Source organism: Labrus mixtus, chromosome 10, assembly GCF_963584025.1.
Source record: "Labrus mixtus chromosome 10, fLabMix1.1, whole genome shotgun sequence".
Classification (NCBI taxonomy): domain Eukaryota; kingdom Metazoa; phylum Chordata; class Actinopteri; order Labriformes; family Labridae; genus Labrus; species Labrus mixtus.
This window is the reverse complement of record NC_083621.1, coordinates 8,976,404-9,048,492: the sequence shown is the minus strand read 5'-3', so window position 1 is coordinate 9,048,492 and position 72,089 is coordinate 8,976,404. Positions and strand designations below refer to the sequence as shown.

General features: G+C 40.1%; 1 protein-coding gene and 2 long non-coding RNA genes across 4 annotated transcripts; all 3 read right to left on the bottom strand.

The window, feature by feature from the left end:
- Positions 1–1,159: 1,159 nt before the first annotated feature.
- On the bottom strand, positions 1,160–6,884 carry LOC132981516 (uncharacterized). Its single transcript, XR_009674583.1, has 3 exons — positions 6,351–6,884; positions 5,385–5,515; positions 1,160–1,635 (listed from the first exon to the last, which is right to left on the bottom strand). It is a non-coding gene; the product is annotated as an uncharacterized LOC132981516 (long non-coding RNA).
- An 11,022-nt stretch (positions 6,885–17,906) lies between these two features.
- LOC132981871 (uncharacterized) lies at positions 17,907–22,684 on the bottom strand. The gene is made up of 2 exons (XR_009674657.1): positions 22,045–22,684; positions 17,907–18,342 (listed from the first exon to the last, which is right to left on the bottom strand). It is a non-coding gene; the product is annotated as an uncharacterized LOC132981871 (long non-coding RNA).
- A 14,020-nt stretch (positions 22,685–36,704) lies between these two features.
- On the bottom strand, positions 36,705–71,752 carry tsc22d3 (TSC22 domain family, member 3). Of its 2 annotated transcripts, none has more exons than XM_061047977.1 (3): positions 71,033–71,752; positions 39,067–39,118; positions 36,705–38,360 (listed from the first exon to the last, which is right to left on the bottom strand). In XM_061047977.1, the coding sequence occupies exons 1-3, from the start codon at positions 71,353–71,355 to the stop codon at positions 38,106–38,108; spliced, it is 630 nt and encodes a 209-aa protein (XP_060903960.1). In that variant the 5' UTR covers positions 71,356–71,752; the 3' UTR covers positions 36,705–38,105. The 2 variants fall into 2 exon arrangements, with proteins under 2 accessions (XP_060903960.1, XP_060903961.1); XM_061047978.1 differs by lacking the exon at positions 71,033–71,752 and adding an exon at positions 39,628–39,944.
- Between the last annotated feature and the right edge of the window lie 337 nt (positions 71,753–72,089).

The following is a 72,089-nucleotide window of genomic DNA, read 5'->3' as shown; positions in this document are numbered from 1 at the left end:
GTTTGGGTGTGTGTGTGTGTGTGTGCGTGTGTGTGTGTGCGTGTGTGTGTGTGTGTGTGTGTGTGTGTGTGTGTGTGTGTGTGTGTGTGTTTGTGTGCATGTGTGTGTGTGTGAGTCTTTGCTTGTGTTTATATTACTGACCCCGATGTCTGACCCGGGCCGCCAGGATCAAGTTCTGGATGGTTGCTGAACATGACTTTCTGCTCACCTGCAGTGTCAGTGTTCAGGGACACGTGTCTGGAAGAACACACACACACACACACACACACACACACACACACACACACACACACACACTGCAAAGCCCAAGGACATTGGCACTAACGCCGTATGAACGTGCAACAACAAGAATACAATATCCACTGTGTTCCTGTGTTCTTCAGCAAAACAAACTCTCACCTACATACACCTTCAACCTTCAGCTTCAACCTCTACTTAACACTGACACCCAGACCTTGGCCCAGATATCGTTTGGCACAGGACCAAAGGTGCAGGAGAGGATCCAGCAGACAAGTTAAAGTCCCTCTACTCAGCCGTGGGTAATATGGATTCAAAGTTTCAGCACCCTAAAGTTGAAGTCAGGTCAAACTATTTTTAAAAGTATTGTGATGGAGGTTTTCTCCTTTCTATTACGTGCAATAGTTTATTTTGCACTGGGGAGGTAAATAACGTCAACCATGCCAAACGGCTAACAAGCTGCAGCCCCCCCCCCCCCCCCCCCCATCAACTAATTGATTTTTACAAAAGTCCATCTACTTAAGCATGACCTCTGAAGACTGCATAACTCAAAGCTTCCCACTCTGAATAACCTCACTTGGGGTGAATGGAACCAAAACCAAAAAAGTATTTTCTCCAAAAAGTCTTCTCACACCTCTTTAGTACAAGTTGGACCTTTTTTTGGTGCTTCTGCTGCAAAAGCGGCATGACACTGGGCTCGACACTGTGATTTTGCTTTGTTCCAAAGACATTCTGTTTCTCTTGACTAACCTCTGTATGTGAAGTGGCTGTGTGGGTGTTTTTCTCAGCCTTGTGCCTGGTTCTCTGCCAGTGACCGTACTTTGAACCAGCAGCAGCTGGGGCGTGAGCACAGCCAAAGATAGATGGCTAGCCGGAGCAGAGAGGCAAAGACAAGCCTCTCTCTCTCTTTCTCTCTCTCTCTCTCTCTCTTTGTTTGTTTCTGTCTCTCACCCCCCTCCCCCCGCCTTCCTCTTTCCCACTTCCCATGTCACTGATGGCCTATATCAACAACAAAAAAGGCAACTCCCTCTTTCAGACATGTGATTCCATCCTGCCAAACACATTTTCTGCTGACCTAATTTCTTCGTTATAAACCGCTTTCCATCCCAGACACTAATAAGCCACCTGTTAAAACTCGTCGTTTCAACGCTCCCTTTGAACTCCCCTATAAAACAACTGTGTTGTGTTTTTACTCTGCAGGGCTAACTCACACTGCACACACTCCTATATTTCCAAAGAGATTTTCCTCTCTGTCAACAGGGTGGCCTTTACAAAGCTGAAGTTGACATATTCAGATTTCCTTTCTCTCGTCTTTTTTCTTCTTCTTCTTCTTCTTCTTCTTCTTCTTCTTCTTCTTCTTCTTCTTCTGTTTCTTGTTGCTTTTGAGAACTCGTGTGCCTAGAGAACACACAGGAACAAAATGAAGCAGAAAAAATGACTGCAAACAATAGAGCCAAAGCATTCAAGCTATAAATATAGAAAGCCTTACGTCATGTGTATGCCTGTTTTTGTTTTGTGTTGTTCTCCTCTGGTCTTGTTCTAATAATAACTTTTCCTTCTACATAAAATGGTCACTAATAGAAAACAGATTTTCTCTTTTGCCGCTTGCTCACTTCTCACTCACTGCCTGTTTAAATCTTGTTGTGTGCCGCTGCTATATATATATATATATATATATATATATATATATATATATATATATATATATATGCTATACACAGCTGCTTGCACTTTGTTTTTTTTACCACTGATATTCAGTAGGATATTATAGTCCGTCTGTTGCACACACTTAAGACAGGCTGAATGAATAGAGGGCCTTCAGATCAAAGCTCTTTTCATCCCAGTGATCAAGGATGAAAGTTATGAATCGCTTTGATTTTCAGCTTTTTCCTCTTTCCTTTGTTATGAATCAAAAAGGATCTCCTTACATTGTTAATGTCGCTCTTTAAACTCGGACTGACAGAAACCAACAAAAACCAAAGATAACCACTATTTCAGTATTTCAATTGTGTATCTGGGGACCCAGTTTATAACTCTTTAAGACCATTTTTACAAAGACTAAAAAAACCTGATAACTATTGAACCACTGATATTACTTAACCATACTTTTCTCAAACTGAATTCAGACATTTTAGTTTTTTTTTTCAGTATTTTGACACTGCCAGGTCTATGAGAATCACAAGTGTCAGTTAAAACAGTAGTGAGTTGTTTAGCAATGACCCCCCAGTAAAAGAATTTAGATAAAAGACAGTTTAGAGATATGCCTATAGTTTTTAGGGAGTTATAGGTCCAGGATAGACTTTTAAAGAAGAGGCTGCAAAACTCTAGATTTAAAGGATGGAGCACATTACATGAGGTATTTATTATTGCAACTAGGCAAGGACCAATAGCTTGAAGCACCTTCTTGAGTAGAGAAGTTAGTAAGATGTCCGCAGGGCGAGAGGAAGGTTTCATACTGACCACCAGGTCAGTTAGATAGGGAGAAGATAAAGTTAAAGAGGGGGCTAAAAGAGGGGGCTATGCTGGCTTTGACATCTCTAATCTTATCCACAAAGAAAGACAAAAGATCACTGCAGTCCTTATTGGAGAGGGCAGGCACATCAGTGGGACCAGGAGTGACTATATTGTGACTATGTAGTGTCAAATAGGACCCTTGGACTTGTTATCTTTTATAGTTTTGTAAATGTATTTAGAAGTATTTAATGCTAGAGAAACATCTGCCATTCAGCTTTATCTTCCCCAACTGTCTTTCCAGGTGCTTTATGTGCTTGAAAAAAAAACACAAAAAAACAGTTGGACAATGCCTGTGTTTCTGAATTGTAATCCCTTTTCCCGACTACGCACTTTGTCTGCAAACCAAAAACAAAAACAAATCTCTTGACTTATTGTTTGTAAACTGTTTCTTTATCATGTCATGTTTACTATGACATGTGTTGCTGCCCTATTGGCCAGGTCACCCTGCTGAATGGGTTAATTACCTTGTTAAATAATGGTTAAAAAAAAAAAAAAAAAAAAAAAAAGTGCTTGTATGTTGAGTTGCATAAGCCAATGTTGGCACACACAGTATGTAGGTTATTAGATTAGTATGTTACATGCTGTACTTTTAACTGATAGAGCAAAGTACTTGGAGGGCTCATAGCTATTTCAAAGCTCAGAGTACTGACAGTGTGCCTGCTTCTTTATGTTTATGAGTAAGACTTCAATTAATAGCTTGTTTCATTTACTACTCGGTCAGCTGACTGACTGCCCACATTAGTGAACAATAAGATCATTCACTTCAGTCCTGGGTGACATTTACCTTGAATGAGTTCAGCTCAGCCTGAAAAAAAGAGAATGCTTTGAAGTAAAATGTGAACGAATTAAAACAACACGGGTTTATAAGGCCAACTTGAACACACAAACAGTTGGAGGGAATTTAAACCACATGGCTTCCAACCTGTAGTGTTATTTCCACGTGAGCTAATTGTAACACTCCGCGATCTGTTTTTCTGATCCGTTTTCTAGGCCAGAAAAAGACCTGACGCTTTCGGCGTTTGTGGGTGGGTCCCCTTCTCCCCCTCCTCTAAAATAAGGTGGTCAGCCCTGTCCAAGGATGTGAGTTAATGTCTTTGTTTACTATTAAAAACTCACAGTCTCCACCTGTGCTGGGCGGGGAAAAAAATCAGCGCTATTTACACAGTGAGGCATCCATTCATGACTTTGTTAATGGGATTGGGATGGGTCCAGCTCTTGTTCAGGCTGCTAGCACCCATGTGTCAGGGGGCCAGACGTGTCACCTGCCAGGTTGTCATGTCAAGCTGGAACCTTGGACTGTTTTAGCCGAAGTCAAAAGGAAGACAGACAGGAGAATTTGCAAAAATAAAGGACTGGGTTTTGTTCTGCTGAGTTACTGGGCAGGAACCAATAAGTTGACCAGCCACAAGTGGAGAGCAAATTGCCCTTTCCTTTGTGCATCTGTGTCATCAAAGTGCTAATTTGCTGACTGGAATTTGTGCGCCGCGTTTATAATAAACCTTGTCCTCTGATTTTTTTTTTTAAATTAGCTGGACACTTGTCGTATGTGTGTCAATTCTTCGAGGTGGCTTTAATAAATCCTTTCATTCCATTTCCAGACACGTGGATTTACTTGGTGTTGGGTTTGACCCATATATTCAGCAATGGCCCGTCTCTTTAACACCCTGGCAGCCACAGTCAGTGTCTCTGGCCGTGGCTGCTGACCTGTTGTCACTTCTTACACTTAATCCTCAGTGTCCCAGTATCAGACCTATGCTGTTGTCCAACTAGAGCACCAAAATAAAATAAAAACATTGTGTAAAGCCTTCAGTTTTTTTTCTCTTTTCCATATTAAATAAAGGTGCAATTATATATGTTTGCCTACCGGTGGTATGATGGAAATTATAAGCCTGAAATAGAAGAGCATAAGTCTGGGAACTGGCTGACTCAGTTAGTGGGGAAAAGTTGAGTTTGAGGCCAGGAAAAGGCCATATTGCAGAAGTGAGGTCATCAGTGGAAAAGAAATTATGAGGGCCCCCTACTCTCTTGGTGCGCTAATAATGGGTGCCTCTTCCCCTGCCTGAAGGAAAACAAGTATTAATGGGGCTGTAGATGAGAATCAGTATAATGAGGAGGAGAAAAACAACTATTGGGCTTGGAATCTTGCATCAATGTTCTACTTTTACAGAGTTTTTAATATGCTTAACAGTGTTTGAGAGAAAAAAAAAACTTGAAACAATACACATTTCTGTTGTTTTCTTGCTATGAACTTACCAGAGTCTAAAACCAAACAGATTGAACTTCCAGTCTGGGGCAGATCAGTAAAGTTTAAACAAACACTTTTTCAGTTAATATCCACTTAGTGACAGCTGACTTACTCTCCTTAAACCCCCCTTGTGACGCTGAAAAGGTTTTCTGCTTGTGAGGGGTGGGGTAGGGTGAGGAGCTGAATGAAGCTCTTGTACCACCACCTCTGTATCAAAAGCATCATTGACAACCAGCAGTGCTGATGTTGACACCAAATATAGAAGCGGCATACACGACGTAATGTGCCCACTTTAGAAACTGATGTGTGGGCTTAACCGCTGTGACGGCAGGGTGGTATGACATTTTCAACAGCCAATCATGTTGTACGAATTTTTTGTTTTTTTTACCCAATATGGTGAAGGGACGGGCCTGAAAACGATGACATAACTGCGCTACTGTGCACCGCCTCAGCAGATTTCAGCAACACAGTCATTGAGTGAAGGAGGAACTTTGTCGCCTTGGTAGCCTGCCACATTTCCTGTAAATAAACCAAAAAAAAAACCCGTTGATGGTGATATCACTGAGACAGATTACATAAGAGATGTTTGTTTTCTCAAAATGAAACAGCACGACAGAAAAACATGAAGTAAAGCTACTTCTCTATTTTACAATAAGTTTGCCCACTCACAAAGTACTCTTTCAATTACCTTCCTGTTTGCATATCTTTCTTTACAACAATTAACCATCACCATAGCAACCTTGTGCATAGCTACGAGGACGACAAGTTATTAAGAAAAATAAAATAAAATAAACCACATTACAGTTCAATTTGGGATTTTTTTTTCTCATTAAGTCGAGTTTTCACAAATACAGAAAAATTGCTTTTTCAATACCTTTTTTTCAAAATTGTGTTTATGCCATGTCATTGTATTTATTCTGTTTGAGCATATCTATTCTGATTCTTTGTTCTCTCGACTTTATTTTAAACGAGGGCAGGCCATCAATGATTTCTTGAGATTTAAGTAAAGGCTGAATGACTGAAAATAGAGCAAATTCATTTAAATATATTATTAAATATTCGTCTTACTCAGCTTTTTGTTTCCCTTTTTTACAGGCTAGACAGCACTTACAATTTTAAGAGAAAAAGTGGGGGTGGGGGTGGGGGTGGGGGGGGGGGGGGGGGGGGGGGGTTAAGGAAAAGGCTGTCTGGGTCTGGCCCCCTTCCTGACACTGTGACAGTGACTCAGACAGGGGGGTGGGGATTCCCCAGAGTCAGCCATCTATGTTGTTGTTTTTCCCTCCTCATTTATGTGAATGTGACTTTTCCACAGACATTCTTTAACCATTTCTGTTTCTATTTTTACCCCTCCCACCTGCAGGGTCTGTCCTGTCTGCTTTCTCTCAGGGGCGGGTCTGTCCATATAAGGCCTGCTAAGGGGCTCTGGTGACAATAGACCTGCTGCTGACTTCTCCCCTACTCCCTGCCTCTCCCAGGGATCCAAGTGGTAGGTGTTTCCCAATGCTTGTGCTGGCTAACAGAGGAGAGTAAACAGGAAGCAGATTAAAAAAAAACAAAAAAAACCAGCACATCTCCCAGAGTTGACATCATCTGTTGTTGTCCAACTCGTTTCTAAGAGTTTGGTGATGTAAAATTCGAGTAATCTTGGTAATCTACGAACAAAGTGATCTTATCCTTTTCCCCTTTCTGTTAATACATAAAACTACCGAATAAAAATACATGATTAAACTGAATAGAACTGAATTGAATTGCTGTCCATACGTATTAAAAGACTGGATGAATGATCCAAATACATGGCACTAAGTGTCATTCAGATATCATTTGCTAACTGGTTGAATCACCATGTATGATATGGTCCCATTTGCTATAGATCTAAAGAATTACTCTTATATTATATATATATATATATATATATAATATATATTACTCTTAATAATACCAGTACCAGACAATCATTAACAGTAAATACAATAGCATGTTTTAGTGAATCCCGGAAACTACTTATATGATTGAGTTGTATACATTAATACCTACTTTCCTGGGAGCTCTTGAGCTCTCCTAGGCTCCTCAAGATCGTCGGTTGACGGCTTGCCAGAACAACCCCCACCCCACCACTACCCCCTCCCCACCGGATCGTGGGTTGGCGGCCTGCCAGAACAACCCCCCCACACCCCCTCCCCTCCCCACCGGATTGCTGATGGACGGTCTACCTCCCCCCACCCCCTTGCTCTCTATCCCTCTTCCTGCATCTTATCCCATCTCTCCCCCTATCCCTTTCCAAGCCCGGCGCAGTCTAGGCCTGTGAAGACTGTTTCGTCATGAGCCGGGGATCCGGCCGAAGATTTCTGCCTTTTAATAAGGCAGTTTTTTCTTACCACTGTAACTTTTGCTGCTTTGCTAAAGTGCTCATGATGGATAGGCCGGATCTTTGTAACATAGCAATAAGTAAGGTCTTTTACCTGCTTTTTGTAACATAACAATAAGTAAGGTCTTTTACCTGCTTCTTGTAAAGTGTCTCGAGATAACACTTGTTATGAGTTGACGCTATACAAATAAAAGTTGATTGAGTTGATTGATTAACTGTTGTAAAATGTGTTGCGAGGAACGCTATTCAGTTTATCAAACGTGGTATGTAGTTCACTTGCCTTTTAATTATTAATCCAATATTCATAGTATCCCTGAAACAGTCTCACACTGTTTGGATAAGGTTAACATAATGTTTAAGTTAACTGTGCTGAAGTGCTGACTACACACAAACACATGTTTGGATTTTGAATCCCACAGGCGACTTAGCTCGTCCTCCCGCAGGGTGGCTTGCAGCCACATTGTTCTCCTTCTTGGCTCTGTGCTTCAGCTGGGTAAAATATAAAGCTTTAGATTTGGATTTTTCAGTTTATTTGTAGTGCAGAAAGGCACACAGCAGCTCTTGGGCGTTGAGGTTTGTTTTCCCACTTGGTGTGAAACGGATGTGACGTTTTCTGGGCGTTCCCTTTGATGCCGACTGTATCTTAAGTGTTTTTCTTTGTGGGCCGTAAAATTGGCATCAAAGCTTTCTGGCAGTGTTATTGGTTCACATTGGCTTAATGTGTTCATACATGTATAAGGCAGCTCAGTCAAGGAAGAAGGCTTTGTTCAAGTTACCCAATGGTATTTTAAACAGGATTGGATGTACATCTTTTTCCATCCTGGCTTTGCAAATATACTTTTATGGGACTTCTGTAAGCTGTTAAGGGGGGGGGGGGGGGTAGCTGCTTCTGGAACATTAACTCTAGGTCTTGAAGCTACGTTATTAAATTTAATCGGTTCATATTGAAAGAGACACTGAGGATTCTAAATGTTTATCACAGAATCTCTGGAAGAACAAAAGCACGCTGTCAAACATTTTTAATGCAGATTGTTTAAACGCCTGTGGTTTGATTCAATCCAATATTGGCTTAAAACACAATAATGTACCTTTGATTCTTTAAGTCTAACTTTGGCCAGGATAAATGTTTCACCACAAAATCAGGCAGAGAGATAAACAGAAAACTAAAAAGGAACAAAACTGAGCAATCACTAAATAAGAAGATACATTCAGTCAGCAGTGCATGCCATTAGTCTTTAACATTCTGCTTGAAAGATTTGACAAGATCCAAAAAAAACATACTAATCTGAAAAAAAGCAAGGCATTTTAACCTCCATGGGGACCTTTGCCTAAGTCCTCCAATCAAACATGTCTCTGTTGATCCACGCACACGTGCCTTTGTAATGAATATCGCCAGGCATCCCAGACATCTAAGTGAACAAGAGCTCCTGGGAAATCCCTTCACTCCCTTCAATTATCTTTCATCTGTTCCCTAAAGGTAGTGTGAAGTGCTAAGTGAGGAGGATGAAAGGAGGTCTTAATCTATTGTAATAAATAGAAAAGCCACACAGGGGATTTGACCTTCTCACATGGAATACCTAGTTACCAACATCAGAGACAGCTGATGAATGTCACTTTTGTTTTTAGGCCTCCTATAATAGGATGCCCCATGTTCTGTTGGTGTACTTAAAAAAAAAAAAAAGTTTCCACTGCCATAATCCCAATAATATACAATTAATGTTTGCTACTGGGATACCTCTCTATACTGTAGCAGTTAAAGCCTTTTTTGTTGTAACCCTCTTTTCAGCTTTCATTATCTATTAAGCTTTCATACTCATGGATCTATATTTTATTTTAAAGGGATCTACATTTTTAAAAAGTGATACTCTTTCCTTTGATATACAGTATATTAGTCTTTTCAAGTGTCAGTATACAAAGGTGTTGTTGTTCTTTTTTTTTTTTTTTTACAACTTTGTCTCTGGTTTTGGTGCTCTTTAGGTGTAAAGGAGTCTGGACTCACTGTAGGGATAATAAATCGGAAAATGTTAGTAAGACACATTTATAAAGATGCTTTATGGAGCATTTGAAGGGTCCAAGAAATTTGTAGAAAATCCTAAGCGCAATGAAGAGGTGGGACACAAGGAGGAAAAGAGGAGAGGGCGGCTTGTTGAGCTGAAGAGGGGTGGGGTTGTGGGAATAAGATAAGAGTGAGAATTAGAGCCCTGAGTGTGGACTCTCAGGATGCAGAGCAGATATGATGCTGCAGTAGCCTTTCACACAGTATAACACAGCTGATTTCTCTCTGTGTCTCTCACAGACTCTCATAGACAAGGCTCACTTCTCACATTTGCATTGTAAACTCACACACCAATGACCACACACAGTTGCCATGGCACAGCGGTGGTGGTGGTGATGTTGTTGGTAACCAAGCAGGGAGGGGGAGTACAACACACGCTCGGTGAGTCACACTGAGAGTGACTCGCCTATCCTTCCCTTCACAGTAGACAGAGGAGATGATGAAAGACGCAGGAGTGTTTGTATTAGTGTTCACATCATAATATCTACTGTAACGTGTAGCTAAGGCTGCAGCTTGTGGTTGTGTGGAGTCTAGGGGGAGTTTCTTTGAAGAATGACGCCTTACTTACAGTACAAATTTGTTATGCAATGAATAATCTGTCTTCAACACTCATGACTTACAAGTGACCAAGTTACTGACAAAATAATCCAAATGAGTTGAACAATAGACTACGTGTGTGTTGTAACAATTCAAAGTTGTTAAAAAAAAAAAAATTAAGTTTAAAAATTACACAAGAAGTTTATGAAAAAACCACTAACATAACACACTTGTTGCTGTCTGCTACCAATGCTGAACAGAGTAAACAGTGCCAGATGGTACTGACAACCCCAACCCCCTCACCCCCCCCCCCCCCCCCCCCCGACCCCACCTGCTTGTGGGCAGCGAGCGGCACAGAGAACACTTAAAACAACATGAGACAGTCCCAGGAAACACACTCTTAAACACACAGGTCAACTTGTCAAACTGTGTTACTGGTGCATCCAGCAGACCTAAACAAACGCTGCTTAGCCGTGCCAGGATGTGTCTATGTTTCCTCCAGGAGTCTGTCACAGGAATATTTAGAGTGCCATTATGCATCATGTAGAGGTGAAGGCCATATGGTGCACAGTCACAGCCGTGACACAGCCCCATGCATGCTACAGTTAGTCCACATTATCTGTTGCGCTTTAAGGAAGCTGGATGGAGTGTTTGCAGGCTGCGGTCTGCTCAGGGCAGCCACTATGTAGGGCAACCTGCAAGGCTTACATAAGCCGCGATGTGGAAGAAAAACAAAATGTGAGCTCAAGTTATTTAGAATACCAAAACTGGGGGAATAAATGTTGTATTTAGCTCTGCATACCTCGGAAGAAAACAATTTCCTTGATTTTCCCTTAATTTTACTTGCCAGGGCAGTTATACAACAGGGTATCTAGTGCTGTTTGCATTTGTATGCCCTGTTCAACTTAAATCCAGGAAATGAAGTTCTAGCAAAACTTCAATGAGGAGGACTGTGTTTCGCATGCCACTAGGTCTGTTTTTTATTTCCCATATCATTCAGCATTCCCTTCTCTCTGGCATGCTCACTCAAAATATCCTGCTGTCATTGTGAAGGGCTATCAATTGAAATAACTGCTGCCCTTATCAGCTGATCACATCTGTCCAATAGAATTCTGAGACACCCTAAATTTGACTTTTTCTCTGCAATCTCTTGCTTTTGTGTGTCCCTCCACCTTTGTATCACTTTCATTTATTCATGAAAGATAAACAAAAAAAAAATGGAAGAGCACATTTCTCCATGCTGCTCATACACATGTATATGATCCACCCTGGTGAATTTATGCAGTAAGGCTGTATCTGTTCCCCTGCTTGTGTGGCTGTCATTACCTAATTACTCATCCATTCCTTTCGAAACTAAAGACTGAAGAGACTGAAACTGCAGCCCTCTTTAACAAACCCTGTATTTTTCTCCAGCCAGCCACAGTGTTCCTGTTGTGTGTGTTTAGTACCAGACATTACTCCTGTGTGTTTACATTCCCATCTGCTTGCAGTCAGACACGCCACACAGCAGCAAAAAAGATCTGCTGAAGGCCGCTCACTTTGACAACTGTGTGCGTTGCATAACTAATGGAACGCCAAGCAGCAGTCACACATATTCATGCTCATCCGACTGGAGCAGGTGTATTTTGTTAGTTTGGAAATTTACTTTCTGGGTCATTTAAGACCTAAACGGAGCAACTGTTTAGTTACTGATAAAGTGACATGTTATGTAAGGTGGTACATTAGTGAAGAAACAGTGCACAGTTGGGTAATTGATAACTAATTCTTATCAGGAGCAAACGTACACTGGTACCTGGCAGAAAGAAGGTAAACTGATAAAACAGAGATAAATCCTTAATTATTCCTATCTGATTAACCTCTGGTCTAGGTATTCATCGTTATATAAAGTATTTTTCAGTTTGACACTCAAAGCCATCCTAGAGTTCGAAAGCCTCATGTTACAAACAGCTTGTGGGTCAATCCCAAGCATTGTTATCGCTGCTGCTGTGAAACAACATCCAGCGGACTCAAGTGTAGCTGCCGATATAAAACTGAAATTGAATTATGATAAATGAATCATTGACTTTATCAAAGCCCTACTTTTGTATCTGATAAACACAATTAACACGTCTTATGTCACTTAAGCTCGTATACATGAGTGACCTGATGCGAGCTAATCATGTGCTGGTTTTGCTAGCTGCAAGGCAGTCTGCTACTGTGTGTTTATGCGTCAGTTTGTGAAAACAAATACACATTATTCATTCAGTGTCCTAGCATTTGCATGAATATGTCAGTGTTTGAGCATTAAATAACATACATTTAAAAAACAAACAAACAAAAAAAAACGTTTGACCCATGTGGTTGTTGTCATGTAACCCTTCATTGCATGTTTCTGTGTTACATCAGGCCCAACATGTGCTCCATTAAACTGTGACTTGGGGCAAAAGCATGACTCTTTATCTTGACTTGTAGATCTGAAAAGTACTCTGTGAGTCAGACTCCCTTGGAAAGGAACATTGAGTATAACTGCATTTGAATTCATGTACGTATGTGCAGGGATAATATTTGAAAGCGGAAAATCTTCTAATTGATTCAATATCAAGCTTAAAGTGATTAAAAAAGGGGCCGTGTTTCACCACTTACCGTCAAACAACTTAGGCAACAGAATGCATGTCTACAGAGTTTTGATAACTTATCAGGGGCTGCACCAAACAAATTTAGAGATGAGCTCATTGCTCTTCCTGTTTGCAAAGAGGCAGCCAGCATCCTATCTGTGGAGCAGATCATCCCAGGGGAACACTTGAAGTGAGTCTGTGGTTTACTCCGCTCTGATCGTCTGTCTGCACTTACGAGGACAGGAGGAGGAGCGAAAAAAAAAAAAAAAAAAAAAGGACCCTGTCCCTGTTGGAGAAACACACCAGAGGAAAGAAATTACTCATCCTTGGATGATTACACGCAGTAGTGTTTGAGTTGCTTCTCCTTCACCCACGCCTAGTTTCTGTGTGTGACGTGAAGCTATTTTAAGATTAATATCGGAAAGAGGGATGAGTTCTCAGTTCTTTTCATTTCGCACATCTCCCTGTCCCCAACCGTGTTTGTGTGTCTCAGCTTGCTTTTATCCCCATGGCAACAGTGGGAGAAGGAAACCCATAATCAGCAGACAAAATATGACTAAGAAATCCCTCCACTGCTAACCACAGAAAAGCTGCATGTCCCAGAATAGAAGTTATTGCGCCCTAAGGCTGGGTCTGTTCTCTTTGGTAAACTGAAGCAGAGAGTGGGAAAGGAGCAAGTGGAGGTGATGAGCAGCTGAAAATGTAACAGTTGAACATGATTCGATCACACTTCTTTTCCCATGGCCAGAGGAAATTAAAAAAAAAAGAGAGGGAAATGGATCACACCCTGGTCAGATGTTGAAATTCAACACAGCACAGATGTGTGTCAGCAGGAGTCCTGGCACGGCTTCTTTCAACAGAAAAGCTGCACAAAGTTGAAACAAACTCGGTGCCTGGTGGCCATTGTCCAAAGTGTGTCGGTGAGGCCTGTGCTGGTGCCCAGAAAACAGTCTAATTCCACTTAGGCTCATTGAAACAAGCACATGGATTATCTCCATTACTGCAATGGACCTATGATAACTAGAAGCTGGCTCACACCATGCCCATGATCAGGCGTGTGTTATGCAATGACCTATGCAAATGCAGTGGATTTATTTAATCTGTTATAACCCTGGAGTCTTGTTAAGATCAGGCTGATGTGTGCAGCTGTCTAAATAGCCGCTGAGGCCTTGAAGCAGTCAGGGAGGCCGATTTCCCTGCGTGTGCCACTCCAGGGGGATTTACAAAGCTGCAGGCCCCATGGGAAAAAAGAGATGTTACAGTACTCAAGAGTATATATTTAGAACTGTTTTTGCTTTTTGAAGCTTACTGTGCAGCCCTAGTAAAAACCACAAAACAATAATTTCCAGACAATGTGACCTCCTATGTTCCAATACAGGCTGTTTCTTTTCATTACGTGCTTACAGGTTCCAAATCTAGAGCAAAGCATGATAAGGGTGTATTACTGAGCTTAACTTTTGTTTTACATAAACTTTTCTTCTGAGGACTTCTTACTGTAAACTGCTGCACAAAACAATCATTATCATTTTTTTGTATAAACAGAGCTGTTTTATCAGAAATAGACGCTTCACTCCCTACAAAAAGGAAAGACATTGAAACCAGAGAAATACACAAAAGGTCATGCAATTTGACCTATGTTGAGAGGAAGCTGGTTGGGTAGTGTTACATTGACATGCTGTTCTGTATAAAACGATGTATTTGTTTGTCTGCACAGTATGTCATTTACCCCTATGGTGTGTTTTGGGGAATAAAGGTCTTACATTTCAAACAATTAACCTGTCACTTTTGTTTTGGGCCACCAACATGCAAACACCAGTTAGGTTAAAATGAACCTACAGGATTTTTTCTAAATTACAGATTTATTCCTGCTCAACAGACCACAGCCCTGGAGGAAGCATCGTGTGCCCTCCTCTGCAGAGAATTATGGGATTTCCCTCAGTGCCTGGCCACGAGATGATACATCAGAATGGTAGACATGTGTTAAATGAACTCCTTGTGGCGAGGACCAGTGGCACATAGGGAGCACATAGTGTTTTAAAAAGACTTTGGTTTTGAATAATATGATACAAAAACATCATGCTGCCCTGCTGTTGCTGCTGCTGCTCTGTATGAATGAACGAAAAAGTCAGCAGATATGAAGACAAAGTTTCTTCTTTGTTTTACCACATAAACTCCTCTAACCCCCCAAAGGGAAAAGAAAGGGAGCACAGCAAGACTTTCTGAATATTATATACTGTGTTTATTTGGGTTCAGCACTATTAGTTTAAGAGTATCTCTTCAGTTTGAAACCGTATACACAAAGTTACCTAAGGTAATAACATCCACATGTCATGTCTATGCTTAGAAAGAACCATTCTTACAGTTAACTCCAACTACTTTGCCTATTTGTGGTTCAGTATTTTGAAACAAATAAGGTAAAATCACATAAACGGCTGATTACAAGCAATGTAATCTTCTCGCTTATCCAAATTTGTCAGACATCCGTGTGCCAGGCAGGTTATATTTATCATCAGCTGGTTGTGAAGCAAGTTGTTCCCTCAGCGGCTGCAGACCAAAGGGTGAACACTAAAACCCCAACACCACCAGCCTGTGACAGGCACCCCACTAGCATGGAAAACAATCCAAAAGACTTTCAATGTACTAATCCTCACAGCTTCAGAGGCATTAATAGTAGGCCTTATATAACCAAATAAGGCTATACACTACAATGAGCTACATTTTGATTTACATTTTACTCTCTATTTATTTCTTTTCTCACATCAGTGGGAAACTTGAAAATTCAACTTAACAAATCATTTCTCAGTTGTGTATTGGAGTACTACTGACTTCAGTTTTTTTACATGCAGTCAAATTCACTTGTTTTGAATGTTTTATGCAAAGGACATATGATGATAATAAAATGAGCACTGAATTGGGAACAACTTGTACAGAAGAATAAAGGAGCAATATGTAAAATATCATAATAATAAAAATAATTAAATGACCAACACTATGTTGAAGTGCTAGCTTCTTTGGCAGCAATGCAGCAGTCGGTATGTCCTCCTTCTACGTTTTGATTCTGTTACAGGCAGCTTTAAGTTACTCCAACACGGCCGTTTTGGGAGCCAATCAGAGACCAGTTATCACTGCAAACCAACAGGTGTTGTAGCGATGAAAGCGAGCAAGGGAACTATTCACACAACGATTGGAAGCTACAATGCTGTTGTACTGTTAGTAGTGCTGTGTTCCAGGTTTTTGTTGTTTTAGTGTCTGACAAACTGGATAGTAAAAATCCAGAGGGAGATCTGGTAATATATTTCATGGTTATATTAGTTGATTTGATAACCCATACTGTCGAAAAACAGCTAATGTTAGCATTCTTCCACATACTAGCTACTTCCGCAACATTAGCTAGGAAGCTGAACGGTAAAATTGACAAATTAAGAGTTACTTAACAGAGTAGGTGTAGATTCTTAGCTAACATGAAGTAAGCGACAGGACTTTATTTTCTAGCTAACGTATTGTTAGCTAGGAATTGGCTTAATCATTACCTTTAGTGTTAAACTGTAACAAATGTTGTTTTCCTGTGACATTCAGACAAGCGCCCTCCAGAATTTAACTTTTAAACTCATTTTCAGTTACTCATCAATCGAGAAACAGTGAAATGATAATGACTGTCACAGAACACACAAAATATGACAAATGACCTTGAAGACACTGGTAAAACATTACGGCAGTATTTGGTTCTCATTCTGAGCATAATGTAAACTAATGTGAAATTAACAATCAACATTTATGTGACAAAGTTAGTGTGGCACAACAATGACTCAATCTAGCACCAGCAGTTAAAGTAACATGCCATGCAGACAGCTGAATCTGGTTTGTTTTTCACTCACTTTCTCTGACCTATTGACATACCCACAGCATTCCCGCAACAAAATCCTATTTGTTGATATTGTGACCAAAGCAAATGCTCAACTTGTTCAATTCTTTTGTGTTTTGTTTGTTTGTCAAGACAAAGCTACATTCATGCGGAGTCAGCCAATGACTCATCCTGGCACATGCAATGGGACTCTTTGGCTGGCATTGACATAAATTTTTCAGACAACTATCGGTGCCTCCCGATGATGATGCAGTCAGAGCTAGTACAGACAAGAGCCTCCACTGTTGTGATGTGAGGTCACTCCTGCATGTGCAACGCTCAGGAACGTGCAACGTCATTTTCAACAAGGATGACATTCTGTGTCAATGAAAACATTTTGTTTATAGTGTTACTGCTTTGGTGTAGGTCCCAACACATAGTTTTCATGAGTATTGTTCAACCACAGCTCTGTGAGTGTGTTGGATTGTGCATCCCAATTTAGATTTGGCAATTATTTATACGGTTGGATTGCAAAAGAGCAGTTAAATGGATGAGAAATTATACATTCACTACCCAGACTTTATTGGGCATGTGTTATACTGAAGACCCATTAAAAACACTTTCTGCCAATTCAGCAGATATTTTCATTGACTAGCTTTATAGGTGTATAAATGAGATGCCTGTCAGTGTTGTTGGGACTTGAAAGCTTGAGGTTGTTGTTTGAGTTAAATCCAAAAAGCATGGCGTCATCTCTCAACATCTGTTGTGTTACTCTCAACAAACAGTGAGATCATTCAAATGTATACGCGTAAAACTCACCACGCATTCTATCTATATTTCAGTGTGGCACTCTTTAAACACAGTCAGTTAACTTCAGCATCTTCAGGACATGCTCTTACATGCAAAAGATGTACACAGGGTGCGTCTTCCAGTGAAAACAAACTGAATCCAGATCAATTAAAAAACAACAACTAATAAGCATGTAGCCGTGGAAACATTGATGTAACCTTACTTTATGTGTTTGTGTGTATACATGCATGTTAAGGTTTGTGTTTGGTTTGTTTAAAGAATGAAAGCGCTGCACAGGACCGGCTCCTAATCACCATGGGAAAGTGTCACAGTTCTTTACAAATGAACTTATTTGTGGTGATAAGCACATTTGAGCTCATTACACAGTAAACTTTTCTTTTATCCGCTTTCAAGTTTGGGATTACAAACACAGAATATTGAGAACGGGCTCTAATGTACGGGCATGCAATTGCAGGTCTCCTGCTGCAGTGAAATCAAAATCCAAATCAGCTGCCCATCATTATAAAAGGATCTTTGTAACCAAAAGTTTGCTTTTGTTATTAACAGCAATGATTAGATTTACAGAGTTATCCTAGTTTAAAGCCTGATTTGTACCTACACTGTTATTACTGTTAACTTTACACTGTTTTACACTGTAATTTAAATATAATTTGTTGTAGAAATAAATGATCACAATCTGTATCTATGTATTGGTGGCTTGAGGAAGAGTGGATATAAAATGGAACGATTTATTGAATATTAAGTACGTTTGATGAAACAAAGCCATTCTCAAGCTTCATGTCATCAGTGTATTCCTGTGCAGACGTGCTTCTGCGCCATACCAAGTATGTTCAAACATCAGATCACCTGACCTCTGCTCTGGCAAATGGATTATAATAGTCTGGGGGGCCAATAAAGGGCAGGAAGCAGTTCAACCGAACCAAACTATTTGCAAAGTCTGACCAGAGCAGTGGCCTGAAGAACTTTTGCAGGGACATCGGACGAAGACAAAAAACAACGAGTTATGAAACCATGACCTTAATCTGTCCTTTGTATTTGTGCTCAACAGAAGAAATACACTCATCCTGCATTGGCGCCCTTCAAACACGTTTAACCATGCGTTGGTCAGCAGGAATGTTCTCCATGTGATCCACAGTATTTGACCTAAAAACAAAACCAAGTGAGCCAGAGATTAGAGTGAGGCCAACATGCAAGATGTGAATGAATATAGGTCAGGTGATTCAAATGTCACATGCCATAACTTGAAGTGGAAGGTCAGAAGTTTTTGCTTGGGCTCCTGCTTGGATTCATGGTTGAGACATGATGGGATTTCTATAAGGTTTGTAGGTGGCATATTTCAAATTCCTTTTTTGTATTAGTGAAAAAGCCTCCAATGTTAAATTATGAAGCACTGAGATATCAGATAAATGCATTGTAGTCATTACTCATAAGCATATAACTTTCTATTTATGTTACTTAAATGCTAATAATATACAAACACGACACATACTTTATGTACCTTAAGGAAATTTTGAAGTCTTGTCATCATCATGTGAAAACCAGCAGAAATTCCTTAATTGCTTTTAGCCAAGAAATAGTCCAGCACATGACAACCCCCAAAAATAAGGAACGTATTTTTGTATTATTAGTATGTGATTGTGGAGATTTTAAAAATGATGCCTGTAAGAGCCTAAATGGTCTTCATGATAAATATGTGGTCAGCATGCAATAATTTCAGTTCATATGTAAACTATTTTTATGGTTAATTGATTCAAAAATATGTGGAAGGATTATTTACATTATCTACACTATTAACAGACGAACACAGTAACGGTTCATATTTACAGTTATATAATAAGTTAAGTGTTTAAATACTTACAATTTACATGGATCAATTAAATGCATAAAATATCACTATTTTCAAATGTGTGGAAAATGGTATCTTTGCAACCAGTAATTGAAACCACTTTAAGTTGCTTTGATCCTGGGAGGGGAGGAGTTTGGAGTTAAGGGCCTGTGTCCTCAGACAGAACTTTTTGTGCTGGATTCGCTCACGACCTCCATTTCAGATTCTAATAGTTGCTAGGTTACAAATTTAACTCCTGCTTCCCTTGGTAATGTCCATTAGGTGTGTTTTGAATAGCTCTGTGTGCTTAATATTTGCTTTAATTCAAGGAAATATCACCAAGAAAACATGAAAACAACGTAAAGGAGTTGTGTCCTGGCATCAGCAGCTGAGAGAGAGATCTACACCTAGAAATTGTACCATCACAAAAAAAGAATTGGTATAGCGTCTCCTCTGCCATTGTTGTCCAGTCCTGTCTTGATTCTGATTGGTCAGTGTGGAAGAAGTGACATTGAAATTGGTGCTGTTACTTGAACTGTTTTCAACGAAGAGCACTGTGAGCGCAGGAACAAAAACCAATTGACGCCAAGGGCATTTTTACGCTCAGGGCGCAGAGCACTGAAATTGTGAACTACATTGGATTTGTATTGAAAACGAGCGCAAAAAAGCACTGTCTGTGTTTTAGTCTTCAGACATGGGAGTGTGTTGATCATCTCTTAAAATTGTAAAATAAGTTTTTAATGTGTTATGAAACAAACAAAAAAGAAAACTGATGCGTCTTTATTAAACATTACTGCTGTGCAGGTGTCAGACAAGGTGATTTATAGCATGCTGCAGAAACAGTCTTTGTTTACATTTTCCATGGGAAAGATTCACAGTGAGGGATCTGTTTGAAAAAAAAACTGCAGGATGAGATCTTTGGAAAACACTGCTCATGCAGGTAGGGGACAAAATCAGCAAAGAGATAAGATGTTTGTCTCTGTCCACTGGGGTTGCAAAAATCAACATAAAATAAAAGTTCTTCACAGGACCTTTAATTCGATAACACACTTTTGGAAAATGTTGTATTGGTGCTGATGGATTTTACTAAATCAGAAAAACATACGGCACAATACAACACAAGCCTGAATTTGCTATTTCACTTTGTTATTTTGCATTTTACTTGGTGTTTGTTTAAAAATTTGCACTTTGTCTTCCAATATGCCACTATCTTCGGAGTAGATGATGGCTTCTTGTACAGAGTCAGAGGATCCTTCTTCAGAAGACACAGGAAACAGCTGGGCCCTAAGCCAGCGCAGCACTACCTCCACACTATGAGGGAGTTAACTCGCTCTGCAGTGGCTGACTGGTGCTTTGACAGCTGAGAGGAAATCTCTCTGAAGTAGGCTGATGATCCTTCCTGTCCAACTGGCCCACAAGTCCCTGTGGCCGCAGAAGAGCGAGTGTGTTTGAGTTGTCAGGGAGCCAGAATAGCTTTCTCGCAGGAAACTCCTTGAAAAACGCACAGTCAGACCTGAATAGTGCTTTGTGAGTCTGACACTGCAGCTGAAGCAGCACCAGGAAGAGCCAGCAGGATTTCTAACATCATTCCTCGATTTAATTTTATCTCAGTGACATAACAAAGGAAATATCGTGTACTGTAGGTGAAATGTAATAATCTGAGATCGCAGTCACGGGCTTGATTTTCTTCATAGAGCCCTTTATCAAATTTTCTGAATACAAAATCTTCCCTCATTTTAGCTATTTAGAGTACCTGTTTCATAATTTGATTTCTGCTGTAATCAGGTAATAAATTGCATCTACCAAAAAAGCATCCTTTCTCCTGGGTAAGAACACCATAATGAAGTGCAGAAGGAAACATATCACTAACTGTTTTCCTCTAGTCAGTATGGGCCAACAACAGAAAGAATTGAAACCTTGACCTTGTTTGACTCAGACAAAACCTTTTCCTTGGGGAATGTAAGTAGACATTGTGTTTTCTTCATTCCAAGTCTGTTTTTACAGCACAGCCAATCGTTTCCTCTGTTCTTAATGCTCGACAAACACTTGGAGCTTGACCCTCAGTCAGTCTGTTTCTTTTTGACCCTCAGATTAGGCCCACAGAGAGAACAAACCTTTAGTAATAAAAATGTAGCGATGCTTCAAACTGTAAACGTGAAGAAACAAAACATTACTGTCCACAGAATACGGGTGAATAGTCATTCTCTTACTTTAGTTAATCAACTGTTACAGCAAGTTATAGATTTTATACATTCTCACCGATTACCTGAACTCTAGTATTTAAGGATTTAGTATTCACTGTGTTTATTGATTCTATTGTCTGAGTCTATGTGCCTGTGTTTCTATATATGTTTTGTATTCACCTTGCTGCAGAACAAATAAAGCTGAAGTTGAAGTTGATAGAGTGAATTTTGTTTTTCTGTGTTGCAGTTCAATTATTATCAGTTTATTTAATATCAGTTCAATTAAAGTATGTATTTGCTATATCCTCTTAGTGACAGGGAGTTGAAACAGCTTGCTCTGAACACACACATTCGGAGACAATGAATCACAAACAAGAATGAGCTAATGACTCCTTATCCTAATAGCAGGGAAGTGGAGCACAGCCTGTGCATGCAGGATTAATTACCTCAGCTGCAAAGGCTGATATTATCTGTATCTTATTTATACATTTAGCTGAAAGAATCAGTTAGAAATGCATATTTCTGCATGATAAATGTGAACCATAGTTATATCAGAGATTTCAACTGTTTCCATGTTCACATTTTCAAATCTCGTCCTGCCAAGCTTATTAGAATAAAATAATAAAATGTGATTTTTAGGCCAACACATGCTATACAGTAGACTGAGGGGTTAAAAATATTCAATAATCAAAGTGGTTGGGTCCATTTCAGTGACCTAAATAATGGCCGCATGAAAACATTAGTAAATGCTGTGGTTCAGTTAAGTCAGGGTCTCAAAGCAAACATAGTAAGTAAGCAAGGCTTAAGCACACACACATTCTGTACGTGCACACAAACCTTCAGCATGTGTGTGTTGCGTGAGAAGATTGTTGCGTCTGCAGAGGTAGACAGTCTCTGCTCTGCTCTGCTCTGCTCCGTTAGAGCTTATGTAACACAGGCTCGGTCTCACCACACGCTACTTTCTCATTGGCTTCATGAGACTGACTGACTTACAAACCCCTCCCCCCCCCCCCTTGAAAACGATGTCTGTCTGCACTTCACCTGACTGTGAATAGGGCTGTTTTGAATGAATGAATGGACTTCATTTTTAGAGCTTCCATAGCACTGAAAAAAACATCTTTCCATACACCTAATTTTTGTTTATGTGTTGACAACTGGACAAAAAGAAATGCTTTTGATCTGTTCCAGAAGGAAGTGGACTAAATGAACTTAGAGACGAGAAAAGGAGAAGAACACTGAAGTTAAATCTGAACACTTCTGGTTTCAGGACTGTAATCAAATACCAGAGCGTATACCGCACTTCGTGACAAGTCAAAAATGAAAAAATCTGTCTTACATAAGAATCTGAATTCCACTTCCTTCTGCTATGAGACACGTGGGAATGATATCCTTTTGCTACTCCAGCCCCTCTCCCAAAAAAATAGACCAAATATAGAGGCAACACAGCTAAGCCCAGAGCCTCAGCCTAGTCCTCTAATCTGAGCCCTTAAAAAAAATCTCCCTCTGGTCGCAGCTTCTAAACAGCATGGACCACCAGAAACAAAAAAATATATTATGACTATTTCATGCTCTATTGGCTTTGATCAGGCAAGCCAGCAAGATTAACACACAGGGAAAATGTAAATTTGTGTTTCAGACATGATGTCTTCAAGAAACTTTTGCAGGAAATTGAAAGAATTTTAGACTTTTTACAGTTTCTTGCATACAACAGAATATTTAATCCTCACTTGCAAATTTAATTCACATCATTTTTGTGCACTTTCAAAGTCAGAAAACAACACAGGCCTGGAGACATAACACTAACCTCATTATTGTCACGCACTTACAGCAGTGTGAGGAAGTCTCTTCATTGTACTTTGGCACCTGCACACCCATGTGGAATCTTCTGTCTGAACCAAAACCACAGGTGTTATATAAGTAAACTGCTTACTGTGTCAGCTGTTTGCTTCACCGCGCACTTCCACATACATTTTATCATTGCAGGATGATAAAAAGACACGCATCCATTCTGCTGACAGGGCACAAGAAGCAGAGATAGATGTGACAAGCACGTCTCCTTCTAGCTGACCTTCTACAACACATCAGTGTCTTTGGCATTTTTCTTCTGGTTAGCGATATCCTGTATCAGGATAAAGAATCGGATAGACAAAGTGCCACTTTCACTGCCTCTCTACGTGGTTCAGAAGGGGAGTGATCCTAAATCAAACACAACACCAGTCATCAGGACAGCGATCTGATGCCAAACTTAGCTTAGTACATGATAAAGTCAGAGGGCAGCGACCGACCCAGGATCATTCCCTGTACTGCTTGTCTGTGCTAGCAAGGCTGGCTTCTAAGTAATGTTTGAAATTGCGTCACAAACTGTATCGATTTTTGATGTTTAAGAGTTATGGGGCCATTGACCATCCAATTGATCATGCTTCATTTGAGTGCTTTTCACCTGTCTGGATCTATATCACACAAAAAAAAGTATGTCCTTTCCTAACCTAACATAAATCATGTGACATACAATTCAAGCCATGCATTAGTCCATTTCATCTTTTTATTTGGAGTCTTTCTCCAACTCTGTGTTTTCATTCATTCAGTCATTTATTTTTTTATTCATTCAAGTATATGTGTTGTATATGCATTATAGTATTTTGTTATTATTCATTGAGCAATGTGTAATGCCCATAGTAGATTATACATCTGAAGTCAAATTGTTTAAATTAAAGTTTTTTTTCCAAAGTTTCTTTTGCAGCCTGACGTTTCTCCTTCAAACTTTTTTCTCCCCTCTGCTTTACTTTTTCAAAATAATCTTTTGACTAGATGCTGAAGTGGCATTTATATCAGACCCAGAGAGATTAAATAAGAGTTCTGGGTTAAAAGGCCAAGTGGTTATGCAAAAAAAGCAAACAGGCTGTCTGACTGACTGCTACTACACACAAAGAGGTAACTGTATCCAGTTCATTCAGAACTAACAGTGAGTGCTGAGACACTCAGCAGCTCCCAAGAAGCAAATATCACTCATCATATGTCATTTATCATGTTCTATATATTCTCAAACTCAGCTGTCACTTTTTCGCCCATGGTTAGATTGGTGCTATTCATTAGTCAGGAATGAGGTTATCTCTGGGGATTCATCCAAGAGGTGTCAAGAGAAATTCACAACAAAAATTTGAAAGATAATTGGGAATTCATGAAGGATCTGAAGGTAAGAGACAAACCCCAGCAACTACACAATACCTTTATTCCGTTTATTTAGCCCCAAATCATTTTAGTCCGCAAAGGGAACCACTCAGCTTGAAACGTTCACAGTTTAAAAGCATTTTTATTATGTGAAATAAAATAGAATTTTCAGCAAAACATACTGAATGTAAACACGATTTAGTTTTTAAGTGAAAAATATAAAAAATTGTGCAGAAGTGTACACACACGATCAGTTAATAATGTTGTTGGCTTTAACTGCACTATATAAAAAAGACTTTACTTTTTATTAATTTCCCAGCATGCACTTAGCACATAGTCTGGAGAAGATGGAGGGGAAATAAAATGGTCAGATGTTCATAAAAGTAAACAGTTACCAGATATAAATAAGTATTCATCCATTACCTTTAAAAGTACAAAATAAGGAAAGTCATATTGTTATGAATCTAACAACAAAATCAATTAATTATTTCTAAAGGGTTGCTAGAAAAACAAACATCAGACTTCTGCAACATTCAGAAGACAATAAGGATGAACAGTCACATGAAACTTGTTGGTTCGGACTAACTCTCACGCACAATCTTTTGAGCTGTCAGACTGCCACCAGCACAATGACAACAGCATTTACTGTCACAGTATGTTTTAGCTACTCCAGACTGTGTCTAAAAGCACTTGAAACAGGCTGTTTCTCTTAATGAAGAGTTCTAGTGACAGGCAGACATCCTGACACATATCACTTTGAGGAGACGTCTACCCTGTCAAGCTAAGAACACGCTTGTATATTATAAAGCTGGGAGGAACATGCTGTGGGGTTTTATCTTACACACTTATGTAACACTCCCATGAAGCCTACAGCGTCAGTATGTGTGTCATCATGTTCTTAGTTGTGGTTTCCCTGAAGCAGTTTTCACACCTCATAAATTCTTGATGAATTTTTTCTTTTCTTTCTTTTTTTTTTTTTTAATGTCTATCCGTAGCTTTGCTGCTAATCTGTATTTATGGTATTTAATGCCAAGTAATAATCCTGTATAGTATTTTATTTCTATTTTGGAGTATTGGGTACAACTGTGATCGTGTACTTTATGTACTCAAGTGCAGTCTAGTCGAGTCGAGTTTGTCAATGAGGCACTTTTTACCTGTGCATACAGCAAATTCCTCAAAAGGACACAGCACTTCTGCACCTTCTGAACTCTCCACTATAGAATATGATCTGTACGTTGGGCACCTGTTTGTATAAATAACTGTTGCATAAGTCTCAGTATGAGCTCACCAGAGAATGTGCACCAGCAGAGTTGTGTTTGTGTTGGCTGCATGTGTGTGTGTTTGCATTGCATGTGTGCTTTAAAGGCACTTTGGTTTATTTTTAATATAGGCATGTGTGGGTGAGTGTGAGGGCTTCCCCCCTTTCTTTCCATGCAATAGCACTGATGGCACGCCTGAAGAAGCTATGATTATACTCCTAACCTTATCGTCTGCCACCGAGGCGCCAATGAAGCCAAGACTTAGATCAAAATGTTCAGCACCTTTTCCAAATCCGCCTGGGAGGATAAGGGATGACCAAAACAATGCCAAAACAGGCAAAAACTACAGTGGCCGGTAGGGGTCAAACACTCAGCAACTGATGAAACGACATATATTTAGAAAAGCTTAGCTTTGCTAAGTTGGCTGCCCGGCTACCGGCACTGTTGCCCGGCTAGAGTACGGGACTTCAGTCCGCCAGGATTTTGAACTTGTCAGGCCCGGGGCAGAGGACTCTGCGTGGGTAAAGTGTCAGTGTTTGTCAAAGCCTTCACAACAACAACTATGCACATCTCACACCATGCTTCACTAACAGCTTGCTTCTGTCTGTCCTTTTCTCTCTCTCTTTCTCTCTCTCTCTCTCTCTCTCTCTCTCTCTCTCTCTCTCTCTCTCAGGCTGTCAGTCTGAGGCGGAGCAGCTGGGAATGCTGTTTGCTGATGTGTCTCCTCTGCAAGTCGACACCTCGCAGCTCAAAGCTCGCCGACTAGGCTTAATGACAAATGATTTACAGATCAAAAAGGCTGTGGACATGCACACATTTATGACTGATGAATCATACTGGATGCATTCACTAAGACCACATCTCTTAAAAAGCTGATGCTAAATTATGATGCGTTCCATACTCACATAGTTAAACAGCGTGATGGGCGTTTCAATGATGCCGACATATTTGTCAGGTATTTGGCATGCAATTGAATTCTTTTAAATGAATCATGGAAAACTCGATTTATTAAAGACACAAAAACATCACGATAAAAACATGCTATTTTCCCGTCCACGTTTGTCCATTCAATATTGTGCTTTTATTATGAAACATTAGGAGCATGATTGTAATAAAGTATAAACTAAATGTGAGAAAGTGTATTGATACAATATCTGGTTGTCTCTTCATGCTGTAAGTAACTTCATGCAAACAGGGAAAAATGTCTTCACTGAGAGGACCAAGGTTACAATGTGACCACAAAATTATAATTATGTAATATTTCAGTTTGCCCGCAAGCGTTCTGCAGGTGTCACATTCGGCAGTAAAGCGTCAGTGTTATAGCTGAGGTATCATGTGAAACAGGGTCAAAGAGTTGAATGTATGTTTACAAGTTCTTTAACGCTCGGGGTTGATGTTCAGAATGTGTGTTAATAATGTGTCTGTCAAGATAAAGGTGTTGCATAATAAACACAGCGTGTGAACTGCTCCGCTAACACACATGTATAAACTCTAGTTACAGTGGGGTTTGTATTACATATTCACTTTTTATTAATCTATCATATCTAATAAATCAATTTTGAATTATTAAAAAGTAAAAATAAATCACAATGACACATTTGTCCCTTTATGCACGACAATTAACTATCTTATACATGCAGGCATAACAACATAGCTGCCATTCATTTATCTTATTATGTCACCGACAGAAGTTCAATTCAGTCTTTTTATCTCAACCACACCCAAGGGAAAATGTTGAAAATGTTGAACGTTGAAGAACATCCCATCAGTGACAAAAAGAGCTGAAAGGCACTATGACACAGTTAGTACTCCTCTGGGAGACAGAGCTGTCCTGATGGTCTACTTCCATGATCAATTAGCAAATATAATTGAGAGCGTTAAAATATAAAAACATAAGGAAAATAAAATAATTTCGCGTAAAGACTAAACTTTGTTCAATGAATTATAATGATACCTATTCACAAAATGTACAAACTACATATATCTCTAAATGTTGATTGTATTTTATATTCTCAGATCTGATATCTTAATGGTGAAGTGCAAAAAAAAGCACAAGGATTTTAGAGCTTTAGTCTTCTTTGGGTCCACCCATATGACAACATTACAAACAATTTACAATCAAGACACAACTAACAGTTGAATCATAACAACACAGTATGTCTTGCCCACGACCTAAAAGCCCCCTTTAATCTCTCCCTGGCAGAGAGATAGAGAGAGAGAGAGAGAGAGAGAGAAACTTTGCCAGCTTTTGAGGCAGCCTCTGTTCATGGGGCTTGTGAACTAAACACTATAGGCCCCAAACACTGGTCTTCTCAAGTTTTTAATGAACAACAACAGCACATAGTATAGCTATCACTTTTTTCAGTTCTTTTTAGAAGATCATTTTACTGGTAGATTTTTTCAGGGGTCCGGGCAACACATTCCATTGAGTGGTAGCGCTGTACAAACAGGGACAACTGCATGTCCATGTGTAACCTGTCTGGTAATATGACTGTGTCTGTTATTGACATATGAGATCTTTGAGTACAGGCTCTTTGGCTTTTCCATTGTGCATATGTAACGACAGAAGACAATGAGATTGCTTAATAGTCTATCCTCCACTTTTAAGAGCATGGTGCATGCCATTGATGATCTCCCTCCTTGAACAGTGCAGAGCCAGAGGTGCAGCTTTATGTCAACAGGTCTGATCCTGAATAAATTTTAAAAACAGTTACAAAACAAGAAAGTAGGCAGACTGAAACTTGAGGCGGCGTCTGTGTTAAATAAAACATGGAATGCAAAAAACAACTTAAAGATCACATATTATGCCCTTTTTGGGGTTTGTATATTTAATCTATGTACATACTTTTGTACGTTCACAATAGCTAAAGTCCGAAAAAAGTGTCTGTTTTCATGTACTGCTCCTCCTTGCTCCCTCTACGCTCTGAGTCCGTCAGCTACACTCTGCTGAGCCCACACTGTTAGACCCCACGTGGGCCAAGTCTGCTCTGATTGGTCTGCCGATCCGCTCTGTCGTTATTGGTCAGTTGCTCGGCACGCTTCTCGGAAATTTCAACATGAGCTGCAGGGCTTGCGACAACGAGCCAATGGGCTTAGATCAGTGATCTCACACTGACAATGACGTCAGACTGACACATTTTTAGCGAGGGGGGCTAGAACCGAGCGTTACATGCAGCTAATGCTACAGCTAACAGGAGGACTTTGAATTTTTGCACATAGATGTGCCTAAACATGCACAGGACACTTGGAAAACACACTAAAGGGCATATAAAAAATAAAAAATGAAAAATAAAGCATAATATGGGACCTTTAAAGAAAAACCAACAGGGGTGGCCTTTGTTGTAATTTGAAAAAAAACATGTTCATATAGCTGCCAGTGCAGCAACATAAAGATTTGGCCCAGTAGCCAGCAATCCTTTCTGATCCACAGTAGCTGCACACAGCTGGGGACAGGTTAAACGGCAGTAAAGCAACCCTTATAAAGTTCACAACCCCGGAAAGCCACAGGAAGGCAATAAAGCATCAGTGAACATGTTGTTCTGCCATCCTGAAGCAGCTCAATGAGGCAGGCTGCCCATGTTAAAGCATGACTGTACAGGTGTGAACTCACACTTGTCCCGCTCTTTTTGTTACCAAGTCTGTGATTATGATTTTGATTATATGTGTTTGATAATGAGATACAATTATACTGTATGTTCCATTTTTTAGGCTCCAAAGCAAACTGAGTTTAAAATGGCATAAACAATAGATTAATTCTTCTTCTCATGTGAGGTAAAATGAGTGCTCTAATTAAACTAGATCATTATTTTTAAATATTTTCATTCCAGGATTGTTCTCTAGAAGATGCCAGACGCGTTACACAAGGGTTTGGCCTGTAATTTAAGTGTCCTTGTGTTGAACCTGTCAGACACGCCTGAGAAAAAAGACTGGAAATGAAACATGTTTTTGTTCAACACTGTTTTCAACAACAGCAACAAGTGGCAAGTCACATGTTTTCAGACTTTAAAAAAAAATTAGGATGAGATGAGAAACTGGAAAGCACTGGGAAATTGAACTTCTGCCGGGTCAGCTTGTTTTTCTTTCTTTTGTGAGTTTCCAAGAAATCAGTGTGGAAACTGAAGTGCTCACAAGACCGCCATCAAAGAGGCACTTAAAATATGCAAGCATGTGAAAGAAGGCCACTAGTGGTCATGTGATACATTCAGCACATGCTCTAAAGTTGTGTTTTGATCAGACATTTACTGAAAAATCATCATGTTTTATACAAAGTGTCCTCACATGTATAAAGAAAAATATGAGCCTATGACAAAGAGGAATGCCAAGCTCCTTCTCCAAACTCAAATTCTCGAATTGCACAATAGTTTATTGTGTTTTCTAAACACCACAGCCTACAATGTTTTTCTTTCTAGGCGTCAGTAAACATTTACTGGAACGAATGGAAATTTGATCTATGACTAAAAATGTTGTCACGGCAAACCTAAATTTTTCCAGTCTGCAGGAGACGTGAAACATCACAATAACACGATTAACTATGAAGTACTCTGATGTTCTACGGTCTGTATTTTAGAAACACTTGTGAAAATCTCTATTGCCTCCCCTGTCAGCCTGTACTTCATATTCACAGCAGACATATGAAAGCTAACAAAGCCCTTATTTAATTGAAAACTACACTAATGACGCAACTCCGCAGCCATCATTTGTTGCATTAGTGACACCTGTTCCTCTGCAAACACTGTAAAACACCTCTCTGAACCTTCTCACTATGAACACCATAAAGAGTTTACACAAGTGGAGAGATTCTCCCATTGGTGTTAGAACTGCCATATTCAGCATCAAATCATGAATTTTGGATGTTGCCATCTTGTTATTGTAGAGCCTGAATACTTGAAGAAGAAGAAGGTGCATACCAAAGAGGTCAGGTTGAGTGACTTATAGCTGATTGGACGCCTAGCAGACTTAGCACCAATCCTTATTTCAATCAGGAGAGGCAATTAATATAGAGAACATTTTTATTACACTAGGAAACATGGGAATGTGTCTTGACAGAAGGTCTTTGGTGCTTGGACTCTATGGGTTGTATTTTGTGTGTCCGTAGAATGACTGTTCTAAGCAGGAACGGAATAAATCCCCACTCCCCTGGAGTCCAGACACTGGTGGTGGTAAAGGCTGATGACTTGTTGAGACCTGATGGGTGAAGAATGGATGGCTGATTTTTTTTTTTTGCAAAGACAGGCAGTGATAGGGAGGTGGAGGGGCACAAGAAATGTCAGCAAGAAGGGACTAAAGGCAGAGACAAATTCACATTTAAAAAGGGAGCATAACAATGAAGGAGAGACGCCATGCTATTGGTTAGATGAGGCCAGCTGACAAGACAGCTGATTACCCAATGACAGTCACAGAGAATGACAGCGGAAATGTGACTGAGCGTGCGAGAGAGGGATAAATAAAGAATAGACTATGACAGCGATGGCAAATACATAGTCTTCCCGACTGAAGCTACGCTGAAACTTCAAAGTTGAAGCAGACAAACTTTATTATGCAGAACCTTAACCTTAAATGTCATCAAAGTTATTGCATAATAAATTAAATCAAATATGGAAAATAACTTTTGTTAATTACCGACTCACTCCTGGTTCCAACCCAAGTGGCTATTAGATGAACTGCACCCTATGGCATTTTGACATTTTTCCTGTTTTTATTTTGGCTAATTATCTGGCTATTTGGTGTCTAATAGGAGGTCATTAGCCTTAGCATAACTAACAGCTAATATGACAACATTGTTCTTTATTAAATGTTTTTTTTCTGTTTCGCTATGCATATTTGTAGATAGCCTACAAAATATTTGCATCCCTGTAAATACTGTAGCAGATGAATTGAGTAGTTTTCAGTTTAATGTTTCTTTCACTCTTGTGTGTTTTTACCTTTAATGTAAGTCACAACAAAGGAATGTTTTCTTCTGCACTATGTCCCTATAAATAGGACAGTCCCAGTATGATGGTAATTATCATCATCTGTTCTCTTTTTCCTGACACGACTTGCTTCTTTGGCCACCCTGAGATCCACCCAGAGCACGTAATAAAAAGAGACTTAACCTGGATTTGGCGACTTTGTGATGATATGAAGACGGTTTAATGGATCATAGACGAGAAGGTAATCCCATTTTAGCCTGCGCATGAAATGTGTCCATTGTGGCTAATTTATGATGTGCTTATGATATTTCCATATATAACAGCATATTACTGTGTGACTAATGAAATAGACTGTTATTTAATGTGTGTAAGATTGGCCAAGAGGGAAACTCTTTTATAACAAAACTACATTCCCATGGTTTCTTGGAGTTCATTTCTTACCCTGTTTACATCTTAAATTTCCTGCAGCCCTGAGACAGCTCACTTCACATGGGCTCAAACTAGAACACAAAGATGGGGGATGTTTACCTCGCCCAGGCCACAGTCACACAAATAACACCACAATGGAGGAGGGAGCGTTGCATAATCCTTCCAAAAGCCAAACCAAATAACTGTTAAAGCCCGTATTTGTGGTAGAAAGTAATATGACCGAAAACACGCTGCAGTAAAGCGTTCCACAAACTGAACATTGTATAATGCCGTTGTCTTTGTACATGTGTGGAGGCTTACTGAATTTGCCCTCTTCTAAAAGTATACCACAAAAAAACATCTTTCATCTGTTATTATATTCAGTTGCATTCTTATTGCTTGTCACATACAGCCTGCACAATGTTAATTATAGATCAAGGCACTCCCAGTCCATAATTACAGCTGCTCAGCACTGCAATGTGCAGTCTAAATAAACTCTTCTTCTAGATATGACAACTCTTTATATAAGGCCACAACCAGTACCCATAAAATAACCATCACCGGAATTCATCTGTTTTTAAACTATCCAAACAGCTATCCCAAAAAAAAAAAAATTATATAACACCACAGAGCCTAGTTAGGCAACATCATGTTGCGTTCTTGTATTTAAGGAACGTTTTACAGAAATGTCTTGTTGAGCTTAATATCAATCTCATCAGAAGTAAGCACAAACATTAAGGCACAGCTTGGGAAATGTACATTTTCTTTGTTTTGCAGGTTATGCAACCATCTCCCCTTTGACCCTGCATGTGTCACATGTTAGGTTGGTGGTGGGGGGGGTGGGGGGGGGGACTGCAGGGTTTTAAATTGTGTGCAGGCTCTTGCTGTGCAGTGGTGCCATGAGGGGGTATCGCTATAAATCCGAAACCAGTGGCTCCTTGACCTTTTGTCTCTCTGAATAAGATGTTCTGACCTGCCATAGCAGCATTCCTGCAGTGGCTTTGATGGGACACAAACACAGCTGATATATTATGAGGAAAAGAAAAAAGTGCTTCTCATGTGATCACTCGTAATAACAAGAGGCCAAGCCTCTGAGAAGCCAAATGTATTGTTTTAATTTTGCTGACTTAAGTGTTCTGTTTTTCTGAAACTTACGAAGTCAGATTTGATCTTTTTTTCGTTCATGCAATCTCAGTAAAATGATACCAGTTCAATAAGTAGGACCATGATTCTGAAATAGAACAGATAAACTGTTCGGGAAATGGCTTTTAGAAACGGCTTGTTACAAATACTTTGTAAGACAGGTGCTAACAGGATTTAGCCAAGGTAATAAATCAAACCCACAGCGTGGATTAAGGTCAGACTCTTCAACATCCTCAGGTGAGATTAACACTTTCAATTTTAGAAACATGACACACTGCAGATCATGACCTACAGACTCTAAAGCAGCCCGATCATCATCATCCTCCTCTAAAATAGCCAGGCCATGCACTTATTATATTCATCAATGGTGACAATGAACTTCCAAAAGAGCATGCAAGTGCAATATTTTGTCTACAATTTTAGGTTGTACAGGAGGATTGTTGTGACCAAAATGAACACAGCAAAAATATCTGATTCACCCCCGCCCGCTTTTTTTTTTTTAAACAGGAGATTGATAGAGGGACATTATGACACAAACCCACTCGGGTCCACGCTCTGACCTCATTTATTATGTTGACAACTTTGAGGATTATTGTTTGGTCCATCGTGTGTGGACAAAAATAGACTGCAATGTGTAAGGAGGAAACACAGCTACATCAGATATAAAAGGGCTTAGCGAAGGATTTATTTGATTAAGCAGGATTCAAGGCCTAACCAGTATCTGTATGTGGTGCAACAACACCCTGTCTGTGTGAGGCTGAACTTAGTACACTTGTGGATGTTATCAAGGCGAGAACCATATCTACTTCATAACATAAGGGTGGAGCAGCAACTGGTAAACTGCCAAGACCAGCAAGTAATAAATAAATGAATTGATGTACTTTTGTAATAGTACAAATGCTCTTAATAGTTTAATATGTAAGCAATAAACTCCAGGTTGGACAGGTTCACACCAACCTTGACATGAGCCTGTAAATGTTTTGTTGTTCTTTGATCCTCTTTTATCCACAGTAACATACATTTTACGACCTGTCAACAGGTGAATTAAATGATGTGAAGGATGATTCTGATGTTATCGTGTTATGAAATTGTGTGGAGTGCTGAAACCCTACAGTTGGTTAGTCGTTTTTTTTTAATATGAGAAGGCAATAGTGGCACATTTTTCATCTTACATAACGAGTTGTCATTAAAGAATGGTAGCTCTTTAATGGCCTTTTATGGAACGAGCAGGGCAGAACACAGCATGGCAGAACGACAGACAGCAGTAATCTGACATTTGTTTGATGCAGCCCGCTCTTTCATCTTGACGTGATGAATATGCTGACATTCTGGGGACACACAAGTTGTATATGTCTGCATGGAAAGCAGTCCCACCAAATTATTCCCCTGCATGCGAACCCAACCGCACTGTGGCACAGCCTCGCTTATCCCGGCACAACCCCTGAATTTCCATCCAAACCAGATGTTCTTTTTTTCTTTCATTGCATAACACAAGTAATCCAACACAAACTCTTCCCTTTGGCTGCCTGGTTTCAACCGAGCCCCTGCCTAAAGTGTAATACCTCACCTGAGGCTCTTCTCACAAGTTTAATGTTTAACTGCATTTAATGGAAAGGGATGTGGAATGAGTGATGCTGTGACTCAAATTTTGTTCTCTTTTACCTTCGTAGAAAATCCAGCGGAATTGAGAAATGGGTGCAGATCTTCAGTCATTAACGAAAGAAGGACTGTGAACACATCTGACACATTCACAAGTGAACTTTTAACCGGCGCTCAGATCAATGTTTGATTTGAGTAAACATATGGAAAAGATGGTTGTGTAATTTGGACAATCTGGGTTAGAAATGTATAACTGGCTTTTTTTTGCTGGATCATATACTGTATATGTATATTTTTACATCCATATGTGTTACAGGGCAAGAATAGTGTAACGCACACGATAGATATGACTTTATGACTTTTATTTATGAAGGTTGGTTGAATTTTTTTTAATCAAAAAGATAAACTGAATGACCTCAGAAAACTTGACACTGGCAAAACAAACAACTACAGCTTTTGGAGAATTTTCCTAAATGGGCGTCAGTTGCAGCTGAAGATTTATGGTGAACTATTTTCAAATAAAAAAAGCCACATGCACTAAAGTGATCCTAGAACACACTGTTACCAAACCAACCCCGAAATAGAAGAACAATTTGAGTGTCAAAACAGACTTTGGAATCAAGCCAAATACCTAAATAAAAGTTTTCAGACGCTAGCTGACTTTTCCAGTGTGGTCTCATTGTGTCTGCCATTAGCACAGGTAAGATAAAACGGCACGACCACTTTGAGTGTCGACATGCTTGAGGTGTTCAGGTATCTAGATGGAAGTCGAAAGAGTGACTCTGATTATCTCCTGCAAAAGAGCCAATAGCCAATAAACGCCTGTTGCCCTCCTTATTGCAAACAAATGTCTCCCTCAATCAATATTCTGCACATCCCGCCTGCCCCTAATTAAACGAAGCATTCATTCCACAGAAGCCTTATTGATCCGGACCATCGGTTTCACATAGAATCAGTCTCTTTGACACAAAACGCCGACAGACACCACAGTTTCTTGTTTTAAAGTGAGCAATGGGGAAGATTCTGTGTTTACTCTTGTGCTATTTGATCTGCCGTGGTGACTCTGAGTCTCTGTGTTCTCAGCGATAGATGGATGTGAGCCCGGTCTACGCACCAGGGAAGCCACAACAGATCCAGTTACACACAAGGCTGCACGCACTGGCTGCCAATCTGTCTGAAGGGAAACGCCAAGAGGACAAACTGTTTTTTTTCACTCCTGCAGATTCCAATCCAACATGCAAACCGGTTATCATTACTTCACTATCATTAGTGGTCTCCCTGTTTTTGACTTTGGAAAAAAAGGGTGTTCTTTCTAATATTGCACTTTTTTTTTTTTTTTTTACCCCCCTCCTTTCTTAAGCCTGTGGAGCCAAAATGCTGAATTTACCTTTCTGTGAACCTCGTGTCGTATGTTGTGTTGAATTCTACAAATCACATGCTGCTTGTCAGGCTGACCCTGTAAACAAACACAAGGCTCACGAATGCTGAGCAGGAATCAGCGTGTAGTCAGAGATGTTGTGGTGGGTTTCCAAGAATGCAGGGTTAGTTTTTGAACAGACTTGTGTTTTGTTTACACTGAAATTCAAATGAAATGGGGTTTTGACGGCGTGCTTTCCTCTTGCTTCGGTACCAGAAAATGAAATAGTAATGGGTGTTTATACAGCTGTCTAGTCTGTCTTCCCTGACTGAATTTCCAATGAATAAATCTCTCCATTGTGCTTAATATGTAACCTACTAAATCACCACCAACAGGAAAATATATGTATCTATAAGGCAAATCTGGTCCGGTGTGCAGTCAGTGATATTCCCCTACTATGACTGTATCATTGTGTATAAGGCAGAGAAACAGGAATTCATTACGCTTTCCTACAAAACTTTTGCTGAGTCACAGCAGGAACTTGACATATTCTGTATTTCCATAATATGGTAAAATCCCCGTGCTATATTAAAAATGGATAAAACACACGCTACTTGAGCAGGGTTAAAGAACAAAAGACATCGTGTCATCATCTTGTATTCTGTAAACATAAGGTTTATTGCAAATGTGCAGTTGTATCCAAACATCATAGCGAACAACCATTTCAGAGGATACATTACAGCAACAATACCATTACCTTTACAAAAACATATAGAAACTTTAGCTCTAGCTACAAATAAAGACTTCTCCCTGTGAACTCTTACACATGGTCCTGGTTTTTTTTTTTTTTTGCTTCTGTTGTTGCGAGACATAAAAAATGGAAAAGTCTTTGGTAGCTAGAAAACGACAAACAGTAGAGCTCTGTGTGAAAATATGTTCCTCTCTTAAAATGGACAGGCACTGTTGTCATGCCATTGTTTTTTTTTTTTGTTGTTTTTTTTTACTACTTGGCATCTGAGCAAGAAAATGGACCAGATACTGGACGACGCTGCTAATATCAGGAGTGCATCTGCAGCGAAAAAAAGCTTGCTCGCCATCTCCACTATGGCTTTTTATGTACAATGTAGTAATATTTGACTCGGAAGAGCTCGGGCATCAAGAGGGGCAGACATGTTGTCCCTCTTAATTACATAAAAAAAACTCTCTAAAGACAATGCTCCTATTTAACAAACGGCTGATTTTTGTTCAGAATCACTAACAAAAACAGATAAAGCAGGATTAATTTCCCCCACAAGCAGCAAGCCCCAACTGCAGACAACACAAGATTACATTTTATGAATCATAACAGTATATTGATACTGCCGTGGTCCACCATCTCCAACAGGCTATACTGCAACAACCCCCACCTCTGTTTCTTTAGCTTATCCTGTTGATTATTTGTGTTATGCTTAAATGTACATGAACCATGTGCAATACATTGTAGGTACAGGAAAAGTCCTTTTTATGTGGTTGAAATGTGTTGCTGGGAGTCCTTGAAACTTGTTTTTAGAGATCGGACAAATCCACATGACGGGGCTCTTCTCGTTGAGACCATCTCGGATGGGTCTCCTCTTGGTGATCGCCCACGCACTTTCCAAGTTAGCACCTGCAGGGCGAGCCCGATCAACACCTTCTCACACCCTTCTCTGGAGCAAAAAGGGGTGGCTGTAAGAAGAGTTTGGCATATCTTAAAGCAAGCGCTCGTCTTGTGTCTTAGTCAGCCCGCTCTCTATTCCCAGCGCTTTTGTCTACAAGGAGACTACGACAAAGAGTTGGACGGTGTCTGAGGACGGGCCTGACATCACACCAGTCAGAGCGTCTAAAAGTTCTGTTTTGTGCTTATCAGTGTCAACAGTTCTTTTTGTGTCCCAGCAGTCATTTACAGCCGCGATGCTTCACCTTTCAGTGTGTCGAAGGTTTTCTCAGCGGCGGAGACTTTTGTAACTCTTACATTCAAAAATGGAGGTCCATTACTGTTAGGAGACAGTGGCTCTGCCCGCCCCAAGGCAGAGCCACTTACACAGCCGAGCCAGTGCTGTGAATGCAGGTCTGCTGCTGGTCCAAGGTCAGGTGGGAGCTCTGATTGTCCAACAGCACTTCTGTCGGGACGTGAGACTGGAACTTCTCCATCTGCTCGGGACTAGCCAGGTTCTTTAGCAGGTAGTTCTCCCTCTCCAGCTGGTTGTTCTTCTCTGCCAGCTCCTTGATTTGCTCCTTTAGGATCTCCACCTCCTCCCGCACAGCGTACATTAGGTGGTTCTTAACAAGATCCTGTCAAATCAAACAAGAGATGGATCAGTTATGATGTCAAAACTGGGACATTTTTAAGAATTTACTGGATGCATGTTCTGAAAGAAAGACAGAATTTGCAGCAACAAGTTGAATTTATAATACTGTCATTGTGGTGTGTTTACCAGAATTAATCTCGTCTAAGATAACAGTCAAGTTGACACGTACCAACTTTGACCTAAGGGTGTATTAAATAACTTTGCTTTGCAAAAATGTTTTTTCTCTCTGTCCATTTTTAGGATTTCCTGCCTTCAACTCTTGCATTCGTTTTCTTCTCTGTCACATGCACAAAGCAGTACAGTAGCGTGCGCTGTCTTTATGTAACAGGAACTTGGGAGTGAATTCATTTAGATGTGCTTTGTGAACAGTGCCAGTGGAAAACTGGGTTTTAAGAATGTCTGAAGGTTTTCCTGTTCTATACTGAAAGACAACATCTAAAAAGTTCATATTTTGATGCTGGTAACATAAAAAGAGTTCACAATTACCTATTGGAAATGACTTAATATATGACTTTGAATACAACAGTATTAGTTCATTTAAAAGTGCATTGCAGTCTCCAATCAAATGGTATGTGAACACAGTTTCTTTAGAAAAAGGAACTGACTTTAATGCGCAACTTGTAATATCATCACAGTTCAAGGCATGTCCATGTCTTTGTATTGTGTTTGAGTTTGTTATCTCAGCTTACCATGGCCTGTTCGATCTTGTTGTCGATGGCCACAACGCTAGCACCAGAGGCACTGTAGAAAAGAAGAAAAGAGGCCATAAATGTACAGTTCAAAGTCAGAGACTGCTGTAAACATCATGTCAATTCAATTTTAAACTTTTAATAGCAATGCTTCCAGGATTTCCTGGACCACGACAACGAAACAGAAAGCATTCAAAAGAGAAAGGGAAAACTGCATCTGTTATTCACACTGTTTCTGTGTAATTATAAGCTGATAGGGGACTTCTTTGAGAGGAAGATGAGGCTTTTATATAGGTTATTGAGTAACGAGGGTGTTGGACAAAATTCAGACACACACAGGCAGATATCTGTACAAAGTCCAAATAAACAGCAGGAGAGACGAACACAGCTTGCATATGTTGATACACAGATTTTGCAAATGGACGCTGTTTCTTGTAAAACTATTGTACAGTATTTTGAGGCCTCTGTTAGAAAGAGAACAGGCTCTCGCACTACGAAAGATTCAAACGCAAAAACACAACTTAATGTTTTTTTTAAATGCTGATATTGTCGGATATTTACCTGTTGTCAAGTTTGACCGATACAACATCTCCTCCTACTAGCGAGGAGAAGAATGAGATGGAGAAGTTATGCAACTGGTAAACGGCAACCTCCATTGGTGTTTTCGCGAACATCTCCGTGCTCATGTTCAGGACCACACTCGTTTGAATAATACTTCTCGCCACGTTTGCGACTGGTTGGCCACCGAAGTGTTTATATCCGGATTTGCTTCGTCTTTTTAGTAGCGATGCACTAAGTCGTTGCTGCTGCGGAAAGCAGTGCTGTGTCGGTGTGTAAGCCTCGCTGGTTTAAACAAGCGACTGTCTGATGCTATTTCTGCCCCCGGCTGCCTTTTATATGGCTCGCCTCTGACGTCATATGACGCGCGCATATGTTATTCAAATGAGCTGGTGGGTCAGATTTTATGGTGCCTTCACTTACCGATGAAAAACTGATTTTTACGACATGAACAAAAACACCGAGTCCAGCCTAGCCTACTTTTACATAATAAATCGAAAGAGTGAAATGTTTAACCATGCATGATCACGCGCTAATACTCCAATAATCATGAGGCTTGCAAATGGAGTTTACTGCTGTTTTTGGGATTCTGACTTTACAAGTTGGAATATTTTCATTATTGTGCTGATGCTGTAGTACTAAGCAAAGGTTAGAATAACACATACAGCAATAAAAGTGTTGCAATGGAATTTACAACTTCCAACTATAAAACGCCAGACTTCTTTCTATTTCAATGCATTCAACGTGGCTATGCAAACAGGCTCTCCCAATGCAATGCATGCTGGTTTAATAAAGTGAATGACGAACAACTTGATGCTATTGCTAACCTGGAATAATGCAACCAGTTATATTATATTATGCAATTCTCAACCAGTTAAACTAAAAACAGAAAGAAAGTCGGGAACAAAAAGGAGTTTCAACATGTACACTGGACGTAAACATCCGAGCCACTGGTGGTAGCCTAACGATTTTAATTGGGAGCATTTGAATGCAGCAATTTCTGCCCTTCCTCTGAACCTCTCTGGCCTCTGCAGTTCACCCACAGACCAAAATCTGCATTCATTGATACAGACTAACTACATCATAACCATGAGAACATTACGTGTAACCACAGAATGTATACGCAGCTCGTGTAGCCAATAAACAATCTTGATTGAGCCACAAAAAGGTCGCATGTCTTGACGATTTGCATCATCTGATCTCCATGTGAAATGCAGACCTCAACAATTTAATTAAGAGAAATTTACGTTTTCTTTGAATATTTCAGTCAAAATATTCATTCAAAAGTTATTGATTTGTTACAAGTTTCTTGTGCAATTTAATAAATCCACAAACAGACCTTTACTAGGTTACTTGACATGAATGACAACAACAACATAATGTTCCCATCAATGTATTGTTGTTTGTTACAGTACATGCTATAACTGAATGTCCTGCACCAACCATCCTTACACAATTGATTGATATCTGCATAGGTACTTTTCCGGCATCTCTCCCAGTAAATTTCCTTCAGTCTATGTGTGAACTCTACCGGCCTCTCGTGGTGAAAATGTAGAATACAACAGCCCACAGGAAACTATATTTTTGGCTGGAGCTCACTTCCCGCAAACGCTGTTTACTGGGTGATTTTCCATTCTCCTAAACCTTATCCCGACCCTATCATATAGCCTTTTATCTACAGGTTTTTTTCCCTGTATGGAAATCTTGTGGAAATGTCCCAAGGACACTTTAAATCTATGCCCTTTTCTATCTTTAAATACAGCTTGCATGTAAGCCTATGATTTCTTGTTAAAAATAATGTTAAGCCTATACTTCAGCATGGACTCAACGACAAAGCTGTCACTGATATCTTGGGCTAACAGACTTCAGAAAATTACAATTAACTTGTTGTGTAAACCACTACTTATATATTACACATCCACTCATTATTCATCATTGGAAGCTGAGATACAGATCTGTTGGACAAAACTGAAGCTCTGCTCTCTTTTGTGCATGACCTCTTGCTCTTCTGATGGACTTTTGAACTTAATTTGATATGACATGTGAGTGATGTGACGAAATGTTCTGAGCTTCCTGCAAAGTGCAATAAACAATATAGGGCAGGCACCAAACGGTGTGTTTTTTTCTGCAGCATGTTCCCTGTTGACTTTGGGTTTTATTGAGCAATAGACCTTGTTTTTACTGAGGCGTCCATGCAGGTTTTAATAGCTGTAATGTAATTGCTCAGCACCTCTACACTGTCACATTATGATCCTTTTGTTGTTACAATTATCTGATTCAATACTAATCAAATATCAATTTAGAGAGCCCCTGTTGCATGATAATGTTTTCACATAAACACTAAGGACTTGTAGAACATAACCAGCTAATCAAATTACATGAGTCAGCTTTCCAGTCAGACCCCCACCAACATACTGGTATTATTTATACAAATCTCATATTTATACATATATGGTTGCAGCCATGAGGTTCGTGAAATTGTATGCTTACAATATAAACTCAGACATGATTTTCTATGCCCTGTTTCGTAGAAATGTAGATTTTGAAAGGAAAACTTTCTGATTTCTGTAAGCAAAGGTTAATGTTGTTGTTGTTTTGTTTTTTTCAGAGAAAATGGAGTTCTGTTATGTAACGAAACGTTCAGAGTGGAAAGGATCACTCTGGGTAGGCCTAACAAGGCTAAGCAGAAAACACATTGACTGGGCATTAGGACCCATAGTGCCTGTCGTCTCAGATTTCATTCTGTGACAGTACAGCTGCCAGGTTTAATATCAGGCCCTGCTCTGGTGATGAGGGCCTGCTGAATTACCTTTCCCCGCTGTGATAGCCCCATTTAAAGGGGGGGTGGAGTCACTCCAATTGCCTGTGGCTGAAGCTGAGATGCACAGATACTACAGACAACAGGGAGCCGTCCTGCACTGTAAAAACGTGCTGTGAAATGATGGAAAGAATACCTAATGTGCCTCATGCAGAAAAAAGATGAGAGGCTAAAAGGGGGTTCTTCTATCATGCATACTTTTAACTCCAACAAACACAAATCTTAACAAGTGGAAGACATATACTAACAACATCAGTGGTTCTAGTTTAAACTGAAACTGCGTGTTTCTAAACAGTGTACGTGCCAACGACGGTGGCCTTTGCTGCATTTCGGAGAGAAAAAACTCACCCCTATTCTGTGAAACTGGTGTTGACTGACCATGTTTGGGGCGTGCCAGTGAGTCACTCTTATGCTAGGCCATGGGCAACACTTTCCATCAGATGTCCCCTGTGCAAGAGCCAACCGCGTTATATAATACCGTGATTCATCTGCACCGATGGCTGAAGGAGAATGAGGCTGAACCATGCCGCCAAACTCAAGCCTTCTGTTATAAGCAGCATTTGAGGGTTTTGGCACACCAAATTCAATATGTAAGAACAATTGTGTGAAAATCCACAGAGTAAAATAAAATCTATTTGAGATCACTGCATGGTCAAAAAGATACAATGTATTTTTTTTTACTGGTCACATCCAACCTGCACTCTCACAATTAGGAATGTATGGCGTGTGTTGTCTGGGAACACACAGCTCTAGGCTGTAGCCAGCGGCCGTCCCAGAGGAAGCTGTCAGTGTGGCCAAGAGGCCTGGTTACATCCAATGAATACAGAACACTCCACATACACAGCTCAGCATACATCAAAACACCGAGGATATTATTATCACATCACCTATCTCCAGAGCCATGACTATACATAAACCAGACACATGGCCTTGGTCCGTCTCGGGAGGTTTCAGCTAATTTCACAGGATGTCAATTTCTGTCCTTGAATTGAATATAATATCACTTTATGTGAGAGGTTGTAAGAAACATGCAGCGCATGTAGAAGATGAACACATAACTGATTTTGTTGTCCAACAGCTGGTAGAGATGTCATTCTGGCTGCTTACACACAATGTAGAACATTGTACTTAACATTTATCAGAACAGAGAATGATTTCTAAGGTTTATTTCAGAAATGTCTTGTTCTGTATTGTTCTCTACATTTCAATCCAAATCCAAGCCGTTTCCATTAATTCTACATCCATGACACACCACCATTATCATCCATTCCATCTTCTTCTGAGCTGTCTTTGAAGTGCACACTTGTCACTCACTCACCATGCCAGACATCCTCGAACACCAGACAAAATCGTGACCACCATCCGTCTCTACACTTACCGCCGATCGGGTCTCTTGAACAGACCTGGTGAGTAAGGGGGCGAGTAGCTCATCACTCTTTCAGGATAGCTGAAGTGCTGGTGGTGGCAGCAGAACCTCGGGGGCGGTTCGGCTAAGCGTAGGGCGCACAGCGTCCGGGGAGAAGGTGGCATGGTCCCAACAGGGGGAAACTGAGTGGGACGCGTGTGAGTCTGTCCCATCTTTGCAACCAAATGGAGAAAAAGCAGGAGCCCTGCGACTGTTTGCTCTGGTCTGCTGTTGTTTGTTCTCGACTACTGCGTTCTCAAAGCACAATGAAACAATTGAGTCGGTTCTTCGGGATATGCAGCCATAACTGTGAGTGCCACGCTCAGACTGGCACTTGTATGATGTGTCACCAGTCCAGCGGAACACAATGGGCCCATGAAACAAAATGAAGAGGACTTTCACAAAAGGGTGCTGATTGTTTCATCGCTACAGAGAAAGACAAAACCAAAGATCCTGAAGGGAACATTTGGCCTTTATTCCAAGCTGTGTAACTAAACCTCTCCCAAATAAAGAAGGCTATGCAAGAGCAAAAAAAACATAAAAATCGTTACACAACTGCCTATAATTTGCAAGGAAAATCATGCTGAGACAGACAGATTCTCGGTGTGCCGTTCATGTTCGTCAGTTAAGCTAATCCTCCATCTCAGCAGGTTTGTAATTAATGTATTAATGTTTGTAGAGCTTTTGTTGCAGGTAAAGGTGTAACAGCAAAAGTAAGCTGCCCTTGTCATGATTCATCGCAGACAGCTTTCTGTTTGGACAGATCTGCACAAATTTCTCACACCTCTGTCTCTATAGTTAATCCTTGTCTGCTAATGGAGACATCTGATATTGTGTGTGAATGGTGATGCTCAGACATCTGAGACGTTACATAACAGACCGCCTTACAGAACCGGTTTCTGCATGTCGCCTTTCCAGAGAAGCAATCTTTTGGTTTGTTACTAATGCGTTTCAACATTTATCCCTGGGTGAAGATTAATGATGTACACTTTTTTGCCATGAAGACATGCTTGGCAACGATGTTGGGAAAATGAGGCAACTCTGTCCTGTATATACAGGAGTACTACAGAATATGCAAATGTTTTCAGTATTTTTCAGAAATGCGTCTAGTGTATCTTTAGAGGACTTCAGAGGAAAGCATAATTAGATAGTATTTGTGGTTGAATTAATGGCCTCAAAGCAAACATAACCTCACATGTTTGTTTGCCTTTTAACTGGAATTCAAGTTTGCTAAGCTAAGGAACATCCCTGATCCAAATCATTATTCAGGGTTATTTGCAATGGATCCCAGTTGATCTGTATTTGAACAGGCTTGCATCATCAGAGGGCATGGATGGCATGTTTACTCCCAACAAATCAGGAGGAATTTATTTCAAAGAACATTTAATTCTTCTGCATTTTTCCTACTCATGCAATCTCATTTGGAAGTTGCTTCCCTTTTTTACTTGAACTTTAACACCCTAAAAAACTTTAAATGACATCTGAGTCTTTGCATCTTAGGAGAGCGACAGGTGACATCAAAATCAATCATATACGTCTGTTTCTTTACAGTCTTATGCTAACTGTAGGGCGCTTCTTCGTTATGTGCCACACAAGTGGTGCCAGGTAATTACATGTCTCCAGGCAATTATCTCCTCACACACATGACGGGTATTGTCTGTACAAACATGCAGGGCTTCACATACACATCTTAGTGAGTGTCATGAAATCATGGGGTGTTTTGTAACAGCAATTTATTTTCCTGAAGGCTTTAAACGTTACAGCATCATGTCATGAGCTCAGTATTACAGTGAGTCTGAACTGTAGAGTCAAGAAGTTTTGATAAATGTTGGTTACAGATGACAAATCTTTTAATACAGTGTACTTAACTGCAAAGAGGTTATGATCATTTTGTGGTGGCAAACACAGAACCACTTCCCCCGTATGTCAGTCAGAAGACAGCAAACGCAGGTGCAATTGTTTTTCACACATGTACTTTCCAGCTTTTGTTGGGGTTCTGTATTAAGCCTGCTAATCCCTTGATGGAGGATCTCCTTTGCAATGTAACATCTGCCTGTGCGACACGCTGAACTTCATTATCACCGAGAAGACACGAAAGGAACTGCTGCTCAACCGCCTCTATTTGATTTCTCCGAGACAACACAAAGGCCCACTTTAATGCTTTTCCCTTCCTTGGAATTACCACATTTAATTTCAGCCTTTCAAAGTGGTAATCAGTTCATTTAAAGTAGCCTTCACTGGAACTAATAGCAGTTTATTACAGGACGAAGAGGACTGCAGTAAATGATGCCATGTGCAGTATATTGCAGTTAACAAGCTCGGGGATTTAGCAGCATTTGGCACCAGGGTGTTACTCAGCAAAAGTCGGACAGTTTTGGCTCATAATGTAAAGATTTACCCTTTGCTAAACTGGAGAACTGCCTTGGCTAAATTTACTGAGGAAATACTGAAATAGGGCCAGAGGTCCAGAGGAGGGAGTTATTGCTGCGTGGTGAACCCCACACACCGCTAAATGAAGAAATCACAGTTTGTTCCAGCCAATAGGATTCCCCTCTATGTTTTCATGCAAACATGTGTACACATGGAAACACACACTCAAGATTATGCGCTCTAAAGGACAAGGTATTAGACTCTTGGGCTGTGGATGCAGTTAAGTGATCGTGCTAATGGCTCTGTAGACGCTCTACAAAAAGGTCAAAGGTTGTGGAGTCAATTGCCCATGCAGTGTTAAATAGCAGTGAACTTTGTTATTAGCTTTGTCGGAGCCCTTTGACTCGTCACAGGTCGCTTAGTTTACCACGGAAATTTTACGAGAGAGCAGCTCATTATCTTTTCTGTCTGGCGTACTAACATTAATTTGAGTTGGTAATTTAACTGGGTGTAATTCTTCCATGATTCTGTAGTTAAAAAGAAGGGCAAATACTTTCTAATAAAACATGTTGTGTTTACACAATACAAATTATGTATGGTTTTACCCAAAAGTCTGGATGGCCGTCATTTGCATTGCACCTACGGTAAACACATGGTTGGTTGGATCAAGGCCTAGGACAAAAGGTTACAGAGTTCACTGCCATCTGTCCATATTCATCTGCCTATGTTCCTGTAGTGTACTGTAACCCTCAGCTGTGGTGTTCTATGTAGCTGTGTTTTTTTTGAGTTGCCTTAAGCTGGGGATTGCTAACGTCAGACTAATGGGTACATACTGCTCTGAAATCCATCGTACAAGTGTTGAAACGCTGAGAAATGTAGATCTACTGTATGAGCTGGGAAGCTGATTTATACACATGGAATCATTCCAAGGCGGTACACTAGTTATACCATGCTATCAGCAATATGTTGGCAGGTTTCTTTTTTGTTTTTTTGCTAACTGTGCCATATGTTGGGCTGCAATGTTCTCATCAATAAGTCATTTTGAAAATTGGTTTGACAGTGTGTATTCATCATAATCAGAGAGGCAGTCATGGAGAAGGTCCGCAGCACCTGTGCAGTAAGTAAATAGATCTGTTAAATGATGGCTGAGCATCTTCACAGAAAGACCACTTCATTGCTTTTACAGGTAAAAAAAAGAAAAGTCTGCTTGAGTCAAACAAGAGTTTGAGCAACTGTGCAAATAGAAAAAATAGATATGAATGGGCACAGGTTTAGCTCAGTTGGTAGAGCAGGATCCCATGTACAGAGGTTTCAATCATTGTCTCAATGCCAGGCCAGTGCCAATGCTTGTTGGTACATGTCATCCCCTACTCTCTCACCACATTTCCTGTCAGAGGAGAAAGTCAAAAACCTATTAAAATAGATGAGAATATCTTTAAGCATGATAAATAATATATTTTTTAATTATTTTATCTGGGAGGTCTTTGCTTCTCAAAATGTATCCAAAATGTATCCATTCCTAGACTTAAGTTGTGACCGATACCTATACCTTTTGTTGTTAATGAATTTTACATTATACATATAGAATTGTCTTTTTTTTCTTCTTTTTTTCCAGAGCTGGAGTCTTTTCACCATGTATGGATGCAATATGTTTGCATTGTTGGCCAGCTGAATCAGAGAAAAACAAGTTGATAAAGCTAGCAACGAGCTAGTTAATGTGACCTGCAGATTAATCAAGACCCTCCTGTGAGGTTCTGTATTTACCAGAGTGTCGGAGAAACACTCTTTTTTTTTTACATGAAACTATTTTATTCAGGGTTTAATCGTTTTCAGGGATCTAGACGTGAAATCACAATAAAAAACTGCCTTCAATATTTTATAAGGATAAAGGGATCGCTAACATTTAGCTAGTTTTAACGGAAGATTAACTGTTAGCTAGTAGCGCAGTGTTCTTCTTTGCCACTCTCAAACAGGAAGCCAAAAAGTATTTCATTCCTTTCTTTGCAAGCTATTGTTTTAAGAAAGAAACAAGTAGAATTTTTGATTTGATAATAAATGATGATATAGACAGCTCTGGTTACTGACAAACTTATTACCAGATAAAATACTTTAGGCTGGAAGCCATTTCTGATACTGGAAGGAAAAAATCTTTGGGGTCTTTGGTCCAACCCAAATCCTTCTTTCTATTCTTACTTTGTTTCTAGCCATCATTCTTACTACCTCGTTCCGTAGTTCTCTTCTCTTTCTCATTACCTTTCTCTTTCCATCTCAACACTTGTCCCCTCTCTCTGTCCTGCCATGTGTAAGCCTGCCTGAGCTTGCAGCTGTGTGACCTAAGTCACCAGCAACTGGGACACTGGAGGGATCTAGGGTCTGGATGAGCCGTCCCCCCCAGCGCGTGTTTGTGTGCTTGCTTGTGTTTTTGTTTTCCTGTGTCTCTATGTGTGTGGTTGGACACACGCTTGCATATGTGCTCGCTCTCACACGCCTGGCCTCATCAGCACAGTCTGGATTTAACTGGATGATAGGCACCCTGCAAACTCTCGCCGTCAGTGTCATCTAAACAAAGAATCGTTCCCACAGACTCCAGCAGGCTTCTCCGCTGAGCTTAAAAGCTGATCCGCTGTCACCTGCAAGATGACGATGGAGCAATGACTAATTTCCCACGGATAATACGAGACAAGTCATTGGCGGTCATTGCTGAAGACGGTAAGCATTCGATATTTCTAAGTGAGACAAGACAATAAAAAACAAATTAAGAACTAAATTCTACTACAGTAGATGTTTAACTTTTCCATTCAAAATTCGTAGTTTGATCAAATCTAGTGAGTGATTTTTTTTGTATGATTTTCCCAAAATGTCTTGTTTCATGTACAGATTGCATGCTATTTCCTCAGTAGAGGAAAGTACCAAGTTAAAGGGGTACTTCACCCATTTGTATTAAGCTTTTTCCCCTGAGATGGGAAATATTTGTATTTCTAAGTCTGAAAAGGAGCTTCCAGTGATGCAAAATGACGTTTTTTGCGTCACTGGAAGCTGTTGCGGTTAGCGGGGTGAAACTACAACGCTAGAGAGACGCGCAGTCGAGTCCGGGTCTGCACATCAGAGAAAAACACAGAGAGCATGACAGCTACTTTACTGACTTTGCGGCTTATTTTAAGCCATTTTAATCAGACACAGCCATAAATACAACATTTTTAAAAATAGATGCATGGCCGAGTCCGTGGTCAAGTGAGCACAATACGGAGCGGTCACACTGGCCAAACGAACTGGACTTTAGGGTTGAAGCGTGTTTTGGGCACGGTACAGATGTGACCGCGCCCTGAAAGGGAGAACTATGTGGACACAATGTGGATGAAAGTGAAACAGCCAGCATTGCCAGTTACATCAGATTCATTGCAACATGATTGACAAAGTCAATAGTCATGGTTACCTTCTCAAGTTTGACACAAGTGTCTGAACTTCTTCTTAAGTAAAGAATTTGTTTGCAACCCTGGCAGGCCAAAGCTTTACTACACTTTGTTGGCTCACAGCTCCAAGACTACATATTCCTATTCAGTTTTTATTCAGCAATCATACTGAGGTAATGTCAGCGTAAAAATGACAGCATCTAAAGTAGTTCAATCTCAGTATACGCCTATAGACTCCAAGTCAAAGACAGCAGTGACCATAGCTGCATTTCAACAAACTTACTCATCCTAGCCTGAGGACGTTTCATCAGCCTGCCGTCTTCTGATCTCTACAAGCCAAACAAATCATTTTATTTTCTTTCAACAAGACCACAGGAATGACTCAGATCATAATTCAATCAGTTTTCCTCTTTCCACACAGACTCAGACTCAGGAGAGAAAAATCTTATTGGTAATAATAGAGCAATACACAGATGATACTGCAGGGGGTGTGCAGTATGTATAGACAGTTTATTTCTTAACCAAGGCTGAAATGTATACAGATTCATCGGAAGGTGAGACCATTTAATGCCCTTGAAAAGACTTCAGGATTGATATAGTATACACTTAAATACTGTAGACGCACATACAGGGACGTCTAACTAATTAAATCAGTGACCAGAATTTAAATACAAACAGGACCTTCTCTTTGGTACTGAAAGTTCTCTCCAGATCTTTAACGTTCACTCCAGGGATCTTACCCACTGTATGTGTTTTATCTCAGCAGCAGGTCTATTGAGGAGTTAGATTGATTGCACATAACAGCATCTGTGCCATTGGACATCAAGCTACGCTGTGTTCATATGTAAATATGCACATAAATTAGGCTGTGCAGTTGGATTAAAACCATTCACAGACCACTTTTATTCTCTCTCAAAGGGTAACTCTCATATATTTAGAAACTCTCCTTTTCAAATGGCGTCACAAATTAAAGCCATCTAACTTGAGAGTATAGTTCTGAACAGCCGTGTCTCACATGGGAACAGAGACGCGGGCTTAAGACTGAGAGAACACCATGTACACAATGTTTTCCTCAGCCTGCCTGCGTGGTGAGGATCCCCCACTGACAGAGGACAGGCCGACACAGACAACGAGAGGAGCAGATGTGCGGACCTATATCTACTTCCATGCGCCTTAAAAGGTTTTATGTTGTAGTTTGGTAGAAGAAAATCTTAAAGGAGCGTTTATGAGAAAAAATGCAATTAAAGCAGCCCCATCTCCTGTAAAGAAAAAAACTGAAATGTATATCCAGATGTCGGCCACCCACGTGAAGGCTGTGGAACAAATATGTTCAGGCTATAAACACACTTATTACATCACTGTTCTCACTGGGAAATTCTGGAAAGTTAATGAGGATCTTTAAGTGTTAAGTCGATGCACTTTCAGGATAAAAGTAAGTAGATGCAACCGAGGAACACACTTTTCCTGTTTGTCAAATGACTCACAAGTTCTTTATTTCTATATTTAAAGATGAAACAGTTTGAAAAATGTTGTAACTTTATTAAATCATACTATGCCGACTACTGTATATTTTAACTAATGAGGGAATAGTCATTCTTTTCATCTTTATACAATGTCAAATTCTGTGTGTTGAAAAAGAAAGAAATGTCATCGCTGGTTGTGTAATACCATAGAAGGTTCACTCATTAATGTATGTATGCAGTTCATGACTAATCCATGAAGGATCAATCCAAGTGATGAATGCACATCATCATATATTTTCCCAGCTTCGGCCAGAATAAACTTTTTATCTTTTATTTAATGCTTTGAAATCATTGAGTCTTGTTCCTCAGACAAGCTTCATTAGTTTGGACTATCTATAATTTATCTCCAGCAGGGTTCTTACACTGTATTACTTTTGTATCTGCCCTGGATCTATGTACTTTACGATGGCTGAACAACATCTGTAATTGATAACATGCAGTTATACAACAATCCATAGGGCTCCTCACCAGTGGTATGTGTTAGAGTTTCTCTGTCACGGCACAGACAGCTTAACGTTAGTCTTACTCTTAACTGTGGCGATGCATGCATAGCTGTTCATTAACTCAGAGTTACTCACTTGTATCCACTATGATGTGAAGCTAACCTGTGTATAATGATTTATATCAGGTCAGTAACGCTGTCTTTGCAATAGTTTCTTTATTATTTATGAATGATCTCTATATTTAGTTGATGATAGTGTACCATCTTGCAATGTAAGTAAGTACATGTGCCCAACTTGTCTCCTAACAATTCTGTCTCATTGTGGGAACGTCTCCAGTTCTCTCTCAATATTAGACTATGCTTGTGTACATAATTGTTATTCGTTTTGCAGGTTTGAAAGAGCAACAAGAAAGCCCTATTTAAGGATGTGAGTTAGTCAAAGGAAGAGATCAGCATCAAAAGCGGCTGTGTGATCTGAATAAACCGGGAACTTAGTGATATCCAGCCTGGCCCAATGCTGTGTTGAGAGGGTGTTTGGGATTTTACAGGAACCCCAGCCTATCCTGCCTTCAAAAAGCCAAAAAGCCTGCCCCTCAGGCAAAGACGCAAGTGTTATAAGCTCCCCTGATTGGTCATTTCAGTTTTTTTTTTCTTCTTCTTTTTTTCCACTTGGTCACAGTCCATTACGAGACATGCACCCGGGTTGAGGACACAGGAAACGGATAAGAAGTTGACTTCAGGATATTTGGCTTCACTGCTGAACTCAGAAATTCAGATGAATGTCTTTTGGAGTGACTTTTTACCTTGTGTAGATGATAAAACAATCTGAACTTAATAAACATAGAAGCATCTGCAGTGTGACAACACATTATATTCACTGAGTTTGCAGAAGTCTTTTCCAGCTGTGTTGTTTTTCAGGCCACTTGAAGCAGTAAGTGTTTGTGACTAAACAAATGAGCCTCTCTTTTTCTAATGGGATTCTCCTTGAAAGAACACTTCTCAGCCACAGCTCATTGAGGATGCTGTTTTGCAATGAATGCAAATGTTTGAACTAAGGGAGCACGTTTTGTTGTCGTTGCTGAAAAATCACTCTAATAGGGCCACTACTTTCCAATTTGTACAAACAAAACGTTTTTGAATAATTACTGAATTGCAAAAAGGCTCGGGGGGGAACTGCCCGAAAAAATATATACATTCATCTCTTATGGAAACAAACATTTTGCATAATAATATTATTTTTAAATGTGAGGATTTTGTAACAGATGATTAGCTGACAAGCAAAGTAAAGGTTCAAGTCGGCTCCAAGAAACAAACAGGAAATACTTGTGGAAATACTACTTGAAAACGACTCTTGGACTTGGAGTAGCTGAGAGTACACAAGACAAATTGTTTTTCTGAGATGTCATCTTCCTGTGTTGCACAGAAGAGCCAGCTAACACGCTATACCTTCCCAGTCTTTGTATAAAGTCCTGGGTAAACAATGTGGGCTGAACTGGCTGGCCTCCAACGTGTACCCAAGGGGTCCAAAGTTCACTTATGAAAGCAGAGAGCACTATCGGATCTGTTTGCACGCAACACACAGGTACACAAACACACTCCGATTCAAGTTAAGGTGTGCATCCAAGCATAAGAAACAACAGAATTTACTGCAAGCGTACTGTTTGCAGTATGCATCAAAACATTTATACAAAAAAATGGACCTGCATAGGCACACATTTGATGTCAGATGTATGCAGATAAAACACACACACACACACACAAATGCACGCAGACAAGCAAGCACATGCACTACACACTGTCTCTTTTGTCTATGTGTGGACGTGTGGATTTCAAGTGTTTGACAGGCCAAAGATCACATTCTCAAATAACAAACAGAGATGTTTCACCATCATGACACCTTTCAAGCATTGAGTTCCGTTTATGCTTGATTTTTACTTTAATGACTTCAGTTTTAGACAGGCATTTGGTCCCACCAATTCGAAATGACAGCCTTTCTTGAAAGTGCATGGCGCAAAAACAAGAAGATCGTTACGCTCTTCTGGAAAGGTATCACGGAGTGACGTAAAATCTCTAATCAGATCTGGCTCAGCTGCCACGACAAGTGCGTAAGAGTTTATTGTTTTGAAGATGGACAGATTTGCCCACGCAAGTGTTTGTGAGCCAGTTAGCTGTCACATTATCTTCATACTCAAATCAGAGAGTTTTAACGACCAGGTTCCCACAAGCTATGAAGTGGGGTAAGGTGTAGGTAAGGGGGAAAGTTAACAATGCTTCTTATTTATGCAGGTTTACGTGCTAAGAGTAACAAAACATTCAAATTTGTTCCCAAGACCCTAAAAAATAATGTTTCCAGAGAAGATATCAGAGAGAGGATGAGAGCGGGAGAGGTCAAGAGGGTCAAAAACACAGGCCCAGCGTTCTGGAGCTGCATACTGATCCAGGGTTGTGTTTGGCTTCCGCCCTGCAAAAGCACAAGCGCAACACCGCAGGGCATCATGAAACAGGAGAAATATGCCAGGCTTGGCTTTGTGGTGCACACCAGAGCAGGTTACTGCCAGCATATTTGTCTGACAAAGTTGGAGCTACGTATATCTTTATATATTACCTTAAAAAACATCTATCTTTCACTGGGTTCATCTAGCTGTGGTTCAACAATACCAATGTATATGTGATGATATATCTTAAGTATGAAGCAAATTAAATTTGGACTGACACATTTATAGGATCTTTTGTGATCCATGACAGATAAATAGGGCACAGATCTTCTTGTCTGTCAGTGTACGAGTGCAGTGCAAGAACTTGTATCTTCATTATGCATTTCCATGAAGCGAAGGGATTTGTATTGAATTCACCCAGGACTTACAACTGAAACTAATGTCTGCTTTACAAGCATTTTCTTTAAGGAACTGTTTCAGGAGTTGGAGAAGTGAAAGAAAAATTGGGTATGTCACAGGTTCCCACACCCACACGACTCCTGACCTGTACGTAATAACACATGCACACTTCGAACACACGCACATCAGAGTTAAAACCATAAGTCATTATCTTTGTTTTTCAGCCTGTTCCTGATTGTCTTCACCTCACTATTATAATGACTGTGGTGTTCTGTCTTGGTACGACTGTAATTACAGTCCAACCGCAGAGGAAGGCACACAGTGTGGCGCCTGCAAGGAAGCTGCCAACCTTTACGACACAGACACTCGATAGACTCACAATAGAAACTGAATGTGGCCCTTTAAAAAAAAAAAAGAAGTAATTTTCAATAGCCTGTCAAATATTTGTATCTTGCAGCTGAGTGGTTCACTTGATGGTCTAACTTTTGTATCTTGTCTGCCACCTTGTGCACATCAGTCGCCATGCTGCCTCGCTCTTCTGTTTAAGTTCTCTGTATCTCTCGCTCCGTCTGTGATGCACTCCTCCTCTAACAGCCATTGTTATTCTTGTCTGTTCACACAGTCTCTGAGCAGTAAATCCTACCTGACTGGCAAGCTTCGGGACAGCCCAACCCTCCCTCTGGGGTTATTATCCTGTCTCTGACCTGTCTCATAATTTTGCAAGTCATTGTCTACCGCATGCTCTGGCTCAGGTGTTGCTGCCATGTCATGCATGTTTGTTTCTCAGGGAAAATGAGCTTGTGGCTTTTCACTGTATATGCAACTAAAAGCTGCATACAAATGAAAAGTAGGAGTAAGGGTGAAAGAACGTTAGCCTGACACGAGAAATGTTGAAGCTTGTGATTTCAGTAAGTTTTCTTAGATCTTGACTGTATTTCTTAGAACACACACATAAATGATGCCCCATCCTGCCCTCCAGTTCTGTTGTTCAAAACATACAACCAAAAATGTAGAAAAGATCATCTACGACCTGTTTTCGTGCTTATAGTCAAGGAGAGACTTGTAGTGATTTGTAGGTGTTTTCTCATTTATACTGCAAAGGGGAAAATGCAGAGGATAGACTTTTGTGTGTACATATACACATTTGTATGTGTGTAACAGAGCATACATCATTAAGAATATATATTACTTAAATGACCTCTGTTAGGGCACGGTAACAATTCTTAACACGCCCTTGAAAGTTAAAGGAAATGCAGCAAGATATGAGCATTTCCTTCAAAGATACAGCCAACCACAATTTTAGGTCATATTTCCTGCATTTGGGTAAAAAGGACTCTGTGTGATCTTACAATATTACCAATATTGTTTCTAGTTGTTTCCATTTTTATTCTGGTTCTGCTGTTTGAGCTGTGTGTCTGCAAAAAAGAAAAGAAACATAACATCCAAAGACGTCAAACAATGGGGCAGACAGACACACAAATTAGGGCGATAACAAGCATCCAAGGGGTGGCCTTTCATCAGCTCACCAGATACTGTGTGTGTGTGTGTGTGTGTGTCTGGGCCCTGCGGCCCTGAGGACAGCCCCTCACTTTGTATCAAAGACCGAGCAGAAAGCTACCAAACACCAAAACAGGAAAATACAAAAATGAGGAAGAGAAAATGAGAGGAGGAGAGAGAGGGAGGGGAGGAGAGGGCTTCCACAGCTGTTGTTAGGCAACGTTTCCTCTGATAGGAGGTGTTGGCTGTACTCCCAGTTCTTTAGATAAACTGACAGAAAACATGGTTACCTTGAGATGTGTCGGGGTATGCTGGTGTATTTAAAAGGGAGAGAGACTGATAAAGAATTAATAGAAAAATAGAAATAAAACCTAATCAGATGGAAAAAAAAAGTTTGACCCAGCATTTACTTATTCCTCCGTATAGGATTATGAAAACTGCTGCTGCACTTTAGAAATAGCAAACCTAGAGGAAAGGCAACAAAGCACAGGGAACTATGGACACTATCATTAAGCGTTATCTTATAAGTCCAAAAAAGATAATTAATAGTTAGGTATGCTAGATCAAACCCTTCCCTGTGTTTATTAGAAGACACATAATAGAGTGTGTTCAGGATGTTGTGCAGCAGTAACAGAACCAGACATCTGCAAAATGTGTTAGCCTCTTATCACAGGATCATGATGGTAAGCAGAATCTAAGCCCTTAATCTGCCCCACTGCACATCTCATTGTGTTTGTGACAGCAGGTGCTATTGACTTGTTAGATTATCACTGCAGGGTAAAATGTATTTTACCATTATGGCCTTGGAACTTTTGAAAGAATAAAGTGTTTTATATGCAATTGATTTAAAGCACAGGAGGTCTCAGTACAACACATGCAGTTACAAATTGTATCATATCTAATTAAATATGGCACATTGAGATTTGTCTGATAGGCCTACATGTCTAAAAATGGGGAGTCCCAAAAGATGCCCAAAAGAGAAATTCAAAGTATGCACTAAATGTTGACCGCCCAATATGAATCCTTGCATTTGTTACCATCGTTTTCAATAAAAAACAAACTGCAGTTACGTTGCCAACACAAGGAGAAAATGAGAGACTCCTAAAAAGACGGGCCCCGGGAGAGGGTATTATCAGTGATACTGTTTTCAATGCACTGGCTTAGATATCACTGCAGAGAAAACACACAGGGACTTGTCCTGGCTCGTCTGAATCTGATATCTCTTTCTAGAAAGCTTATTTGACTATGAATAGGAGGAAATATCCTGCTTATTTTTTCTTTCATATCCACCCCTCGCTGGTTGTCATAGAAAAACAGCTCCAGACTTTGTGTTTTTTTTTTTATCAGGGTGTTTCTGTAAATTTCCCACTGGTATGAGCTACAATAGCATCCTTTTCCCTACAGAGAGATGGGAAGTGGGCCTAGGAACAAAAGGAACACTAGAGAAATACACCTCACTGAAACCACCAGAAAGATCAGATTAAAACATGATTGAATGATGGCTGATGTGATAAAATCCTGGGGGGAAAAAAATACATGGAAGGATTGACAGTGTTTTGCCAACATTTGTGCACTGATGTGTGTGTGTGTGTGTCTGTTTATTATGTAACCTCTGGTGAGAACAGGACTCTGTCTTGGAAATCAGAAGGAGCATTCAGCCATTACAATAGATTATTCATGGATGAAGAGTCAGAACATTCTACTTTTGACCGGTCAAACTTGAGACAACCCTCATCAATCATTACCCTCATGCTTTTCATCGTTCTTTTTTATTTCATGACAAAATAGAAATAATATGGGGGATACAACTGGAAAAAAAAACAATACACTTATTTGTGATGATGTTAAATTGTTCCATGCAGGACATAATGGAAAGATTGTTTTTCATATCAAAAACTGAGCCAAAGTTTTGCCATTTTATTCATGTCTGTTAGATTAGATTGGTGCTTATTAGATGTCTATTTGGTGTGTTTCTGCTCTTTTCTGCATATATTTCAGCACTTCTTTTCCCAGAGGATTTAAGAAACTCCAGCTCTCCTACATGCTCCATACGCAGCATCAGTAGATTTAAGGTCAAATTCTAACCTAAGAATCCTTACGACTCAACAATGTCCAAAAACAAATAAGAGTTTCATAACAGATTTGTACACTGTTTTCTTCCCACACAGTGTGACCCTGGCATGTAAGCCTATAGCAAAACAGTGCTTAAATTATGCTAAACAAGCCTGAGAGTGATTCATCAGTGAAAACATCAGGGTCAGGCAGGGTGAGGAAGAGATAGAGAAGTGTAGGAAAGGGAGAGAAAACAGTCATGCACCTCTCAAGTAACTATGACTGTAGATGTGAGGATTTTATAAAAGATGAAAAAGTGAACTGTTTCTTTAGGGGTACACAATTTAAAAATGGCATCCAAGATCAAACCCATCTATCACTTGAAGTACATCCCTGTTTTGTCCAATATTATCTTCACTTTACTCATGTCTTGTCTCACTTGACCTTTGCCGAGCCGTGAGCTGTGAGTTGAGGTGAAGCTGGAGTCAACTGTCAGTCTTAAGCTGCATGCAAAAAGAAAAGCACTGATGCAAAAAAAAAAACATCAACACTCCTGACCCCACCTAACTTCCACGCCATTTGCTCAGAACTACTGAAAGTTCCTGACCTCAAGTGTTATATAAATTCCACTCTTCTGCAGGCTCCACTTCCCCTTATGCGACACCTTGTATTCAGGCGAATCACAAATAGGTCTTTGTATGCATCGCAGGCCTGCTGAAAGGCTTGTGTCAGGGACGTGGACAGCAGCCTCGGATGGAATCTGTTTGATGTGTGTGAGGAGGGCGCGAGTTTGGAGAAATAAAGGAAGAAATGGAGGAAAAGAGAGTTCAAGCATTCAACAACATTCCTCACTGAGCCGTACATTTTCTTGCCAAGGTCTCTATTACATTTAATAAGAGGATAGCCTACTCTTGTACTGTGTAAACACCCGAGCATGCACACATAATGATGATCTATGACTCTCTCCTGTCTGTGACACCACACTGGAAAGAATGCAGAAAGAGGTCGTCTAATGTCACTGGTGTTAACTGCTCCCCGGTGATGGCACAGTTAGATTGCAGGAGGGAGGGAGACTTAATCAGATACACACGACTAGCCCGGGACGCTCCCTGGTACGACAGCCTCTTTTAGAAACAGTGACACAAAGACAGACGTGAAGTGAGGCCTTATTGGACGGGATGCGTCTTGTTATTTTTTCGCTCATTAGAGTCGCTCTGTATCTGCCCCTCTTTCTCTCAGAGCTGGGGAGCGGCCAGAAAAAGAGAAAAAAATCACAGACTCACTGGAACTTGGCACGCACAGTCATTTTTCTCTCTTGCCGGCTGTTGTCTGCCAGAAAGGGGATCCAGAGAGAGAGAGAGAGAGAAGAGGAGCTTTGTAGAACGGCTCCATCTTTTAATTCTGCTACCGCTGTCTGCAACTGGGACCAAATTGGACCTCAGATAGCCTTTCCTTTCTACAGTTTAAGTTAGATTAGGGGTGAGCTTATTGACATAAAGAGCCATGTTTTTATGCAATGAAATGCAGATATAATCAGCTATGTGTAGGCAGTGACTCACTATAAAAAACTGCATTGTCATCACAGAAGAAAATTGAAGTTCTGCTCTTTGTTTTCTTTGTCCACCTCTCCTACATTTTCAGTTTCTTTCGTCTTCACTTTTTTTTTTTTTTTTAGCATGAACGCTTGAAGCCAATGAGAGCTTGGAAAGTTGGACTCACGAGGAACAAACAGGAAACCACATTCATTAGACTAAAGTCAGAGTTTGATTAAGGTTCATATGGATTTGCCAGTCACTTGGCTCTATTAAGAGCATGTAAACTGTAAACTGTAATTCAAAGTGGCAGTTATATGACCTTACATTTCTTTGCCAAGCTCTACCCTTGCCTAAGGGAAAAAATAATGTTTTTTTTTCAATATAATAAGACGTTCTTTTGCATACTTGGATACATCTGATGACACAAAGTCATTGCATGAAGGTGTGAGCTGCTTTCACAACATGTTGTTGACTCGGTGTCCTCACTTGACAGCATTATAGTCTCTTGCTTATTTTCCTTGTCTTCTCAATGTTGTGCAAAGACCTTTTTTAATGATGCAATTACAGATGGCAGTACAACACAGGATGCATCTTTCAAAATAGGGCAACACTTCGGAAAGATTTGATTGGACTAAATGTTAAAATGCCACTCAGGTACTGCAGATTAAATTAAAGATACGATCGGGGCGCGGGATGGGACGCAGATGTCAGAGAATCCAATAAGAATCCAATTACTAATTTCTTTTAAACATCCACATTACATCATTGTTTAATGGTCCAAAACAGCATAATGGTGCTTCACTAAGTTTGACATATCATCCCTGAGTGAAGCTATGTACTTCCATGCTTTTTAATACTAAACTCATTACCCTTTTCCCTCATTGCACGACATGAGGGTAATGTTCGGGAAACCTTTGGCTCTTAAATGAACACATCCACCCAAAAACTGCTGATTTGTTTACTGGCAAACACAGGAGTACATTCAGGAGAAAAATGAAAGCTGTCTAGTAAATACAGAAATAGAACTTGTGTTTGCCAGTGCTGTACCCTTTCCTATGTTATTGAAAAAGTGTGTCTTCGTGACCTGAACAGGTTCAGAGAGGTAATTGTTTTCTTTCCCGGAGTCTCTAGGAGCTCTTCGAGGTAATGGGTTGAGGCAACAGCATTCCTAAAGTATGTCTGATACTGTTTCTCTGCCCCTGCAGGGGTAAAGACATCATGAGAGTGCTTGTGTAAGTGTGTATGAAGGTGCACTTTGTATTTTTGTGAGGGACAGGTGAGCTGTGATGTTCCAAGCTAATTTCCCTGCATTTCAACCATTTTTCTCTTCCCAGAGTTTATGTGTCTCTATCTGTGTGTGTGTGTGTGTGTGTGTGTGTGTGTGTGTGTGTTTGTGTTGGGTACATCGTGTTCCCAACCTGCGTGTGAATAGTGCCCAGGAAGAATGAGATAGGCTAATGATAGGCCTGGCACTCGCCTGCTTCATGAAAGCACTGCCTGGCTGCATTGTGAAGCAGACTATTGTGGTGGGAAGGGGAAAAAAAACCATAGTCAGTGAGGGGCAAGTTCACTTAGGATTATGAAACAGAGAGAAACGGATGGAATAAGAATGAGATAGAATGTGGCTCTTCAGGGGATCCTGTGGAACAAGAAAAATAAATACTGGAAATATGAAGTTTTACACAACTTCTTTTACTTTGCAAACTTAAAATATGTCCACTTTTAACAGCCCATTCTCAACCTGTGCCATTAAATATGACAGCTGTGTCAGTAACCCTACATGACAAAATATGACACTTTAGGTACTCACCAAGCTTCATTTGATGTCCCTGTGTTCTATAGGTTATTGTTTTAAGAGGACCTTGATGATGTAATTTGATAAGATTCCTCATTTAGATCTTTTTAAGTGATGTAACTATGTTAACTATAAGTAGCATGCATCTATACGTCATTTTTCAAACCCAAAAGTAGCTTTGCTGCTTTAACATAAATAAGTCGTGTTTGTGCTTGAACATTATCAAACTGGGACCATTGTGTGACTTTAACCACACGTTTCTTTTGTTGAATGTCGTAAAGTCATAAAATGTGAAGTGATTTTGAGCAAGCTTTATTTTGAACATCAGGCCGGATGATTTGTATTTAGTATCGCTTACTTTGAATGAATGATAGGCATTGAATATGTATTATTGATAACTTTCCCTGTGTGTACTTAACTGGCTCGGAGTGGTACCGTGATTGTCATATTTGAAACAGACCAAGCTGGTGTATTTGATGATTTGGTAGAAACAACATGTTGCTTATATATCAAGGGGGGCTGAATTAGTGTTCTTCCATGGATCTGGAAAAAGACAATAATAAGTTCCCACTGAAGATAAACTGATTCTAACTCAAGCCTTATTTGAACGTGGCTGTCACTGTAGTCGTAGGGCAGGTTACATTTTCTCACTTCCTACACAGAATTTATGCTAATAAAGTAGCTCAGAACAAAACCTTAACTGCCCTCTTACCAGCAGTGTGTGCAGTGTAGCTCAGCCTGGGTGGTATTCTTCCATCATTTCTGCTTCCATGTATCTACACTCTTCAGCATGAACTATAGGCGGGACAAATATTTTCCGTTGCCTGACAAATGCTGTGGTGTAGGCTATTGTTGTGTGCAAGCTGCAGCCTGATATCAAGCATTATGCAAGCTGCATTACAGTCTAATGCCTATTTAAAGAGTGTAATTATAAGATGTTTGCTGTTTGTGATTCTATTACTCACGCTTAAGTACAGGGCTGTGTGTGTGTGTGTGGGAGTGTGTGCTGTGGCAAACGTTGACAGGCTGCTTTATTATCTTAATCGGCGCCATAGTCATGGTCCAAACTGATAAGGCAGTGAGTTAAAGCAATGGTCAATGCAACCCCCACTTTCATTAAAACTTATATAAGTCCAGCAGCTGCCAACTAGAATGACTAAGATGGTCAAATGTAAAAGAAAGAGAAAGAGGAAGGGACAAAAAGAGAAACAAAGAGTAAAAAAAAGGGATATGTGGCAAATAAACAAGAGAAGGACAAAGAGAGTTTCACAAAAAAAAGAAGAGATAATAATGGATTTGTTGTACTGCGTCCCTCACATGACGTATTTGTTGACTCTTTTTTTTTTTTAACACTTATTTTTGTTGTTGTTCTGAAATATTACCAAGCATCTGCTCCTTTTATTGCAGGTGTCTGAATTCTGATAGAAAAGGAGATCCTTAACTTTGGCTTCATGTCTATTTATTATGGCCTTTCCCATTTTCAACAAGTCTTGTTTATGTTACAGAGCTGGGCCTCATGGGCTTCAGTACAAAGAGTCTTCATCCGAAACCACAACATTATTTTGGACAAATTATGTTTCATAACCACAAGAGAATCTAGTGGGTATTTCCTTGACACTTGAATATTTAGGATTTATAACCGCAGCATGATAATAATCATGAAATTGCCATTATGCAATCCAGAAAGTACCCGATGCTGGTTCAGTAAATAAAGTGATTTTATTTTTTTATTTTATTAAAGGGTTATGTTTCAAGTTTGATTCATATTTCAGGGTGTACTACGTGTTTATTTTGAGTACTTTTTGCTGTAAAATCCAAAGATTTAGCTTTTCATTGTATCTTTATTTGTCCAAAAATACCTTTGTGATCATTTTCTCACTTTTGTGCCAAAATTTGGCATTTTGCCAAATGCAAAATAGATGGCTGTGAATCCAGACTTTTCCAACTCTCTCTGATGTGGAGGATTGGATTTGGAGGTCTGCCTTGATGTGTTACTTATAGATTTATAATCCAGCTCTGGCACAAACTCTGACTCCTTTCTGCCACTCAAGGAAGAGCTTAGCTGGATTCCTCTGCTCAATAATGCTGTGAGTCACTTTTATCTACTGTACGCTGTACTGTGCATGTGTGTGTGTGTGTGTGTGTGTGTGTGTGTGTGTGTGTGTGTGCGTGTGTGTGTGTGTTTGTGTTTGTGTTTGTGTTTGTGTGTTGACAGGGAGTGTCTCGAGTCTTCCAGACAGACTGATGATTAATCATCCTGACCTTTGCAGCTGTCACTGAGGAGTACACTGTTGGCAAAAATATTTCAGGATTTATATTATATTTAAATTATATTTATTTCAGGTTATTCAAACATTATTGACAGCAATTTACAACTAGAGACCAAAAGAAAAAACAACAAATCATTAATCCTCTTTAAACACTTCTGTGCTGTCAGTCACACTCATTCCTGCCTGCTGTTTCTTTAAAGAAAACAAAAACAAAAACAAAAAAACAGTTGGGTACTTCAGTTTTTGGCAAGTAATAATAATTCTTAAACAAAAATAAAATGTAATTGGTGGCACTATTTTCATCTGCTAAAGTGGCACGCTAGGAATACTTAAAGGCAATAGAACAGTGTTTGTGATCATGTCAGGATAAACATCAGTTCTCATGGTTATTAATGTGTTTCAGCAGTATTAATACTGTATAGTGAGCTTTATCAGGCTTTAGCAGAAAAATATAATAACTGGAAAATTGGAAAAGTTCATTGTTGGTTTAAGGCTTTTCATTTGTATCACTCTGCGTTAATCAACACATTTGTTAAAACACATAAGTTGAAATAAATTTGATTAGAAAAACAAAGTAAAGTACTTTAATTTGCATTAATATATTTTCTATAATGAATTATCATAATCACTTCTGATGCACCTTGCAATGAAAACGACAAGCCTGTTGGGTTAAAACCAACGAGTTACATTGAAAAACCAATACAGAGACCGCAAACAATGAACAGAAAGAGATACGGTGTAGTGCAGCGGCAATTTGACATGTTGCTCAGGGCAACCAAACATGAAACCACAGCAGTGGTGATAAAGGAAAACCTTTACACGGGAGGTAGCATTGGTATGAATGGTACAAAGCAAGTTGACAGACCCTGATGTGAGTGTGCTGGAGTGCAGGGTGTGTTGTTTGGAGAAAATGATCAACCGTACCGTACTGTTGGACATCAACGACAAACAGCCCGTAGACAGTGTGCAGTGCTATCGTAGAAGAGTAAACACAAGTATGCAAACACACATATAAACACTTGCACATAAAGTATTCTGCAGGGGGTTAGGCCTCTTCTGGCACCACATGAAGGGCAAGCCTATTCACTCACAGCACACCAAAGCCATAACTCAAGAGGTCCATTAAAAAGCCATCATTGTGAATCCCACAGTGACACAAAGAAGAAGAAGTATATATATATATATATATATATATAAAGCAGTTTTAATATCAAGTATTTTATTTCTCTGTGCATCCATCTGTTGCTACCTGAATGTCTCTTTTAAACACAGAAGTAGTCAACGCCTGTGCTATTGAGGAAACTCGTAAAAACAACCATAAAACAAACACTTGTTGAAACTTTTTACTTCCTCACGCAAGTAAAGAAAGACTTCCTCCAGCCATAGTAACAGGTTGAGATTTTTTTTTTTACCACGGAAGTATGCAGTCTACCTCTATCTGTCCGCCCAGTGTCAACGGCACACTATTTTTAGCAGGTCCTGTCTATGTTTTGTCTTTGCACTAGCCTCCTGTCTGGCTATTTGTCTATACCTCTGACTTTCTCCATTGCTCTCTCTCTCTCTCTCTCTCTCTCTCTCTCTCTCTCTCTCTCTCTCTCTCCCCTGACATTCGCATCAGACCTCGCCCTCATGGCCTCTTGTTTGTTCGGGATTTGCTCCTAAGGCTTGCCTGGCCATGAATGTGTTCTTCCCACCCCAACATCCTTCCCTTTGCTTTCTATCTGCTAATCCCCCCATTTTTTTTGTCTACATCCGCTGCCTGGCCACCTGTAACCCAAGAACTTATGTAACTCTCTTCAAACTTGCGTGGGACACGTAGTTTTTCCAACTGTATTGTAAAGAAAAAAGAAGCTTGGATTAAAGAAAATAAACTATTGGACACAGGTTCTGCTTATCAGCGAAGATGTTTTTGACACATATAAGCTCTTGGGAAACCTGGGAAAGACCATGGAAAATGCAACAATGAAAGGAATGCAAAATTAGAATTTCAAAACTGGTGAAGGTCTGTTTCAGATTGTAACAGCTTATGCAATAATTAATATGTTATTGTGCTGCATGTTTGTTATGAGCGTGTCCTGTGCTGTGAGATTTTCTCTTTTTATCATGGTTACATAACTGTTGTCTGGGAAATGTGGTAAATATTAAAGAGAAAACAGGGGTAACTGGGTTTTCTTTACCTTTTTTCACACCAGCCTTATTCATTCATTATATTCATTAGTTTACAACCAAAATATTACCTTTTTTTTTTCCTTCTTCAGCTATTTACATTCATTTCACTCCCTCCTTCTCTTTGTCCACATTTAATATATCAGATCATAAACTCCATGAGCACACAATTCAGCCCTATAGGCTCAAACAGGCAAATAAGTATCCTTGTTGGTGTTCTTCAAATCGGTGGATCAATTTGCTTCCATGTCTTCTATGCAAATAGTTTACCATCAGAGGCGTGCCCTGTATTCAGCTCCACTTTGACTGATAGGAGATAAACGTGCAGGTGTGAGCTGTATGGAAATGAACTGAAGAGGACATTCTACTGTCATTTTCAAGATACAGAAGTTGGTTTTTCAGAAGTAGGGTTAGGGGTTAACCTTCGAACCACTTTGTTTCAAATTGTAACGGTTTTAATTCTTGATCTCAGTGGTTTTTGTCACTGATTCTGAGTGTTTGTTGTGCTTGTAAACTTGACGGCATTGTAAAATGAGGGAAACCTCAGTGTCCTTTTCGAGAATAAATAAAGGTTTGAAATGAACCTAACCTAACCCTAATTGAAGAAAATCAATCCACTTTCATTTAATAAAATAAAGAACAGTAATATAACATCCCCTGGGTTGTTAAAGCTTCTCTAGTAGTGACAGAGACATAGATTGCTTCTTTTTTTTTTTAACCATTACGCAAAATGTAAAACTTGCATGGATTCCTAGTAGATAGATTGAATACTGGTTTTGTGGCAGAACTACTTTGTGGTTGAAATTTGATCACAGAGTGTAGCTCCACAGCACAGTTTGGACTCTGACGCAGCTGGATTCTGTCTACAGTGCATTGTGGGAGGGCTAGGTCATGTTCAGTAGTCAAGTGGACCAAAGCCAAAAGCCAGCGATCATCTCAGGCCAGAGAGGAATACTATTAGCACAGTAACCAGACCTGGGTCCCCATGGCAACAACGTGTTTGATAAATAGTCATTTCACAGGAGAATATCAAACCTTGTCAAAGAGGGTAACTCATCCATCAGAGAGCTTTCTTTTCTACCATTTTTATTCTCCAAAAGCACAGACTTGGATGCAAACTTACCTCCAGACTCACTGACATTTTTTTTTTGCCAGACATAACATTCCATGCCTTTCTCACACAGACTGGAACATTCTTTCTCCCTATTTGATTCAACATACCTGAAGCAAGAAAAACAAAGTTATGTCATCCTTGGTCTACTTCTGGCCTATAAGCAGCTTCTTGTCATTGACAACACTTCAGCAACTGGTGTTAAGCTCTCCCTCTCTTCGTGGAACTCCATTTTGTCTCTTTCAGGTTTCACATTATCTCTCTGTTATCTTGTCATTCTGGCTTTGTACAGGCTAAAAAGAGCACATTTGATGCTGTTGCAGAGAAAACTCCTTTTATGAGGTCTTTGACACTTTGTCACATCTTACTGTGCTGCCTCAAAGTTCTTTTCTCTTTGTTCTTTCAGGGCTGCCTGACTGGCTGACTGACTGGCAGACTGACTGGTCAAAGCCCTGCAGCCCTGTGATAAACGTTGTGTCATCGCTTCAGGCTCTTCACCCCTCTTCACCCTGCCATGTGAGGGTGTTTAGTGGCTGCTAAGTACTGACTGATTGACTGGGGTGAAGGTGTGCAAGAAAATGGTTTCTCCTTCCAGCAGAGTGTAGCTTTCTAAGCCTCTAAAGTACATCAACACATTTCCTCTGGTTTTATCCTTAGGAAATCACATATTCAGCCCCCTGATGTCTTTCTGGCTTGACCTCAAACGCCAAATAAGACTTATGAGCTCAAATCCTCCTTGCAGCACATTTTCTCAACCCTTGAATCATTTACATAACAAGTTTTCTGGCCACTGCCTCACGCTGATATTCAAGCCCAAAAAATATGTCCTGGCAAGCTTCCTCAAGCCATACCGAACATTTTGTTCTGTTAACAAGTGGCAAATGAGAGTGATGGCCGCCCAGCAGATTGACCACCCAAGGTGAGGTCACAGTATAAAAACCTCAGCCATGCTTTCAACCAAAGCCAGGGCCCCTCCTAAAGCGAGCAATCGAGAAAAAAAAAAATGTCTGAACTTTTGCATGACCTCAGCTCAGCTCAGCGGCTTTCTTGTTTCAACTGACAGGATTAGGATGCGGGTACATGTGTGAATCAATGAGCGCGTTTGTGTTTCTGCATGGAAAGGCGAAAAATGGTACACTTTGGAAATCAATGTTTTTAATCCGGCGAGAAAGCCTGAGCCACATGATCCGTGTCTGTGATTCCCACTCGAGGAAACAAAGTGTTCTGGCGTTAAGAACAGTTGAGCCGACACAGACCGATGCATGGTCACAATGGACAATGCCAGGGGTGAACACATGTTGAAATGAAAGGATTGGATTAAATAACCTGGAGGTAATTCATAAAGTCTCACTGTTGTTACATTTTAAAGTGAAATAAAAAAAATATATACCAGCCTTATTGGTTCATTACTATAAAAAATAAAACAATCAAGACAAACTGGAGGAAGCTGCTAAATTATAGCGGTATCATTATGAGTATAGGCAGAGAGATGTGAGCAAAAAGAACGCTTGTGTAACATTTAACAAAGGCCTGCCAGTGGACATTATTCAATTTATAATCGTGTAAACACTGAATGCTGTGAAAAATTACTCACTGGAGAAAATCCAAGTATAATTCGAAGTCTAAGTTCATGTGAGGAGCATGTCCTGACATTCAATGTTTCTTTGAAAAGCAGTATTTGCTCTAAAGTCATTTCCTCTTTTTGCCAAAAGGGAGTTCTGGTTTCTGGTTCTCAAAGTTTTTGTTTCTTCACCCCTTATCCTACTTAATTATTATAAAGAGTATCTTAATGACACGCCCTGGCTATCATTAAATAATCAAGAACAGACAGTTCCTTCATTGAGTAATAGAGCTCCACAGCACAACCAAAATCACCTCAAAATGTGTTAGATTGATGACTGTTTAAACAGCTGTTATGCAACGCAACAGATGCAACTATAAAGTGGCAGGAAGTTCTCTTGAAAGCCGGAACATGATGTGTTTTTCACACATAAGTAATGCCTACTGTAGACTGTCTTGATCCAGGTATTAAAAACAATAAACATGAAAGTTTTAAACACTTTGTCTAACAGCCCAGGAGTTTGGAAGTGGTGACTTTTTACAGCAAAACGCTGCAGTTTTTTGGGGCCTGGAAGATCATCACTGTCATCAGCCTGAGCAGTGTCAGTGCATAGTAAATAATTTATGTATTCCAATGTATCTGTGCAGTGTCCGTCGTCACCAAAGAAGGCAGGAACAGTGTTTAATAAATGTAGCGTGTAGCACATTTAAGGTGGGTTAAAATGTAACCTAGTTGGTGACGCTGCAGTTGCTTGGCTTCTGAAGGAATTTGATACAGCCGTGAATGTGCCTCTTGGGAGAACATCACAGAGGCGATAACATCTGAAAATAACCTCATTAATAATTACAAATACATCTACCCTGCTCAATCCAGACAGTTTATCTCGATACACACATGATTGCATGACCACAGGTCATATAAAAGAGATTCACATTAAAGACAGCAATTTATGTTTAAAATGTTGCATTCTTCAGTGGAACACGTCATTACAAACATAGTTTAACTTGATATACATTGATAAATATCACATATATAAAGTTTGTTCTTGAAGGAATTCAAACTCCAGACAGCATTAACTTTAAAAACTTGTGCCTAATAGCCTTTTTCCACTTGATTTTCTTCTATTATTTTTGGTTGGGAAACAACAACAACTAGGAAAAGTGACTCATTGAGTTGTAAAGGAAAAAAAATGTAAATATGTTTCTAATCTGAGTTTGAGAACTTTGAACAGTGTCAACATCATAAAACGTAGTCAGTCTGTTGCTTTCAAAACACCGTAAACTTGAGAATAAAAGACCTTTGACAAGTAGTGGTAAGAGAGGTTCAGCACTGACCTCAAGCTCCAACTGTACCATACCATAAACGTAAAACACTATGTAACAGCCTGATAACAAAATGTACTTCTACTGACATACATCTGACATACTGTATATCTCCAGTTTAAACGAATGACGACATCTACAGAGTGTATGACATTCAAAGGTTGCTCTTAAGATAACAGGTATGTGTTGGTAAAGGTAACCGTATTTCCCATTGTATCCATGCATTTTACTACCCAGATAACTAGTAAGATTGTACACCATATTACATCTGTATAGTACAACTATACATTAACTGCTGGCTGGGGTTCAGGAGTTCATGGAGTGATGGTAAAAAAAAAAAAAAACTGCAGCTGACTGGAAGGCTGCTAAGTGATAATTTGAGGCTGGAGTCATTTGACAGGAGCTGCCAAACAAACTGGCAGAATCTTTGAAGCTGAACTTTCTCTTTCTGTCAAGCACTTTGCGGTGTGATGCCAAACTCTGTTTCATTAACACTCTTTGGCAGGAGGCAGCAGCAGAAAGGGTGCCATGCCAATTTTAATTGACCTCCTGCAGTAAAAGATCCTTTTAATTGAATCAAACTGACAAAGTGTTGGAATAACCTCGTATTTTTGTGAGGGGTTTCTTGCAGGTTACGGTTTATTCCACTCTGTTTTCCCTCCAAGTTGTGTTTAGTCATGTTGAGGTAAAGCTCACTGTGGTGTGATGCTTCTAGGAGGATTCTAAGAGTTATCAATGTAATGTTATGTAACATGTTGAATATGCGTCATGAAAGACATGGATGGCGTACATGCAAATAGACACAGAGTGCTGTACAAATATTTGGACATCTTTTGGACAAAGTGAATCCCTACTTGAATTTCTTTAGATGTTTAGGAATATAAATGAAACCACAAAGTGCTTTGTTTGTTGGACATACAAAAGGACAACCACATTCAACATGATAGTCAGCATCTACAGGAGTGAAGATGGGCTCTCTCGAAGTCAAACCCCATTTTATTTCTCAAAGAGGATCATTGACTCATCACTTGACTAATGCTTAATCTGCTGTAAACTCTTAAATCAGCCTTTCGAGAAGAAGTGCTGATGAAAGAAACTGGATTAGCCATCTGGTTTATATGAGCACTAATTGATTTCAAGATATGATACATGCGGATGTAACAGTTGAACCAAAGAGTTTGAAAGAACTGAATGTTCCTAAGAAAGGTAAGAAAAACATTCAGTTTAAAAACAAATATGTTGTGCTACTGTAGGGACCCTTTGTGTTAGTGTATCAGATGTGAATCCACAGACATACCTGTGAAAGTAGAGCAGTATGGACAGCATGGTCTGGTCAATGTTGCTGTTGCAGATCCCCTCGTTGAGCAGGAAGCAGGGGTCCCTCACCACGGACTCCAGCGAGTCCTGCCTCATGATGTGGTTCAGCTTGTCCGTGTTCAGGTTCTGGTACATCAGCTGGTTTCGGAGCTGGCGGAAGTGGCTGACACTGGGGCTGCATGGGCTTCCTGGTAGGCCGTCTGATGGACTGCTGGACATGGAGTCATCGCAGCCGTTTGCCAGGTCCAGGCAGCAGCTGCAGCAGTCCAGGCCGATGGGCGAGCGGCAGTCATCGTCGGTCATCTCGAAAGGACAGGTGGATGGATTGTGGGAGAGGTCCAGGTGTGAACGGGCAGGTTACCGGACTCCTGGAGAGGATGGCAGAGGCTGAATGAAAGACAAAACAGAGACACAGACTGGACTTGTGTCTCCTCTTCAGGTCGAGGAGGGCAAAAATGGCAGGTTGAGTTCCTCCCCTGAGAAGTTGCCGTCACGCTGGGCCACTCTGCCTGCTTCTATCCCTGAGTTTTTCCTCCTGTGGCTCTGCTGCGTTTAGCCTTTTGTTCAGGGCCGTCGGCTGTGTTGCTACTGTGGCAGGAGACAGAGAGAACGCCCTGCAAACACATACACATTCACACTCCCTCACACCGATTCAGCAGGAGTGCGCTTGAAAGCAAAACCCAGAAGCTGCTTATCACTTTTTTCTCCCTGCACTTTTTTGTTTGTCTTTGGTTGGTTTGTCAAGAGACAGTGGGAGGGAGCGTAAAGAAAGGGAGGAAGGGAGCGAGACAGAGAGGGTGGGGAAACCCCTGTGATTGGTAAAAAGCAGTGCTGGTAGCACGCACTGGGCCCTCCCCTCTTTTCTCTTTCAGCTCAGTCGTGCACGCATTATAAGAGGAAGGGAAACAGACAGCAAGTGAGTACAGCCTCAGAGCATGCTTGAAACATGTGCCGCTCTGTCAGCTCCACCCTGCCATGCTGACAGCACAAGGAGTGGCTGAGAGAGGGAGGCTCAAAAAAAAAAACCACAGACACGA

Excerpts from the sequence above, each read along its gene's own strand:
- tsc22d3 (XM_061047977.1), bottom strand. The coding sequence starts at position 71,355 with ATGACCGACGATGACTGCCGCTCGCCCATCGGCCTGGACTGCTGCAGC. Across the intron at positions 39,119-71,032 it reads ATACTGCTCTACTTTCACAG|TGCCTCTGGTGCTAGCGTTG; the intron begins GTATGTCTGTGG and ends TCTTTTCTACAG. Across the intron at positions 38,361-39,066 it reads ACAAGATCGAACAGGCCATG|GATCTTGTTAAGAACCACCT; the intron begins GTAAGCTGAGAT and ends TTGATTTGACAG.